We start from the raw sequence: 72,089 nt of genomic DNA, 5'->3' as shown, positions 1-72,089 counted from the left end.
AAATCTGTCTAACTCTGTCTTGAATAAATTCAATGACTCAGCCTCTATTGATTTGTGGGGAAAAGAATTCCACATACTTATGACCCTTTGAGAGAAAAAAATTCTCCTCATCTTAGTCTTAAACAGTACGCCTCTTATTCTTAAACTATGTCCCCTGGTTCTCGTCTCTCCCACAAATGGAAACATGTTCCCGGTATCCATCCTGTCCAATCCCCTCAGGATCTTTATGTTTCAGTAAGATCACCTCTCATTCTTCTAAACTCCAATGGGTATAGGCCCAATCTGTTCAACCTTTCTTCATAGGATAAGCACTTCATCCCAGAAATGAGTTGAGTGAACCTTCTCTGAACCACTTTGAATGCAATTATATCTTTTTTTTCAAATAAGGAAACCAAAACTGTACACAGTACTCCAGATGTGGTCTCAGCAATGCCCTTTGCTGTTATTTCATCCTTCCTATTTGCTAGGAACTGTTTTTTTTTGCATTTTTGTATACTTTGTCCTTTAGTTTTATGTTGACTTTTTTGGTCATCCAAGGCTGTTATCTTTTGTCAAATAAAGTTCTTGCCCCCTTAGGGGTATAAACTAGTTCTCTGTCATATTATATTCCTTTTTGAACCACATATCCTGTTATTTTACCCCCTGCAGCAATAAAGCACTGTGCGTGGCATGAACGAGGTGAAAATGGCCCTTGAGTATGAGGAAGCCCCATCTTTGAGACCTGCTGGCCAATCAGAATGGCCAGCAGCTCTAGCAGTCCCAGCAACACCAGAACTTAGCAGTGGGCACTGCTGGAACTGCAAGCAAACCCACGGATGAAGGTAGCCATGGCCACTGGATCCATGAAAACCCTGAGTTTTGGACAGGGAAAGATTAGGGAGCATAGATAGGGGAGTGGGGTGGGCTTTGGAGATCAGGTGGGGAGAAACAAAGTGGGTATCACCCAGAACAATGCAGGAAGAAGTTCTCCAAAAAAATATATGAAGGCCCCACGGGAATGGATAAGCTCAAAGCCAGATCAACTGTGGACTGGATAGGAATATACAAAGACATTGAAAATATGATGCCTACATGCAATGTATACTAGAAGTACAGAAACACACAACCAAAAGAGGAGACGATAGCTACTGAAGTACCACCCAGGCCAGGGCATACTGTGGGTGCTGATTTATTCACACAAAATCAAGAATGGTACCTCATAGTATCAGACTGCTATTCAAAGTTTCCTTTTATCCAGAAGGTGAAAGACTTGAGAGCCACAACAATCATCTCAGCAGTATGAGTTCTGTTTGCTGAGCAAGTGACCCCTGAAAGATTAATATTATTATCTAAATGTTGAGAGATTGAGGAGCTCAGAGATTCAGATGGATCTGGGTGTTCTAGTGCATGAATCACAAAGTGCAGGTAAGCCAGATAATTAGGGAAGCTAATAGAACGTTATCATTTATTCTGAGGGGAATTGATTACATAATTGGGAGGTTATGCTTCAGTTGTACAGGGCATTGGTGAGACCACATCTGGAGTATTGTGTACAGTACTGGTCTCCTTATTTAAAGAAAGATGTAAATACATTAGAAGCATTTCAGAGAATGTTCAGAGAAGGTTTACTAAACTAATACCAGGAATGGGCAGGTTGTCTTATGAGAAAAGGCTGGACAGGTTAGGCTTGTATCCACTGGAATTTAGAAGAGTAGAGGCAACTTAATTGAAACCTTTAAGATCCTGAGGGGTCTTGACAGGGTAGATGTGGAGAGGATGTTTCCTCTTGTGGGGAATATAGAATGAGGGATTACTATTTAAAAATAATGGGTCACTCATTTAAGACTGAGATGAGGAGAATTTTTTTCCCTCAGAGGTTTGTGAGTCTTTGGCACTCCTTTCCTCAAAAGGCAGTGGAAGCAGAGACTTTGAATATTTTTAAGGCAGAGCTGGATAGATTCTAGATTAACAAGGGGTGAAATGTTATTGGGGGTAGGCAGGAATGTGGTGTTGAGGGTACATTCAGATCAGCCATGATTTTATTGAATGGCGGAGCAGGCTTGAGGGGCTGAGTGGCCTACTACTGCTCCTAATTCATATGTTCGTATGTATGTTCGTCTGTGACAATGGCACCCAGTTGACATCCAAGGGAGTTAAGGAATTCACTGAACAGTATGAGTTCAGCATCACCACCTTGAGGATACAGGTTTATAGAAAGACACGTCTAGATGGTCAAAACGACCCTAGCAAAATGCTAAGAGACAAAGACTCAAACCTTGCCTTATCGTCACTCTAATCCACACCTTTCAAGGCTGACATGAAATCACCTGCAGAGTTCTTGATTGGAAGAAAATATAAGACTACACTACCATGCAAAATACATCCTCTGAATGACCAGGAGAAAGTGAGACAACACCTCACTGAAGCAGGAAAGAGGAGGTCAGCGCTTTAACAAACATGCTGAATCCCTATCTGAGCTGTGGAAAGGACAAAGTGTACATGTACAAGATCTAATCATGAAAACCTGGAGCTCAGTAAAAGTTGTTGCTGCAGCCAATACATCAAGGTCATAAATAATTGAGACGCAAACCAGGAAGCAAATGAGGAGAAGCAGAGTCCACATTCAACCTACACCAGAGCTGGAAAAACAAGAAAGATTAGAAGCAACACTGGAACATCAGTATCTAGGGAGACAACATTGACAATACCACCAGAAAATAAGACGACATTTGCAACAGCAAGGACTACTCCTGCAACACCAGGGACAGCATGCGCAACATCGCCTGAGCAGCATGCCAACTCGCCACCAAGAGCAATGAATACCAAATCTATAAGATGGATGCACAAAATCTTACCACTTAAGCAATACTGTGATTAATATTTTGGAAAAGCATACATGCTACGAAAGCCTCTAAGAAGGGGTTCAGTTATTTCCAAAAGCCGATTGATCATTTTTTGTTTATAAAAGTTAATGAGTGAACCAGCTACATTGATGGGGCTATTATGTTTTAAAGAAAGAGGGATGTTAAATATTGTTGAATTATCTGTAAATAGCTAGGAACTACTTAGCTAGGAACTAATGTGTTATGTGGAAGTGTTTCGGGGGGCCACATTTCATAGCTGCATTAGAGCTGTAAAAAATTAATCATAACAAGTTTCTGATTTTTTTGCACATGTAAAGTGTGATTGTTAACAACATATGGGAACCAAAACACAACAATTATATATATCACCCCCTCCTCACACTTCCCCCCCATCTTTTAAGTAGTTTGCTGAAAAAAATGTCTTGTCCACTCCCGCCCCATTTATCCATGCCAGCCATATTATGGCGTGAGGAGTATATTGTTCTGGTCATTTGGATTGGTAAAAAGCTCAATTGACAGTTAATTATTTATTTAAAAATGATGGGTGGGCTGCCAATTTTGGTGCCTGCCCACCTACCATATTATGGGGGACAGCTCCATGGTGGGCTTGCCACCCCTCATATTTTACATACACCCCACGGCAAAAACCATGCCTGGTGAACCATATTGTTGAACTCAATCACATTATGATCTTTATCAGATAAATGTTCATGCGCTGTTAGGCTGTTCACTAAACCTGACTTATTGCTCATTACTAAATCTAATATGATATGTCCCTTTGTTGGTTCTAGGAGATATTTTTGCAGAAAAATATCCTGGACACACTTAAGAAATTCTTTGCTATCTTTCTGACCTATGCTAGTATGCTTGCCTAATCTATATGAAAGTTAAAATCCACCATTAAAACCAATCTTCCTTTACCATTTGCTTGTTCAATCTTTGCACTGATACAATCTGCTGCTTCACAGTTGCTAGCAAGAGAGCTATATACAACTCCAGCTACAGTCGTTAATCTTTTTCCATTTCTTAATTCCACCCATAAAATCTCCATTGCCTGCTTAGCTCTCATTATATCCCCTCTTTTGAAAGTATTTTATTTTTAATCACTAAGGCTACTCTTCCCCCTTTCCCTTTCTCAATCTTTTCCTGTGGACCTTATACTCTGGTACATTTAGTCCCAGTGCTGAACAAATTGCAGCCATTGCATTGGATGGAGGTTCAGGGAAGAAAATCTATTATTCCTGGATTTCAAATGTGAAGTTGTGATGATAGGTTCTTCTCTGAGTGAAAAGAAGAGCTTTTCAGAGTAATTGACATATGCTTGTTTCTTTAACATGATTTCCTGACTATTCAAAATAATGATTGAAAAACCATGCAGTGTGAACCCCAAATTTCCAATATGTGAACGAATGCGATTCTCTGCTAGAAGTGGAAAATCAGAAACGTTGCTCTTTGTATCATACTAACAGAACTGATCCCATTGATACAATCTCATAAGTGAAGTCCTTTCAACTATCTTCAAATGTATATTTCAACACTTCTATTGCCACATGTATGAAGGGGGAAGGAAGTGTTGATGAGCTCAGATAAATTTTTACTAGCATTGTTATTGTTTCCAAATCAAATGTTACTTGTCCAATTTTAAAAAGGCCTCCAAGTGTAGAGACTAGTGATATGATAGGTACCAGATGAAAGTCCGCCATGAAGTCCTAGACCACTGATAGGTTCAGGGAGATGATTGTCCATCTGGTATAGTGAGCTTTGTGACTTTTGTCATGGAAACAGACACAAAAGTGACAGTAGTAAACTTACTGGGGAAATCTTTGCTACTGCAATATTAATTACAATCCACCAAATTAAAAACAGCATAAACTATTAGCCCTTGAAATTAAACCTCAGGGTACAATTAGTATATACTTATGCGTTACTACTTAATGCATTCATCTGAACTTCCTCTCTTCACTATATTAGTGAAACCATAATCCGTTTAACATAAATGGGTTAATTCCTGTGCTAAAATAGAGAAGGGAATTTAGTATTAAGATATTTGGGGTGACTTTGTGAGGCTCCAGTCCTAATGCAGAACCTCAGTAGTGCTCAGCAAGTTGGTGGAGCATTGCTGAAAAGAGACATTTTGTTGAAGCTTGTCAAAGCAACGGGTAAAGCTAGCTGTTTCATGCTGCTACTAAGCAATAGCAACATGAGAGGCATTCGTCACTAACAGGATGCTGCCGTCAAGCCAAAAAGAAGCACTGCCTATCACACAAATGAGTAATGTGGCTTGTGAATTTCAGTGCTGGTATGATGCCAGGTATGTAGGCCATACATGCCAAAGAGTGGTGTTTTGTATCAAACAGCATGTCCCTTCCGCTGTTCGCAATGATCAAGATACAGACCGTACCCAACTAGCCCATGCTTGCAAAACTCAAAATGTCCAACATTAGATGTGATTCTGTGATTAGACAACATTTGCTAAATAACCCCAGTGTATTAAAAATTACGCTTACAGCCAATTTAAGTTGTCAGTTGGACTCACAGTGTAGAGAATTTGCGTGTACTGGAAGCTACATATATTAGTACACGGGGCCCTGTTCTTTTCAGACAGAAAGAACATGTACGCACATTATGCATGTTTCAGCTAAGCAAAAATAAGTGATAGCCATTCACAGTTTCATTCCTCAGGGCAATGTCTTGACCAACCAGAGTCAAGCTGCCTCAGTTAAAATTTCAACTGTCAGTCACCATTAACTGGTGCATCCTCCATGGCAAAGCCTCTACCAATCATAGTCCACTTGCCAACCAATCAACACTCTCTTCTCATATGATATAAAGTTGTTGCGGTATTCTTGCGATTGTGCTGATGAGTGCAAGACAAAAAGCTTCAACAAAATGTATTTCTTCAGCAATACTCAAGTTCTGTACAACCAAACAACTACAAGATAGTAGATAAAAGCAAAATACAGCGGATGCTGGAAATCTGAAACAAAAACAAAAATAGCTATTTTTGTTTTTATACAAGATGGTGGAGATAGGGCTGCAAGGTCATAGTCTCATTTTTCTGACTAGTGCTTGCCACTAACATTTCAATGGCTAAGGTAGATGCTAAAATCAAGAAACTACATACAAAAGATAAATTGAGCAAAGAAAAGCAAACGTGACGGAGAAATAAGACAATTGAGGAATAACCAAGCATATTAAGGTTTGTGCAAATTACTGCTTTTAAATATAGTTTTCAGCTGCAGCTATACACTTAGGTCTTGATCTTGAAGCTGGCTGGTGAAAACAGATAGAGGTTTTCAACAATATAATACCTTTATGTGTAGCTTTTTTCAAAAAAACTAACAGGAAAAAATCAGCAATATTTTAGGTGAATAGAATTCATCATTTTATTAAGAAAAACCTAGCTTTTTTATTCATTCACAGGACTTGGGCTTTGCTGGCTGGGCCAGCATTTATTGCCCATCCCTAGTTGCCCTTGAGAAGGCAATGGTGAGCTGCCCTCTTGAACTGCTGCAGTCCATGTGGTGTAGGTACACCCACAGTGCTGTTAGGAAGGGAGTTCCAGGATTTTGACCCAGCAACAGTGAAGGAACGGAGATATATTTCCAAGTCAGGATGGTGAGTGATTTGGAGGGGAACTTCAAGGTGGTGGTGTTCCTATGTGTCTGCTGTCCTTGTCCTTCTGGATGGTAGTGGTCGTGGGTTTGGAAGGTACTGTTGAAGGAGCCTAGGTGAATTCCTGCAGTGCATCTTGTAGACGGTACAAACTGCTGCTATTGTGCATCGGTGGTGGAGGAAGTGAATGTTTGTGGATGTGGTGCCAATCAAGCAGGCTGCTTCGTCCTGGATGGTCTCAAGCTTCTTGAGTGTTGTGGGAGCTGCACTCAGCCAGGCAAGTGGGGAGTATTCCATCACACTTCTGACTTGTGCCTTGTAGATGGTGGACAGGCTTTGGGGAGTCAGGAGGTGAGTTACTCATCGCACAATTCCTAGCCTCTGACCTGTTCTTGTAGCCACAGTATTTATATGGCTAGCCCAGTTTAGTTTCTGGTCAATGGTAACCCCCAGGATGTTGATAATGGGGGATTTAGTGATGGTAATGCCATTGAACTTCAAGGGGTGATAGTTGGATTCTCTCTTGTTGGGGATGGTCATTGCCTGACACTTGTGTGGTGCGAATGTCTTGCTGCATTTGGACATGGACTGCTTCAGTACCTGAGGAGTCGCGAATGGTGCTAAATATTGTGCAATCATCAGCGAACATCCCCACTTCTGACCTTATGATGGAAGGAAGGTCATTGATGAAGCAGCTGAAGATGGCTGGGCTGAGGACACTGCCCTGAGGAACTCCTGCAGTGATGTACTGGAGCTGAGATGACTGACCTCCAACAACCACAACCATCTTCCTTTGTGCTAGATATGACTCCAACGGAGAATTTTACCCTTGATTCCCATTGACTCCAGTTTTGCTCAGGCTCCTTGATGCCACACTCGGTCAAATGTGGCCTTGATGTCAAGGGCAGTCACTCTCTCACCTCACCTCAGGAGTTCAGCTCTTTTGTCCATGTTTGAACCAAGGTTGTAATGAGGTCAGTAATGTGGCCCTGGCAGAACCCAAATTGGATGTTAGTGAGCAGGTTATTGCCAAGAAAGTACCACTTGACATCACTGTTGATGACCCCTTCCATTACTTTACTGATGATTGAGAGTAGACTGATGGGGCGATAATTGGCCGGGTTGGATTTGTCCTGCTTCTTTTTGTGTACAGGACATACCTGGGCAATTTTCCACACAGCCAGGTAGATGCCAGTGTTGTAGCTATACTGGAACAGCTTGGCTAGGGGCATGGCAAGTTCTGGAGCACAAGTCTTCAGCACAATTGCCGGAATATTGTCAGGGCCCATAACCTTTGCAGTATCCAGTGCCTTCAGCTGTTTTTTGATACCATGTGGAGTAAATTGAATTGGCTGAAGGCTGGCATCTGTGATGCTAGGGACTTCCAAAGGAGGCCGAGATGGATCATCCAATTGGCACTTCTGGCTGAAGATTGTTGCGAATGCTTCAGCCTTATCTTTTGCTCTGATGTGCTGGCCTCCTCCATCATTGAGGATGGGAACATTTGTGGAGCCTCCTCCTCCAGTGAGTTGTTTAATTGTCCACCACCATTCACGACTAGATGTGGCAGGACTGCAGAGCTTACATCTGATCCGTTGGTTGTGGGAATACTTAACTCTGTCTATCACTTGCTGCTTATGCTGTTCGGCATGCAAGTAGTCCTGTGTTATAGCTTCACCAGGTTGACACCTTTTTAGGTATGCCTGGTGCTGCTCCTGGCATGCCCTCCTGCACTCTTCATTGATCACCTGACTTGATGGTAATGGTAGAGTGGGGGATATGCTGGACAATGAGGTTACAGATTGTGTTTGAGTACAATTCTGCTGCTGCTAATGGCCCACAGCACCTCTTGGATGCCTAGTCTTGAGTTGCTAGACCTGTTTGAAATCTACCCTGTTTAGCATGGTGGCAGTGCCACACAACATGATGGAGGGTATCCTCAATGTGAAGGCGGGACTTCATTTCCACAATGACTGTGCGGTGGTCACTCCTACCGAAACTGTCATGGACAGATGAATCTGCAGCAGGCAAGTTGGTGAGGATGAGGCCAAGTATGTTTTAACTTCTTGTTGGTTCCCTCACCACCTGCCGCAGACCCGGTTTAGCAGCTATGTCCTTTAGGACTCAGCTTGCTACCGAGCTACTCATGGTGATGGATATTGAAGACCCCCACTGAGAGTACTTTCTGTGTCCTTGCCACCCTCAGTGCTTCCTCAAAGTGATGTTTAACATGGAGGAGCACTGATTCATCAGCTGAGGGAGGGCGGTATGTGTAATCAGCCAGAGGTTTCCTTGCCCATATTTGAACTGATGCCATGAGACTTCATGGGGTCCGGACTCGATGTTGAGGACTCCCATGGCAACTCCCCCCTGACTTTATACCACTGTGCTGGTATAAAGGGCCTGTCCAGCCGGTGAGATAGGACATATCCAAGGATGGTGATGGTGACTGGGACATTATCTGTAAGGTATGATTCCATGAGGATGACTATATCAGGCTGTTGCTTGACTAGTCTGAGAGACAGCTCTCCCAATTTTGACACTAGCCCCCAGATGTAAGTAAGAAGGACTTTGCAGGGTATCCAGGGCTGCAATTGCCATTGTAGTTTCCGGTGCCTAGGTCGATGCCAGGTGGTCCGTCTGGTTTCATTCCTTTCCATGACTTGGGGGCATTTAAGAGTCCACCACATTGCTGTGGGTCTGGAATCATATGTAGCCCAGGCCAGGTAAGGATGGCAGATTTCCTTTCCTAAAGGACATTAGTGAACTAGATGGGTTTTTACAACAATTGACAATGGTTCCATGGTCATCATTAATCTTTTAATTCCAGATTTTTATTGACTTCAAATTCCACCATTTGCTGTAGCGAAGTTTGAACCCAGAGCCCCAGAGCTCCAGAGCATTACCCTGGGTCTCTGGATTACTAGTCCAGTGACAATACCATCCTCTCCCCTATCGGTTTTATAAATCACAATGCAACACTTTGAAAAGAAAAATACTATCTCAAACTTACGCTGTTAATATCTTTATCAATACTGATGCATGTTACATTATACAGCAAGATAGAAATGTGCTTAAAATGGCTGCATTTTTTTCTGGTTTGGTTTATTCATAAAGCCTGTATTATATTTATTTTCCAATTGAAAATAACATTGCTTTGTGCTGAGTTAGCTGATCTCAGCTAGGGTTCTGATGGAAGCATTCCCATTATAAAAATGCTTGCCAACTTTCACTCAATAGGTCACACATGACAGAAAGCTTCTTGGTCATGGTACAGCTATCACCTTCTGAACTGTTTCCTTTCAGGAAAGGAATGAGGCTAAAAACAAAAAAACTGCGGATGCTGGAAATCCAAAACAAAAACAGAATTACCTGGAAAAACTCAGCAGGTCTGGCAGCGTCGGCGGAGAAGAAAAGAGTTGACGTTTCGAGTCCTCATGACGCTTCGACAGAACTTGAGTTCGAGTCCAGGAAAGAGCTGAAATATAAGCTGATATATTCAGAGCTTATATTTCAGCTCTTTCCTGGACTCGAACTCAAGTTCTGTCGAAGGGTCATGAGGACTCGAAACGTCAACTCTTTTCTTCTTCTCCGCCGACGCTGCCAGACCTGCTGAGTTTTTCCAAGGAATGAGGCTAACCTGAAGGACAAGTAAGGTGACAATAGGATATGCCGGCCAGTCATATGTAGGTAAACTGGAACTTTCTTCTCATGTACGTTCACAGGATAGTTGTGAACGTACGTGAAACTTGCATGTAAGCCACTCAGGCAGACACATGAAAAATTGATGGAACTTATAATCTATAGATTTAACTTTGTGTAATCATGTAACTGTATGATTTTGAGTCAGTAGCCTGGTTTTTATCTCTCCCAATAGTGATTTTCATCCACTTTAATATAAATAAAAATTGGGAGAGACATAACACGTGCTGCAGATTCATTTTACACTATCACACAAAGTCAACATGTACCCAAGTGTTTTTCACTATGTCTTATATTTTCACGTTTTACACATTCATTATTATTAAATCCTTACAATTAACATTAATTTGTAATTGGAGCTCAGATCAGATATGAAAAACTCTAGGCGAATGCTCCCAAAAATCTAACAGAATGAAATTGTTACATTTCTGAATCATCTAGGGAGACTGAGAGTGAACGAGAACTGAACCTGTGGGCTGAGTATACCATCTTTGGGCGGGATTTCCTGTGCCTGCTGGCATCGGGCATGTTTGGCAGCATGAGTGGACAATCTGGTGAGAAGGCCAAAAATCGGTTTCACAATGTCTGTGATCATCCGCTCAGCCCTTCGATGGCAAGCCATCGGACGTCGGGAGCCTCATTGTAATACATCTACATATCATTATAAGGCCAGTCCGCCGGAATCGTCCCCCTCCTCTAGCACCGCTGGATCGTCCGCCCAACAGCACATATAAGACATGCTCTTGGTGGCCTGCACTTTGAGGGGAACTCTGAGGTGTGTGCTCAGTAACGTTGCGCAGCACTTGTGAGGGTCACCTGTTGGACTTCAAGGTTGAGGTGACTTGGGCAGGGTGGGGCGCAAGGGCTGCCTTCCGGTTCAGGTATCTTGGTGGGGGGTAGGTAAGGGCTGCCCTGTGGTTGAGGTGCATTGTGGAGGCAAGGGTTGCCCTGTGGTTGAGGTGCATTGGAGTGGGGTGTGGCAAGGGCTGCTCTGTGGTTGAGGTGCATTGTGGAGGCAAAGGCCGCCCCATGGTTGAGGCACATTGGATGGGGGTGTGGCAAGGGCTGCCCTGTGGTTGAAGGTAGTGCACAAGCATGTGTGGGGTGGGCTGGAGAGATGCAGCCATGCATTAGGAAACCTTGTATAAAGTGACCATTCCTCTGCAGCTGCGACAGTTCAGATGCAGCCACACTGACATGTGTGGAGTTGGGTCTCGAGCTTATCTGCCCACTCAAGCAATGCAGAGGCATGAAATTGCCACCAAGTGCTCTGCAGCTTTTCATTGCTCAGGCACAGACTGCAAACTAATGAGTGTTTTAGTGGACTGCAGAACAGTTGGATGGACGGGCCCGCTGTACAATCTCCTTGCTAAAGCTGGCCGTGGAGCAGTCAGTGGTGGAGGTGCTCACAGCTCCTTGTAATGTCATCATCCCACTTTGAACCAGTCTTCCACCATGGTTCAAGCTAACAGTGCAGCTTTACAGCGTGGGTTAGGAGAATGTCTGCACCTGAGCTGAGGGCACAGCATGCAGTCCAGTGAGCAAAGCTGCCACCAATCTGTCAGGTGGAGTGGAGCGGAGGTAGGTGGGGTTTCAGGCAGCCATGCAGCGCACTAAACTCTGACCATCCAACTGGTGTCCAGCACTCTCCGGGATACATTAAGGGGCCTTCAGACTTAACCAAGAGAGGTTCTTAGAACACCCAAGCTAACCCATGCATCTCTTTCTTTCATCCTGCAGGAGGAGTACATCAGGATGATGGTGCCTGGTGAGCTAGCTGTATGCCTCTTGACTTATGGAGAACGAAGACGACAGAGAAGAGGTGACCGAGGCACTTGGCTACGCAGAGGGAGGAGCAGCACCCTCAGGAAGAAGGGGCGGCAGAGGATCCCGCACTAGCCACTGAAGAGCTACAGCAAACCATCGCTGGTCGGCGTCTAGCTAGATCCAGCATCTTTGGACACTGCCTTTCATTTCTGCAGATGACTGAGAAACAGTGTTGGTGAAGACTGTGCATGTCTAGGGAATAGTTGGTCACATCTGCCAGCTACTGCAGGATTTGGCGCCATGGGGACATGGAGGGCATCCACTGCCAGTGGTTGTGTAAGTGACCACAGCGCTCAACCTTTATGCCAGTGGCTCCTTTCAGGGCTCCACTGGTGACCTCTGTGGGACATTGTGAGCCTCCACTCGCAAATGCATCCATGAGGTCCCGGATTCCATCTTCGTGAGGGCACACAACTTTGTGCATTTCAGACCAGGAGAGCCAGGAAGCAAGAGCAATTGGATTTGCTCAGATCTTGGGTTTCCCACAGGTCCAGGGTGCGATGGACGGCACTCACATGGCACTCAGATCTCCATTGCAATTATGTCAACCACAAGGGCTTCATTCACTGAATGTGCAGCTGGTGTGCGACCACCACAAACGCATCCTGCAGGATTGCGCGCGGTTTCCATGGAGCATTCATGAATTCTACATTCTCAGTCAGTCTTAGGTCCCTGATGTCTTCCAGGATCCACAAAGGCTGCTGGGATGGTTTTGCGGGGTCAAGGGCTACCCGCAGAGGACGTGGCTAATGACACCTGTGTGGTGATCTCCGACTGCAGCAGAGTGAAGGTATAATGAGGCTCATGCTGCAACTCGCAACTTGATGGAGCAAACCACTGGGATGCTGAAAATGAGGTCCTGGTGCCTGGACCATCCTGGTGGAGCCCTGCAAAACAGCCCACAGAGGGTGTCATGATCGTTGTTGCGTGCTGCGCCCCTTATAACCTGGCACTGCAATGGGGAGAGGAGCTGGCTGAGGAGGCGATAGAGGAGCTGGAGGTTTCCTCTGATGAGGAAGACATCGATGGTGATAAGGGTGGAGAGGTCCTTGAAGGCGACAATGACAGGGATGAGGCTATAGCACTGGCTAGACGAGGCAGGTGCACCCAGGAGGTCTTCATAGCCGCTATCTTTGTGGAGGACGATGATGACATGCAGTCAGGAGACACCATGGATCCTCACACTGCACCAATGAATGCCTGACTCCAGCCTGGCTAAAAGCAGTGTGAATATCCTCTGTGAAAATGCTCCCTTCATGGAGATGCAATGGAGGCCATAATAGTCGCTCGATTGCAGGAGGATTATGACAATATTCAGTGAGGACACTCCAAAGAACTTCACATAGCCTCTGAGAATGTTTGACACCTGTCTGGCCTAGGGCAGCTTGTTTGCGCTCTGTGATCAAGGTCATGTCACGGAGACTCAGCCATGAAACTTTAGAAGCATCTGAGCCTTCAGCACCTGACCCTGCAGGAGCACAGCGTCACTGGTCACAGATGCTGAAGAGATTGGGGCCAGCCTCACCTTAAAGGTGCTGTGAGTGCACAGAGAGAATGACGGAACTCTGTGGCATCTGCCCAGTACATTCTGGCAGCAATGACAAGCACACATGACAGTGTGAACGAATCAGCTGTAAGTGCGGGGAACCTTAGAGCGGGAGTTGTTCTTCTAGTTGAGCTGATGGAAGCATGTTACTGCTGCTGCAGCCTGAAAATAAAATTTGATGTTTCTAATAAGAAACCTGTCTGGAAAATCAAGTCCATAACAAGATGTTTGTGAGTGTGTCAGTTGAGAGTGATGAGAAAAGTGATTTACCCTGGCGGAATGAAGGAAATCATTCATCCTCTTGCGGCACTGGGTAGCTGTCCTCTTTTGCAGGCTGTTGGCCCTGACTACCACTGCCACCGCCTCCCAAGCCAGATTGGTAATGTTGCTGCCCATCCTGTGGCTAGAGTGGGGGTAGAGGACATCGTGGTGGGTCTCCGCTGTGTACAAAAGGCACTTGAGGAAAGCATCATTGAATCTGGGGGCCTGCAGTTTTTTGACCTTTCGAGGCCATGTCTTCCTTGCAGCTGTCCTGGGCTGAAAGCACTGACAGCTGTGCGCGCAGCTGCTCTTTAAATATGGCACCCGGTGTGATGAAGTGGCGAGGTGATGGCATGGTGGATGAATGAAAGCCCGCTCACCATCAAAACAGTGTATTTCCCTGGAACGTGTAATTAATGCCGCGGTATTGGAATGATACAGCGTGAGAAGCCACTATTGCGGCCGACGGGTAAAACGTCATTTCTCCTGCCCACTACCACACTTAGTGCAAATCTGGGATGGTTCTTCCCTCTGTCAAACACATGCTGAATTGTAAGTGTTTGTTTTATTTGCAACCTGTTTTGAAATCCTGCGCAGAATCTGCTAAGTAATGGTGATCAGTGGTTTTTCCATTTCCACTGCTCACTCACTGTTGTTTGAAGAATTTGTGTTTAAGCTGAAAATACATGACAGATGCTTACTGGACTGCTGTAGTTATCTTCGCTGAGGGAACAGGAGCTGGCACAGCAGATTGTAAAGGCTGAGCCGTTCAAATCCCAGAGGGAAACTTGAAACTGTCACAACTAATTTCAATTTGTCTAAATTTTGAGATGCGTGCTTTGAATTCAGTAGTAATAAGACGACCAAGCCTTTGCAAAACTAGATTAAACATTTATTAATAAGAGAAATGATTTTAAATACATACATATTACGACAAATTACTACGATGATAACTTCTCTCTCCCCTAATCAATCTAACTCCCAGTTATACTTTCGTTAAGGCAACAGTAAGACACAGATTTTAGAAGACCCAGGCAAAGAAGCATGCTACCCTGAAAAAGTCGAATTCAAAGTGAGTTCTCTTCACTTCAGCCTCGAGACAGCAGCTTGAGGCATTGAGTTGAAAGCTTTTTCACATTATAAGATCTTAAAAATGCCTACTCTTACATGCAACCTTTGCTCCTTAATACATATTTTCCCCTTTGAATGCAACTTCTCATTGTTTCACCATGTCTTTGGACTTTATCTTTCTGATAATAAAAACCTCTCATAGCACTAAATTTTACCAGTAATCTTTGAGAAAAATAAACACACCATTTCTAAATATCACCTGGCTAGGTGACACATTTCATCCCTCCTTTGAAAACAATCTAGTCTGGTTTATTTCAAAATGCAAATGTTCCCTTGACACCTTATGTTTCTAAACTTCCCCATGTTTATCTAATCACCTAATTTAAATAACATTTCAAACCTAACTTCTCTTCTGACATCAAAGCACCCAGACAAGCTGCCTCTAATTCAGTTAAATCTCAGATACACACACACACGCATACACATATAGACACATAGACACATCCCACTACTACTCTACTTTACAATAAATTCCAATAAATTATGAGAATTGTTATATCTTCCTGACACCCAACCATCGGCTTTGTGGAAAAATCTTTCAGAAAATGGTTTCCTGGAGCTAGTTTCCTATGAGCGAGACTTCACCCATTTTCCAACCAGAGAAGGAGTTGGAGCAACCATTGAGTAACTGTGGGTTGGATGTTACAGGGTGCCACAGTCCCTGCACACGTGTTCCCTCCCTCCTCCCCCCCCGCTATCACAACATCCACCCCACCAGCTAAAATGTCAGTGGGACACTCACTCATGATCCAGATGGCTGCCCCACTGCAATTTAACTCTGGAAGCAGCATCAGTTGCTTTATAGGCTGTCCCACTACGCTGAGGAGTCCAGGGTCAGGACTCTTGGCGAGGTGGGGTAGGTGCGGATGAGAGGGTGGGGACTGGTTTCAAGAGACCGGGAGGAGGGTTAGAGCAGGGGATGACCTGGAGAGGGTGCCTCTGATGGGCCTTTCGGGACTGCAAAGAAAGTCTAGCTTTTACCCAACACCAGCCCACACAGCTAAAGCTGCCAGACTTCCCGGATGGTGTGGGCTTCCTCTGCTGTGGGTAAAATACTGGTAGAGGCAGGATAAAGCCCTTAAGTTATCAACTGGCTACTTAGTAGCCTCTATAAGCCCTAGGATGGCGGGCTGCCTGATACCTCTCCCAGTCCCTGTAAAATTTCAGGCAGGTCGGGCGTGGGCGAGTAGGCGACCTGCTGGATTTTACGTGACCACCACCAACCCCATCCCCCACCCCCCTGCCGCCTTCAAACTCGCTGACAGGGGAGTGTAAAAACCAGCCCTGTATCTCTGCCAAGAGAAATTTGAAAATACCCTTAGCGCAATTTTAGCATTGCCTTGCTGGGATGTTATGGTCAGTCATTGGATTTTATCACAGAGATAAAAACAAAAAACTGCGGATGCTGGAAATCCAAAACAAAAACAGAATTACCTGGAAAAACTCAGCAGGTCTGGCAGCATCGGTGGAGAAGAAAAGAGTTGACGTTTCGAGTCCTCATGATCCTTCAACAGAACTGATTGAATGTTAGAAGAGGGGTGGGTGGGGGGAGAGAAGTGGGGGTGTGGTGGGAGGTGGTGTGGTTGTAGGGACAAGCAAGCAGTGATAGGAGCAGATAATCAAAAGATGTCACAGACAATGGAACAAAGAAATGTTGAAGGTGATGATATTATCTAAACGAATGTGCTAATTAAGAATGGATGGCAGGGTGTGGGTGTGTGTGTGTGTGTGTGTCTGAGATTTAATTGAATTAGAGGTAGCTCGTCCATGTGCTTTGACGTCAGAAGAGAAGTTAGATTTGATTATCTGCTCCTATCACTGGTTGCTTGTCCCTACAACCCCACTTCTCTTCCCCCCCCCCCACCTTAAACCAGCTTATATTTCACCCTCTTCTAACATTCAATCAGGTCTGTTGAAAGGTCATGAGGACTCGAAACGTCAGTTCTTTTCTTCTCCGCCGATGTGGCCAGACCTGCTGAGTTTTTCCAGGTAATTCTGTTTTTGTATTGGATTTTATCGCCCATTGAAATCCAACGTCAACTTTCACAAATTAATGTAATACTGACCTCTGGAGGAGATTTTGGGCATAATTAAGCTCCTCAAAGATGATATTTTAGCTGAAGTATGCAAACTAGAATTGAATTTATGGTTTATATGAGTGGTGAGTTCTGTACATCATATTAATAACGGGATTAAAAATCCATTTATTCTGTGGATGGATCCATTGACATCTAAGAGTACAAGTGGTAACACATGTATTTGATGTACTGTTGGTACTGGGCATTTTGTTCTAAACTCTCTTTGAAGACTTGCACAAGGAAAGTTGTACTGAAGATTTCATCAGGAAGTGAACTGACAGAAATAAACTAAATAGACTATCTGCAAAGATGTTCAAGGTTTCTTTCCCATCTGCAAGGTTGTTATAATAATTTATGTCTGTTGTACTTGTGAATAATCTTTCATTTTTGTCATGGTTCATGTATCTACAGTAAATGATCTGCCTTATGATATTGAGACATGCAGACCAAGGGCGGAATTGTCCCTGAATTTGCACTAAGTGTGGCAGTGGGTGTGGAAATTGACAATATTCCTGCTGGCCACAGTGGCAGGTTTTCATGCTGTATCATCCCTGTCCCGCCACATAAATTACATAATCCACATGAAACATAAGGCTCAGTGGTGGGCAGCCTCCGGTTTCCCTTCCCTGATGTGACCTCACTGCTTCCTCACTCTGAGCACCATTTTTAACTGGCCACAGTGTACACGAGTTCTCAGTTCCTCAGGCCAGGACCGCTCCATTGAGGATTTGGCCCCCAAACCTAAGAAGAGTGCTGGCCCCAGGTTTAGGGATGCCTCACTTGAGTGCCTGCTGGATACCTTGGAGCCCCACTGCACTCCTCTACCTCACTCTGGCCACAGGGGGGCAGCAACATCACCATTCTAGCTGGGGAGGTGGCGACAGCAGTGGTCAGTGCAAATGTTGTGCTGAAGAGGTCAGTGCAGAAAAAGGTTGAATGGTCTCAAAACAAAAACAGAATTACCTGGAAAAACTCAGCAGGTCTGGCAGCATCGGCGGAGAAGAAAAGAGTTGACGTTTCGAGTCCTCATGACTCTTCGACAGAACTTGCGTTCGAGTCCAAGAAAGAGTTGAAATATAAGCTGGTTTAAGGTGGGTGTGTGGGGGGCGGAGAGATAGAGAGACAAAGAGGTGGAGGGGGGGGGGTGTGGTTGTAGGGACAAACAAGCAGTGATAGAAGCAGATCATCAAAAGATGTCAACGACAATAGTACAATAGAACACATAGGTGTTAAAATTAAAGTTGGTGATATTATCTAAACGAATGTGCTAATTAAGAATGGATGGTAGGGCACTCAAGGTATAGCTCTAGTGGGGGTTTTTTTTTATATAATGGAAATAGGTGGGAAAAGGAAAATCTTTATAATTTATTGGAAAAAAAAGGGAAGGGGGAAACAGAAAGGGGGTGGGGATGGGGGAGGGAGCTTACGACCTAAAGTTGTTGAATTCAATATTCAGTCCGGAAGGCTGTAAAGTCCCTAGTCGGAAGATGAGGTGTTGTTCCTCCAGTTTGCGTTGGGCTTCACTGGAACAATGCAGCAAGCCAAGGACAGACATGTGGGCAAGAGAGCAGGGTGGAGTGTTGAAATGGCAAGCGACAGGGAGGTTTGGGTCATTCTTGCGGACAGACCGCAGGTGTTCTGCAAAGCGGTCGCCCAGTTTACGCTTGGTCTCTCCAATGTAGAGGAGACCACATTGGGAGCAACGAATGCAGTAGACTAAGTTGGGGGAAATGCAAGTGAAATGCTGCTTCACTTGAAAGGAGTGTTTGGGTCCTTGGACGGTGAGGAGAGAGGAAGTGAAGGGGCAGGTGTTGCATCTTTTGCGTGGGCATGGGGTGGTGCCATAGGAGGGGGTTGAGGAGTAGGGGGTGATGGAGGAGTGGACCAGGGTGTCCCGGAGGGAGCGATTCCTACGGAATGCCGATAAGGGGGGTGAAGGGAAGATATGTTTGGTGGTGGCATCATGCTGGAGTTGGCGGAAATGGCGAAGGATGATCCTTTGAATGCGGAGGCTGGTGGGGTGATAAGTGAGGACAAGGGGGACCCTATCATGTTTCTGGAAGGGAGGAGAAGGCGTGAGGGCGGATGCGCGGGAGATGGGCCGGACACGGTTGAGGGCCCTGTCAACGACCGTGGGTGGAAAACCTCGGTTAAGGAAGAAGGAGGACATGTCAGAGGAACTGTTTTTGAAGGTAGCATCATCGGAACAGATGCGACGGAGGCGAAGGAACTGAGAGAATGGGATGGAGTCCTTACAGGAAGCGGGGTGTGAGGAGCTGTAGTCGAGATAGCTGTGGGAGTCGGTGGGTTTGTAATGGATATTGGTGGACAGTCTATCACCAGAGATTGAGACAGAGAGGTCAAGGAAGGGAAGGGAAGTGTCAGAGATGGACCATCCGTCCAATGAATGGTCTCATCCGTTCAGCCAGGGTAAGTCAACCATCTAATCACTCTCAACTTAGACACTCGCAAGGCCATCATGCATCCACAGGGAACTCACCCATTGCCAGCTCAAAGGACATCACCACTCACTCTCTCACATGCACTCTCACATCTCCATATTGCCTCATCCCCTCTGCTGATCTCATCCTCATTCCATCCATGGCTCCACAAACTACCCACAAATGTGAGCCATCCTTCTCATCTGCCCTGCCATGCGTACTGCTTACACTCTCCCCATTGGTATTTGTGCAGGACAAGATCGCGCACAATAAAAGGTAGAGGTCCCAGATCAGGGATGGTATGCTGGCGCTTAGGGTCCTCAATGACTTCGAGAACAGAGCATCGCATTGGCTGGAGATGATGTTGACCATTCCTGCGGTGACGGTAAGGTTGGCGGCAAACACGCATGTGAGGAACCCGCACCAGATCATCCCTCTGTCAATGCTATTGTGAGTGCACTGCTCTGTGGGTTACTCAGCTGCCATACACTAATAACCTCCACTTTATCTCCTAGGCACATCTGGCATGTGCCCGATGCTCTCAGGCAGCGAGGACTCCGACTCAGCCCCAAGAGGACCCCGAGGACAGCACCTTAGAAGACCCATCACAGAGCTCACCCACGCCTTCCACAAGTGCAGATATGCGCACCTTGGTGGGAACTAGATCTAGAGCAGGCTCAGGATTACAATCTGGTGAGCACAGCACACAATCTGGTCCACCGCAGGCGTAGGCAGGGACATCTGAGGTTGCTGGCACCCGGAGGACTGCTGGAGGCCATGATTCTTCTGAGTCCGAGTCAAATAGTGAGCCTTTAGACTCAATCATAAATCAGTCGCTGAAGCTGCAGCAATAAGCTGGGAACATCAGGAAGGGATGTCAGCTGCACTCCTCAGATTGCAAGGGACAATGGAGGAGTCCGCCCGGCTTCAGTTCAAGGTGGTCATACTGTTGTGCCAACGCCCTGAGGTCAACACTGGTAAGATGGCAGCCGCCTTGGAGACCTTGGTCCAGGACATCAGTCTTGCACTCCTGCGTGGGCTGAACTCCATTGCTGAAGCCATAGCTGGTCTCCAACAGTGTCAACACAAGAGGGTGCAGGGCAGCTCTATCTTCTCCTCAAGGAGTCAGCCAGGATCCCTCAGGTACCCATAGGGAGGAGGGCCAGCAGCTGAACATCCCGGGCCATCCACCCAGTTGACTCCAGGAGTGTCCCATTGATCCAACTGCCCTCTTCCTGTGACCCCATCAGCTCCAACTCCACAGGCCAAGGAGGGTGCACCTGAAGCACAGCAGGTCACCTGAAGCAGGCCGGGGCCCTCCAGGTCTCAGCCCTCCAGAGGATGCCCGTCAAGATCATCATGGACAACAGGATGTAGCAGTCAGCAGGCTGCCTCCACTTCTGCTGTGGATGTCGGGGAAGCACCAAGACATAGCAGTAGGTTTAGGAAAAGTAAGAAATATTAAGAGCACAACAGTGGCACGGGTGTTCACAATATGTATATAATGTGCACAACTTTAAATAGAATACGGCCCAATCCACATCTCTTGTGTTTGTCTCCTTTTTATTAAGAGCTGTGTTACAGTCAATCAGGTGACACACCATGGTCCCGCCCCCACTTGTTGTGGATGTTGCTATCATAGGAATGTTTTATGTGTAGTCCGGAATTTTTCATTTCATTTTCAACAGCAGTGATGCTTCGTCCATAACGTTACCTGTGCTTGTGGAAGGCATGTCGTTCACATCCTTTGCAGGGTTGTCTCAATTTCACTCTTGCCTATGTGACATGGAGGCAGATGTGTTCTCCCATGTCATATGCATGATTGAAATGTGAAGGTGTAGTGTGGAAGGGCTGAAGTGTTAATGCATGGAGAAGGATGATTATGTCCTGGAACTCCACGCACTCTGTCATCTGCAAGGGTTTCCATCTTGGGAGCCCATACTCTAAGGAACTGTGTGTTCCTGTCAACCTGGCAAACGCACTTGTGCCTTTCTGACTGTACATCTAATAAGCTGAGCAACACATGAGAGCAACTTGCCACCTTAAGTCTACAAGACTCTGGCCTTCTCAGTCAAACTAGTGTCTCGGCATTTGAAACTACAGGCCTGAGCATCTCTAACTGTGTACTTGTCTGTGTTGCGGGCACATGGCTCTCGTTTCAACGTTTGGATGCAGCGCTATGCATCCCTTTACCCAGACCACTGGCCGTGGTCACAAAGGCTAATTCCAAGTGGTCACATGTGGTGGACCATGGATCCATTGAGCATGATTGGGAACCGCCAGTCGTACCATCAGACAATGTTGAAGGAAGAAATGGGATATGAGCGATAAAGTACTGAAGCTTAAGTGTGCTCCATATTGGAAACTACGCGTGACCCTAAGGGCTTCATGATGTCAGAGATTTTTCAATTCGCTGGGGCCAGTGCTGCCCATGAAGGCACTGTGTCTGCATTAAAGAGGAGGCTTGTTAATGGCTGGTATGCAGTTGTTTGAATGTCGTCATCCTCAGGTGGTCCACATCCATAGTAAACTGAGAAAAATTGCAGGCCACCATCCCTGAGTGAGAGTGTCGGATGTCAAGAAGGTGACCAGGAAGACTGACTCATCTGTACGTGGGTTGAGACTTGCTGAACCTCCTCAGCTGCCTTGGCTCAAGTCTCACCCATCAGTTGCACCACTGAAGTTACCCAGAATGCATGATCACGTTACTGGACATGGATTGCCTCGAGGAGTGTTGCCTGATTGAAAGTTACCACCTGTGACCCCACTCATGATCATCTCCTGCATCATGTAGGCTCCTGTTGCGACTGGGATGCTACTGATGACAGCACGCCCTCCTCCAGACAGAGCCTCATCTCAGCCAGGAAGCATGCTCCTAAGGCTTCATCAACCTTCAAGTGATCACGTCAAGGGGAGCCTGATATGAAACTACTGACTCCCATTTTGAAGTGCATAGTTGAAAAGATAGGAGTCGCAAAGCTCCTGTTCACTTGGCCCCATGTGTAGGTTACTTGCCCAAGAAGATGCTCACTCCATCTCATCATCCTCCTCCTGGAACCTTGTAGCTATGAGGCCCTCCCATGCACACCTGCCTTGTCTGGCCTGTACTTTGGCCTCTTTATCTGCAGTGTCGCCTTCCTCGAACTCATCCCTGTCATCTCCTTCGAGGTACTCCTCACTGGGGGAGATGTACAGCTCCTCAAGCTCATCATTTGGCATAAAAACAGAAAATGCTGGAAAAACTCAGTCTCTTCAGTTCTGAAGAAGGGGCAGACTGACTTGCTGAGTCTCTTCAGCATTTTCTGTTTTTATTTCGGATTTCCAGCATCCGCGGTATTTTGCTTTTATCATCACTTGGCAAGTTGTCCCCCCTTTGCAGTGTCAGGTTGTGTAGTGCAGCATTATGATCCGTGACACCCTCTGGGGAGTGCACTGGAGTGCCTGCCAGATCTGTCCAGGCATTGCAATCGCATCTTCAGCATCCCTGAAGATGGTGTGCTCGACCAATGCCCACGTAGCGGTATGAGCCTCGTTGTACCTTTTCTCTGTAGGAGTCTGAGGCCACTGCATGGACATCATCAACCATGTCCTTTGCCGGTGCCCTTTGTCCCTGAGGAGCCAGCCTTGGGTCCTGCATTGTTCCTCTAAGATCTCCAGGATCAGCGATCTACTCAAGAAATATGAGTTGTGGACACTTCCTGGATATTTGGTGCAAACCTGCAGGATTTGTTTATTATGGTCACACACCAGCCGTACATTGAGTGACTGGAAGCCTTTCCTGTTTATGTATTGTAGTGCCTGCTGCCAGGGAGCTGAGTGCAGTCGATGGCACTTTGCACCCGTGGAAACCCAAGAATCTCTGTGAAGGCCAGTGTTCTGGCATGCTGTTGTGCTTGATCTCTGTTGAAGTTGATGTATTGTGGGCCTTGGCAAAAAGGGCATCTGCGACCTCATGTATGCATTTGTGTGTTAATGCCTGAGAGATCTCATAGAGGTTCCCACTTAAGCTCTGGAAGGAGCCAGTGGCGTTGAAGTTGAGTGCAGCTGTTACTTTCACAGTCACTGGCAATGGATGTCCTCCAAGTCCACGTGGCACCAATTTGTGAAGAATGTTGCAAATGTGAGTTACCAGATCCCTAGACATGCGGAGACATCAGTGACACTGATTCTTGGTCATCTGCAGATAAGACAGGCGACTTCTGTACACCCTGGCCCTAGTGAGGCGCATGACGTTGCCGCTCTCTATGTCCTCTGCGTCCGGAGGGGGCACCGCTGAGCCTCGCTTTGGCTAACAAGCATCCTCCGTCACAATCTTCTCTTTCTTCTCTCATTCCTGTATGCTGTTTTGCAGGCTTCATCTTCCTGGTAGCCTCCTCCCTGCAGTATCAATGAGAAGAGTCAGGACTCGACTGCAAAACTAATCTTTCTGTCAATGACTTGTGAGTGATTGTGGGTTCACAGTCCTGGTTTCCATGTCGCCAACTACTCGTCACAGAAACGATCTACAAGGTGGGGTGCATACCACGGCGCTCTCCCTCTAACTAATCATGAGCAACTGCTACAAAATTGCTTTGGCCAAGCACCTTGATGTGCTTCTTTCAGCCCAGGCGCTGGCATCCTCATACACAGCACTGCAATACTACAGTGTTTGGAATATACATGAGTGACAATTTTTAAACAGGCTGTGCAATATGTTGAGGGCGGCCTGAGGCTTGGCTTCTGGGAACCATCCGGTGTCACTGCTGCAACACGCTCCAAAGTCTTATCCAGGTGCCCAATTTCACTTGACTTCATCATCACTCTGGGGAAATGCCACACTGTGAGCAAAGGGTTAAACCAGGAGATCGATTAGTGTTACTTTACGCAATTAATATCGAATGAATGCGTATCATTGCTTTGCTTTGGTGATTCCTGCAATGTCATTGAGAGACCACTAACATCTCTCAGCTGTGCTTCTCTGCTCATGTGGGAATGCGCAGTTCAGTTGAGTGACCCTTTAATGCCTCCCCCACCCCGTGCAGTCAGCTGGTGTCCAAAGTGCTTGCAGAGCCCCCAGCAGCAGGGTCTGTTCCCATTATACTTTTTATCTGCACAATCGCAGCAGGCAGGAAGATGGTGGTTGGACCCCTCCCTGTGCGAGTATGCAAACCACCCTCCACTTTGTCATGGAGGAAGTGATTGTTAATACTACCCTCCCTGTATCCCTTGATTCCATTGCTCTTGTGGTGCATATCTGTTAGTTAGTCCATGGACATTCTGAGGCAGAGGTGCCTATGCCCCATGTCCACCTCAGCCCTCAAAATGGTGAGGCCTTCTTGCACTGTTAAACACTGTATCCCCTTAGGCACACCCTGGGATTCCCTCACTTCACCAAGCAAGCCCTTGCCCAGCAGCCGTTGAAAAGACTTACCACTCATCTGGTGTGTTGAGACTTTTGTATTAGCCCCCTTGAAATCGATGTTGTGCCGCCAGTGAAGCCTGGCACTGAATACCCCAAGCGTTGCCTGATACCAGGCAGGCAAACTGTCCTCAAATTGAGGAGCGAAGTGCAGGTTGCCAGGTTCACGTTGCTTATGTACCGTTGTGAAACATGGCGCAATTGCATGCCAACCTGGCCTCATGATCCAGCGTGGGGGGATGATTCCAGTGACCAGGGGTTATAGTTGCCTGCAAATCTATCGAAATGACATTCTCTGACGTTCAGCAGCAGGGAAAACGACCTGCCATTCACAGCAGGAGAGGACGATTGCAAACTGGTTTTACGACAAGGTCAAAACCGATTTTTGTGAACTCACGAGATTTTCCGCTTCCCCCCTGCCCATTGCAAACGGGAGCGAAATATCCCAGCCCAAGAATTTGCTAATTTTGATCCTTGACTATGCTGTTAACTGACCTCATTCAGGACAGTGAAAAAGGTGCTAAGTTGGCCTTATTGGCACTGAGCCAAGTAGCAGATGAAGAATGGAAGAACATGGATTTATATTCACAACCTGAGGACATTCAAAGTGCTTCACAGTCAATGAAATACTTTTGAAATGTAGTCACTGTTGTAATGTAAGAAGTATGGCAGCCAGTTTTATGCATAGTAAGTTTTCACAAACAGCAGTGGGCTATTGACCAGATAACCTATTTTAGTGATCTTGATTGGGGATGTAATATTGACCAGGGTACCAGGGAGATCTCCTCTGTTCTTGATCTTTTACATCCACCTGACAGGACAGACAGGTGCACCAGGGTGAAGTCCTTGCCAGGAGAACAGGAGTATGACATGGTTGTGGTTATTGATTGCTATCTAGTGAGGCAATGCCGAGACACTGTTGAATAGAATGTCAACATTTAATACCTTAACTTACACATGAAGAATGGGCACTTGAGCAAAAAGCATGGAGGACTGCAAGCATCAGGCAGCCAGTCAGAGCCTTTTAGGAAAGAACTAATGTGCAGGATACAATCTGATAAAGCCAAATCTAATAATGCTGCTTATAAATGAGTAATAGTAAATAGTTTCAAACAATGGCTCCACCATTAATCCTCTATTTAACTCTAACGTTTTCCATGGGCCCACAAAAGCACTCTGATCCATTGCAGATTGCCTCCATCCCTAGTCTTGAGCTGCTGGCTAATTCGCCAAAGCAGCTGGGCCAATTCTTTGCCCTCCCATAACCGACAAGCTGAAGGGAGATACCTATTTAGCCCACAGCTTGCTGGCAGCATTTAAATGAATGAACTTGCTTTTGATTCAGGCTTTACTCTGGCAAAAATGGGTGAGCAGTGTGGTTGCAATGTCAACGTGATGTCCACTTTAAATGGAAGTCAAATTTCTCGCTCTGCGTGTCTTTGGCTTCAAAAAGCCATTGACACGGTTCCATTAAAGGGTACTAAATAAAGCTGATTCTTGTATAATTGGCGAGTGGATTTTGGGTTGAATTTCTTGCATTCCTGAAGACAGAAAGTAGATATTAATGGCTGTAGTTCTGTTTGAAGATTGGTTAGTAGTGTCCTCCCATCAGGTCCGGTGCTCCGCATTATCCTTATAAACCATCTGAATGAAAACGTTGCGTGAACAATTTGCAAGTTCACAGATGATGTTAAGAATATACGGGTGTAAGGATGTCAGATGAAAAAAAATGTTTGGAATCAAAAAGGACGGTTAAAGGTTTATTGTGCAGGTAACTGTTATGTTCAACTTGGAGTGCTTTATGAGTCCTGGAAGGTTATATCCTTCACCTTGTCATTCCAAAAGAGGATTTTTTCCTCTAATTCATGAACTAAGGGATTCAGGGGACATGGTGATGGCTAGGATTTGATCTATTGATGCAGGAGGCAATTTGCTTAGCTTTAGTTTGTGGATAGATTTAGAAAAATAATTTTAGAGATAAAATTTAATCAACATTTATATTTCATGCATTAATCAAATGCACTTTTTCATTTTACTCCCTTATTCATTTCCTGTAATCAAGTTGAACAGATCGAATTGAAACGTATTTATAATTTATATCAGCCAATTTTAAAATGAAAGGTATTGATGTTGTCATTAAAAAAATAAAGGAACAAAAAGAAACTGAAGCAAAGCTTCCATCTGCATACATTCCCCTCCCACCAGCAATACCAATACCACCAAAAACTGCAAATACATTTGACCAAACTATCTAGAACCTCTTTTTTATAAAAGTAAATGTTTAGTTAGCGTTTCAGTAAACGTATTAACAGCACTGTGGGTGTGCCTATACCACATGGATTGCAGCAGCTCAAGAAGGCGGCTCACCACCACCTTCTCAAGGACAATTAAGGATGGACAACAAATGCTGGCCTAGCCAGTGGCACCCACATCCTGTGAAAGAATAAATAAAGAGAAATCTAAACTCAGGATTTAACAAAAGTTTCAATAGTTTCCTGTCAGTTCTTTTGTGTACTGGTTACCTGACACTGGTGAACAGACACCATCTTAACTTCGGTTTGTCTCCTTCTCGGTTGGGATATGTCTTATCTAGTTCCTCTGTGACTTGACCCTCAACCCATTGTTCAACTGCAAACTACAAGCCTCTTGATTTCTAAGGTGTGTGCTCAAAGAAAAGATAGGTTTGTGAGGAAGGATAAAATCAGAGCAAATAATGAGAAAAGCATCATCAGAGACTTCAAACAGCACTTTGTCTAAAGCTGCCCGTGTCAGTTGATACTGTAATTGCTGATGCATTACAGGGAGGTGTTTTCTAAGACCTGGACTAAAGTAATAGAATTTCTAGGTTTATTATACTGCACATCTGAAGCAGATGATAGATTCTTTGAGATAAGTTCTTCATGACAATGATCACATTGATCAAACATGATCAACATCTTGGCCCGCTGTAACCTAATTAGCTCCTGGTTAATGACTTTTGTTCCTGGTTCTTTAAAAGGTTTGTTCTTGCTTTCTTAATGACTTACCTTGATTTTTTTTAATGTCAAGTCAGGTCCCATTTCCTTAAGTGATATTCTTGCGAAGGACTTACATTTGTCATCCTAAGAATATACTACAGACATTCCAGGTTCTGCTGGTCCCTAAACGGCATATCCTGCCTGATTCGGTCTTTAATACACAATCAGTAAGCATTCATAAGTAATACTGTATTTGGCTACATGGAATTGATATCCAACATTAGTCTGATTTTTTTCCCAATTTACTTGATGTAAACATGCCTTCCAATACATTGGTACGTTAGTAGAAATCCTCAAAAAAGCTTGTTGAAATTTTTGGAATCTTTCTTGTTGGAGAATTGTTCCATATTATTTAAATATATAAACATATTGGAAAATTTTCTACAAATGTACTTTATTCATCTTATTCCCAACACTTTCAATTTCACTGCCATAAAACCAGTGAGGAAATTGATGTGTTTGCTACTGCCTGACTTTAATAACAAAAGCTATAGATGGCGCTCCATTTCTTCTTCTATTACAAGAGACTTTTTCCTTCTGTATTTTTCTGATCGGTAATTATAGAGTGGTATTTGTATAATCTATCTAACTGCTGTAGACAGGGCTGCAGGCAATTTCGAGAAATGATTGAACATGCTCAGACTGCATCTTCTATTCTTTTAGCAACGTTTACAAGAATACAAAATGCCAGTGAGGGGAGAGGTCACATCATAGGCTTTGCATTAACAAGGAAGTATCAGGTAGATACTTAAAGGTCAGTCCATATTAACTACTGGTGAATCAGGGATGCATTACGGCCTGAAAATTACCATTGGGGAAGTAGATGCTCCTGGCTTCATCTGTATTGGTGCTTACATTTAAGGTAAAAGGCAATAATAATGATACTAACTGTGCTACGCTTTTATAAAGAACAATTATTCAATTTGAAGAAACTATATTAATGACAATAACTTGCATTTATATGTGCCTTTAATGCAGTAAAATGTCACACAGAAGTGTTATCAAACAAAATGAATAAACAAAAGTAAGCCACAAAAGGAGATATTAGGACAGGCAAAGAGATGAAAGAAAGACCCACATTTATGTAGCACCTTTCACAACCACCAGACGTCTCAAACATTTTACAGCCAATAAAGTACTTTGAAGTGTATTCACTGTAGGAATGTAGGAAACCAAATGCAGATAACCAAAACTTGGTCAAAGAGGCAGGTTTTAAGAAACTTCTTAACAAAGGAGTGAGAGGTAGAGATGCAGAATGGTTTAGGTAGGGCACAAAGCTTACAACCTAGGCATCTGAAGGCACGGGCATCATTAGTGGAGTGATGCAAACTAAGGATGTGTAAGAGACTAGAATTGGAGGAAGGTAGTGATCTCAGACAGTAGAGAGGCACATTATGAGATCTTGAGTCACTTTGAAATTTTTGCACGTCACACAATGTAAGTGCTTGTAAAACTGAAGCCAGTGAGCCAAATTCAATCTCACTGGCAACAGTGCGAAAATTATTTGCACGAACAGGAATATTGGGGAGAATTTTCTCTCCGTCGGGGGGAGGGGTTGTGCCGGGGTGGGTGGTGCTCAGTTGATTGGTGCTCCCGATTGGCTGGGTGCCTCCATTTTATCTGGGCAGGCCAATTAAAGCCCTCCCAGCGTGTCACGCACCTGGAAACTCTCAGCACTACCTATGGGGGCAGGGGGAGGAGGGAAAGGCGGGGTCTGCACTCTTTCATACATGCACGCGAAAGAGCACAGAAATCTCTCTGGGGCACAGAGATGCCTCAGGGAGATTAGTTTCACGTATAAAACATTGAATAAAGGGAGAAAAAATTTAAGGACATGTCCCCTCATGTGAAATGGTCACATGAGCTGGGCCATGTCCATTAATGTTAATAAAAAATTTTCTAACACTTTAAAACCCATGGATGAGGTTCGATGAAAAATGCAAAGGCTACCTGGGCTCTTCACCTGCCCGCCAACCTTAAGGTCGGATGGGCAGCTCAGGTCAATGATTTAATTGATTGTTAATTGGCCTTAATAGGCCTTTGACGGTTCAGTGGGCACGCAGCCGAGTTGGCTGCACGCCCGCCACACTGAAAACCTGAACAATGCGCGGTAACGTCAGGATGAACGCCCGATGTCACCCCACATCATTTACACCTTGGCGAGTGGACCCTGCCTCGCTTGCCAAGCCAAAGATTCTACCCATGGATACAATACACTTTGCTTTTATACAGTGGGTGTCATGGGTGTATAATTACTGTTACTTATGACATAAGCATCTCCCTTGACCTAAAGTACCAGGACATAGTGGTGGTACATTCAACAGCTGATTAGTCGGGGATCAAATGCTAATACAGTCATTAGCTCACAATAAACAATGCATGTTCAGATGTTAGACAGCAAGGGACCTTTAAAAAAACTATTTTGTAGCTAAAACATGATTTTGTAATGGTAACTCTCTTGAAAAAGGGCCAGACTTACAGTCATCTGGAGACATGACGTGAGGAGAGGTTAGCTGGAACAGACTTCAGGGGCTTACATGCCAGTTGCAATGCCCATTAAGATGGCAACTGCCCTTGCTTGCTGGACAGTCTACCACATAGTCAATACTTAAAATATTCATATTCATGCACAATAGCTGATATTTTTGCTATAACTAGTTACAAGCTAATTCGTTAATGCAAGACTACATATCAAAACAATGTTATCAATGCTATTGTTTGATTAAAATAAAGACAAAAAAGCCACATCATAATGACCTCATTTGAAGAAACAAGCCTGTAATTTACATCCGTTAACAGTTACCAATGTTTATCAGTCATTTTATTTCAGATATGAGGGCAGTTAGAACTCTTGATTGTTGCTTAAAACGGTGACTGTTCCACTTCTTTAATCTTTTAATAGAACTCAATGGATATTGTCGTCCAATCAAGAGGTTAGAATAATGCGATGGAACAATACACAGATTGCTTTATCAGTCAGTATAATCTTTATTAAGCCTTCAGAGTGTTTAAAACTTTATTATTATTGTCTGACAAAGACATTTCACACTTGTGGAATATTAGCTATCATCCTTACAACTAAAGTGAATAATACCTTGTATTTCCTTCTATCTGTGATGCCCTTCACAGTTCATAGTTAGCTTGCATTTTAGGTGCAAAAAGTAGAAACATGTTCCATATCCCGGCACTAATATCCTGCACTTTGATTACGTGTAAATCTCAGACTACAATGCATCTATGAGTATCTCACAAACACTGATGCATATAGCACATTTTGTGATAGAATATTGTTTTTAAACTACCATGTTGTATTTTAAGGACTTACAGGAAATATTTTATGCCCTTGTGCACATCAAATGATTATTCAAATTTGAAACAGTTGGGAATAAATAAGTAAGCACACATCCAAGAGCAATAAATGCTATTGTGGAAACATTGTACCAAAAGGAATACACATCTTTTGGTTTCATAGGGATTAACAAACTCATGTAAAACTATTTGGTATTGATTTTAACATAGTCATTAATTTATTCATTTTAACCAGGTGTGGTAAAGACACTGAAGAATTTCATTTCTTCTGATGCTGTAAGTTAAACTCTTTCACAGAACTCCTTTACTCTTAACAGTCATTAACTCATTTATTTTACTCATGTTACAAACAGATTAATGGCTGTGAGGTAATCGTTCTCCTTCTGCATCCTGGTACATGCCAGAAATACATTTTACAAAATTTGCAGAATGCCAGCCTGTAATTTTCTGGCCATTCATTGTAATGGATGAAAGAATGTGCGCTGGTGGAGGTGGGGAGATGGTGGGATACACAACTTCATGACTTGTGTTTCTGATATGTGCTAGTAGCATAGAAGCAGAAATATTATCTTTCTGTTGAAAGGAATTTTATGTAAGCATGTGAATCAGTCTGATAACATCCTTGCTGTGACTGAAACCAAAAACTCAATATTATGCAGACAACAATGGAAAATGTATTTAAGGGAGTTGAAACTAATACAGTTATCGATCATAATTGAAAATAATACTATGATACTAATTCTAATTTTGACATTTTTTCTGAGTGACGTGGAAATTGATTCTTTGTAATCATTAGTGACATATTAATCACATAGATGCTCTCCAATGCTAGCAGCTTGAGGTCTGGTACATAGCTTTTAAACTTCAGTGCTTGCTTTAACAGATGATCAGCATGAAGAGACCATAGGCAAGAACAAGTATATACAGTCTAAGAAAGTAGTCTATTAATATTAAACTGCAACTTTTCTTTGCATGATTTTTGTTGTGCAATCAATTGAGTTTATGATCTGATGGCTGTAAAGACATCGCAGAGCGTTGGGGGTAGTTACTAATGTGTCACAACAACACAACCATACAATAGAGGCAGATGAGGGATACATTTAAAACCCGGGAACCAGAGGGAGAAAGGAGATGTATTGTTTCAGTGTCACACTCTCTAGATATGTTTATTGCTGCAACTGAAAAATTAGTTGATTTTCAATTAGTTGATTAGTTGCTTTCTTGCCATTCTATGATGAATGGTTTGATTTTATAGCTTTAGTAAAATTGCTATAAAAAGCAGAATTAAAATTCTTCCCAAAATATAATGGATAAATTCATTTTTACACAATTGTCAATTTATGGAAAAAGAACAAGATGCAGGCAGGCATAAAATCATAAGAAATAGGAGCAGGAGGAGGTTATTTCCCCCATCAAGCCTGCCTCCATTCTATACAATCATGGCTGATCTGATTGTAGCCTTAACTCCACTTTCCTGCCTGTCCCCCATAACCCTTGACTTCCTTATCGATCAAAAACCTGCCTAACTGAGCCTTGAATATATTCAGTGACCCAGCCTCCACTGTTCTCTGTGGAAGAGAATTCCACAGACTAATGACCCTCTTAAAGAAGAAATTCCTCCTTCTCCTCCTCTCCATCTTAAATGGGTCACCAGTCATTTTTAAACTCTGCCCCCTAGTTCTAGATTCCCCCACAACAGGAAACAACCTCTCAGCATCTACCCTGTCAAGCCCCCTCAGAATCTTATATGTTTCAATAAGATCACCTCTTATTCTTCAAAACTCCAATGTGTATAATACTGTCTACTTGCCTGTGATTGAAAGATTAGCTCACTGAAGTATTCTTATCACATTTATCAATGCTGCAGCAAAATGATAATTATGTTCCACATTCTTGGTTATTTCACTTGTTTCTTTAACATTATTTTGCCAAACTATTTGTTCCATCCATTTGATCTATACTTCATTCATAGATTTCTGCCTATTGTAATTACTGTAATTGGACCAGAAGGATGAAAACAATGCAAACATGTAGATAAAAGGGCACAATAAGTGTGCAAAAAAACTTGAAACTTGGAGAACAGGAGAGGGTTAAAATAATATATGATATTAGTCTAGCTATTTCTCTGCATGAGATGAGTTAGCTTTATCACATTGAGCTCATTAATTTTTTTGAATGGGTTGGGGTTTATCTATACATTTTATAGCGGTATCAACCAAAGATTTCACCTTTCACCACTTATAATTAAACTTCTTAATCTGCCAAGAGCAGTATTCATCTTACTCATCAGATCTATTCAGTTGATTTTCCAGTGATGGGTTGACATATAGTTATAATCTGACGAGGTCAGAGGTCTGATGGTTGAGATTCTTCACTGTTTGGCATGTCAGAGAGTTGAGAACTGAGAGATGAGGCCTCACTACTACTGCAAATGGAATGGGATCTTCCTCCAGGAAAGCCTGTCTGGTGAAGGGAGGGGGGGGAGAAAGCATTTTTTAAAAAGGACAAATTGCTTCAAAATAACAATAAACTCTGAAATGTGCACAAAGAAGATTGCACTGACTCCTTCTTGATGAAAACATCATAGAATGTAGAAGTGATTATTTAGAGAGAAAAGGGAGAGGGGGTAAAATTCAGCATCCGTGGTGATCTTGATCTCAAAAATCCTCGGGGTTCTGCCAGGCCTCTGCACTTTTTCCAAAATTCCCTGTGAAGGGCAAAACCTCCAATCCTCCCTTCGAGACAAGTGTCATTAAGACTGGCGGGTATTGGAACCAGGAATGAGGATTCCCCACAATGAGGTTTCCAGCTGCCTCGCTCAGTCAGGACCTAACTTATCCCTGGAATCCGGTATGTTCAATAAGAAGACCTGGCTGAGCTTGCAGAAGCTCAGTGATCTTGAACCACCCAACCCATGGTGGCCAAAGAGCCTAATTTCCCAGCTGTTGGGAGCAGTGGGTAATGGAAATATCCCCGTAATGTGATTGTGCCTACCTGTAGTGTAAAGTCGCTAAGGTCTTCCCAAGGTGGCCGGTATCCCTGTACCTCAACAGGACTGCATTGGAAATCAACTTTCTGCGCTAGTGGACTTGTAGCTTTCATCAGAGTCCCAATTGACCCCTGAATATCCTGTTGAAGAATCAAAAACAACAGGATAGATGTCTTGGAAAACAACGTAATTGATGCCTCATTTGACGAGGATATAAACATTTAAACTTTGCATTTATTGCAGGTCCTTAGAAACACTAATCGATGTGATAACTAATGACTTTATTCTAAAATCCTCTGGAACATTCCACCAAAGAATAATAAATGAAAACAAGAGAAGTGTAATTTCTGCAATGTGTTCACTTATATTAAAAACAAAAATGAAAAGGTTCATATTTTTCCTTGCAAAATTTTATATTATATTTATAAATAAATCTTATAATTGGAAAATAGAGCAATGTGTCACTATTATGGGAAGATTTTCAAAATGCTGATAATTGAAAATACGTAGGGTATACAGCACAGAAAAAGGCCATTTGGCCCAACTACTCCTTGCTGGTAATTATGCTCTACTTGAGCTTCTTCCCATCTTTTATCATCTAAACCTACCATTATAACCATCCATTCCCTTCTCCCTTATATGCTTGTCTAATTTCCCCTTAAATGCATCTATGTATTTGCTTCAACTACCATCTGTGGAAGTGAGTTCCACATTCTTACCTTTCTTTGAGTAAAGAATTTTCTTCCAAATTCCTGTTGGATTTCTTGTATTGGTGGTTATGCTGTTCCCCATAGAGGAAACATTTTTCCTGTGCCTATTCCATGAAAACCTTTCATGTTTTATTGACTTCTATTAGGTTACCCTTCAGCTTGCTTTTTTCAAGAGAGGAGACCTAGTTTGCCAATCCTGTCCTGGACTGCATAGCCATGCATTTCTAGCATCATCCTTGTAAATCTTGTCTGAATCCTCTCCAGTGTTTCAGTATTGTTCTTGTAATATGGCAATCAGAACTGCACACACTATTCTAAGTGTGGTCTAACCAAGGTTCGATACAGGTTTAGCATAACTTCCCTACTTTTCAACTCTATCCCTTGAGAAATAAAGCCTGGTGCTTGGTTCACTCGTCTTATGGCCTTGCTGACCTGTTGCACAACTTTTAGTGATTGTATTTGTACTCCAACGTCCCTTTGTTCCTCTACTCCACCAAGACATGCATCTCCCAGTAATAAATGACCTTCCTGTTCTTCCTTTAATAAGTACTACCTCACATTTATCTGTGTTGAACTTCATTTGCCAATTATTTGCAATTAAATTAGTAACAACAGCTGTCTTTATTGCACCACTCCACACCTCACCCACCACCCTGTGGCTCACTCAGTTCATATAGTAAGTGACATCTATTTTGGACCAGAAGCTTCCTACTTGGATCCCTGTTATTTCGAGTTAACATGTTGTCCAAGGCAATAATAGGGGTACTCAGATTAGAGTGAGGGAATTGCCCAGGGTTTCCACCCCTGATTGCTATCAGGAACTAGTGCTGCTAGTCTGTGTGTGAGGTTAACAAGAAACAATGACTTGATCTTGGCTGTGATGCCCCCCCCACCGATCAAAAATCCACCTGACTCACAGAGTCAAGGCTCATGTGAAAAATGTCTATCTTGATTAGCTAACAGAAGCTAACTTCCATTGGTGGAAATATGTCTGAGTAAGGTGAGGAATGGAGAAAAGTGAGGTAGAATAAAATAATATAAATGCTAATACTATTGTCATACACAGATTAAGATAACATGCACTTACTGCTTTGTTCCTGTTGCACTGGTCTGTGTGTTTCTGCATTATGCTCTTCTTTTTGTCCTTGCATCGTTTATTCTGAAACCAGACCCTGATGACCCTTGAGCTGAGTCCTGTCATCTCCATGAGCTGCTGCTTCATGAGTGCATCCGGTCGGGGGTTTGCAGCATAACAGGTCCTTAATGTGAGCAACTGCTGCTCATTCAGTACGGTCCGCACACGGGTTATCTTATCAGAGTGTTTCAGAGCTCGCAGTGCTGGCTGACATGCCTTGACTTTCTCTAAATGTTCAACAAAACAAAACTGAGGCAGAGGGAGATTTTCACTGTCAAATATCAGCATACCTCTAGGATTGGATCAATGTAAGATAAGACTTGCTACTCTAAGATAATAATATCAAGCCTTTGAAGAGCACCTCCTGTTACATTGGTATCACATTTCCAGTTCCCATACGTTTAATCAACCTTGCCAATATCCCCTCGACACTTCGACAATAGGTATTGCTGCCATCACATTTTGGTTTTAATGCTGTAATACAAAGGATGTCTCAGTGTTCTCTCCCCCCCCCCCCCCCCCCCCCCCCCAGAGGGAAATGCACGAGCATTGCCCAATGCCTTTTTACAATCTGAAGTGCAACCAGTTATGCTGTTGAAAGATGCTGTGGAATTGGGCAAACACAGTAAAAGAGGCAGCCCATGTATTTTAGGGATGGATTCCTACTTCAATAGTTCTGTTATATAGCATGGCACAAATAAAACAGCCAACATTGTGCAGCAGACTTTACAAGGCACCAGATAAGCCTGCACATTATTTAGCATTATATTCTTTCTACCCTAGGGGTTGTGTGATTGAATTTGAGCACAAACATCAACTAACCTGATAGAAACAAGCTGTCATTGTCTGTTACAGAGCTCAAAGGATCCCCTTGAATTAAGCTGGGATCCAGAAGCCAGCCATCCTCAACACAGTAGGGTCCATCAAATCGCAATCTGCATTCATCTCCAGGTAGGAGCTGCCGATTGCAGGCTACACAGCGGAAGCATTGTTGGTGATAGGTGAGGCCTCCAGCTCTGAGAACCAGGTCAGAAGATACCAATCCAACTTGACATTGAGCACATCTCACCGAAAATTTTCTAAGAAGCAGCAGAAAAATTAGAGGAGCGTAATGCTGTCCTGTATAATTACAGTTTCAGACAACACTTTTAAGCTACATTACTTCAGACTAAAGAAAATTATTGGACCATCTCGAGCCTGATTTTGCAGCGGTGATGGCAGCAAAACTTAGCATTGGCCATTATCAGTCCTGTGGAATTCACTGCAACTTCTGGGGCTAGATTTTATGCAGCCCGTCGTGGAAGGAACTGTAGCAGCTGGGCCCATTTAATCATGGAAGAGGTTCCGTCAGTCTCCTAGCAGTGAGAAAACCCAATTAAGTCAGAGGGCAGAAGGGATTGAGGCAAGATTCACGGCCACAGGCAGCAAGATGTCAATTAAGCTCATTAATGAACCAATTGATGCACATTATCCCTGAGCCCACCACAATTTAGTGGTGGTTCAGGAATTAAATGGAGGCTGCACCAGTCCCCCTCTCTGGGTTTTGGTGGGGAGGGGGTGGGTCCCTCACTATTAGGCACTCTACCCAATCGAGGGACCTAGCATCAAGCAGAGGGATGCCTGCCCTTGCCTTCACCCCCCCGCCCCCACAACCCCCATCCGGCGACCACCCCCCCCCAACCCCCATCCTGCTTTCGTTCATCTGTGGCCTGGGGTCCCTCTGCAATCATAGGCCTCAGTGCCACTCCCACTGGCACTAGTTGCGTCAGAGGCCAGCCAGCAGCAGTTGGTGGAAGGGACTTTTGCCACTGGGGATATCAGTCATGGGCAACCCTGACAGCGGCCAGTTAAGTGCCTGAAGGGAACCTGAATGTGTCGGGCTGCCCCCAAGGAACTGATGGGGTTTCCTGTTGGTTCTCTGACTAGTGCGCAAGACCCCCATTGGTCGGACAAAATCCCAGTCCTAGAGTCCATACATGTGCAGTTAAGCATAAAAATCCAGCAGTTTCTATAAATGATTCTACGCTTTTCCAGAGGATGTGCTGTTGAGCTCCACAGGACCACAATCAATTAGATATAACTGAACTGACAGGAACTTCAAGTCTTACGCACTTAGTCTCACAGTAAAAAACCTTTGAAAAAGTTACGCTTTGCTGAATGAGGTGTAACTGGGTTTTGAATGCTTACTAAATTCATAGTCACACTATGTACCTCACTGGCCCTGAAAAAACAATTTTGTATTTGTTCAATGTTAATATTTCCAATTATATAAAGAAATACCACATATTTTTAAAAATAATATATTTTTCACATTTATGATATTTTAGTGTCTACTTTAGTCTCTAGTGTTTGTTCCAAACCTTTATTTCACTATCTGTGAAACTTAACATAAAAAATGAAGGGATTCAGTGGCTTTAACTTCCTGATTTGCTATCTACAAGAATACATCAATGTGATTGGCTGCTTATTTTGTGTGATGACAGCAGTGCTGCTGGATAACTGGAGATGCTCTTGATTTGGCGTCAGATTCAAACTGGCATGGAAAGGGGGAATCCATGCCGCAGAGATGGCAGCTTTCTTCGAGGTCAGCAACCTATTGTCTCAGACTAACTCAACTCAGCTCAAACTATGTCCAACGGAGCTTCAAACCCTACAAATGGCTTTAATGATTCTGAAGCAGGGAAGAGGTAAAGGTAGCTGTGTGAGTGTTGTTGAGCTCAGGATAGATTTGGTTGTGATGTTTCTCGTGGCTGAATAGCCTGCAAACAGGTGCAGGTTCAAATGTCACCACTTGAAACTGAGATTGGAGGGCTTCTGATATTGTAGGGATACTGATATCCATGTTGCTGTACCACAACAAAGTGCTTTTGGGGACAAGAATAAAGATTTGGCACAGAAGCAAGAAATGGAACTGGTAGGATATGTTACCAATACTAAGCCTGCAGCCTGGTAAAATCTCCAAACTGCTCAGTGCACTGGAATAGAGCAGTTTGGCAACCTGCCTGAAATTATGCACTAAGCTCATTAGGCTCTTGAGCTGTATTTAAATCAGTGGCTGTCCTACATTGCAGCTGAAGTGGTGGAGCAGTATTCAAGCTAAATAGTGCATGTTTGAAAGAACTTGGGCACTCCTGAGTTCTGTGCCCTGCCCCAGAATCCCTTCCCTCTTGCCAGATTAACCACCGTACCCCTCCCATGCCCTATGCCAAGAACATGCTGATAATGCAGCCCAGACACATCTGCAGCACCAGGAAATGATCTGATCTCAGATTCAGTTAGTGAAGTTAGCCAATGTGTACAGTCTTACATAACACCTATATAGCACTGCCACCATTGGCGCAGCACTTGGACTGATTATCAGCTCCATTATTTCTAGACTTTAATAAACGTGTATTGATCTCTGTTATTTCTTATGTCCCACTGTGAAGTTTATTTTCATGTAATACCTCTGATACCAGATGATTGTTCTGTTGCTACACAGATGGCTTCTCATTTGCCACTTGTACAGCTAGCTCAGCCTGAAATTATGGTAGTTTCAAACGAACAGATCGCAATGTACAAAATAACAAATGGTTGGTATGAGCTATAGAGAAACATTGGGTTGCTTATTGAATTTGGGTATCAAGCTGAGTAAATGGCTGACTAAAAACTAACTGATGTTGTATGCATTTGTAATTCACTCATGCAAATCTATTTTTCTATAATTTACAATGTCCCATTTTTGGTTGCTGAAAGACCCAAATCTAAGGAGCAATAGTATGGTATGACAGTCCGGAGAAACCTAATTAATTAGATGCTGTCTACTCAGCCACATCAGGAAGAATGTGCCAGTATGATTTCATACTAGAAGATTCTTTCTGCATTGCCTTATTACGGAGATAGGCTGCAGCCTAAATGTCAACCATTTCCAAGCAGTAGCTGTTGGAAAAATGTGAAAATTCTGCAAATGCTATCATGAGAAGCATACTGGATGCTGTTTTCTGCAAGGGAGATGGTAATGAGATCATGGCAGCAACAAATCCATGGCTATACATGGATTTGTTGCCTGATCATCTGCCTGTTGGTGTGGTGGCCATTTCTAGCAGCTTTCAGGGATAGTACAAAAAGCTGACTGAAACTCTGCCAGTGTTAAGTTGGAGTCAGATTATAAGGAGTACCTGTGACCCATTTCTGAAAGTTTTCAGTCTTAACTATGTCACTATAGGAAGATGGCATGTGAACGTCAGGTGCTTCCTGACTGAAAATCAGAGGCCAATGATCTGGGTCCTCTGTTGCACATAGAACAATAGATAGGAAAGAATTGACCAAGGCCTGGAATCATGTCTTCAGCCTTTTCTCTTCTTCAGGAAGGTTTGAAGAAACTTATTAAAAGAAAGGGGAGAAAAAATATGTTGAGAAAATGAAAAGGAGAAATAAATTAGACAGATTAATGCATGCACAATAAAATTAAGTATAGCATAAATAGCCTGAGGTAATACTCTCTTAAGTGTCCCAAGGTCATTGCGCGATATTTCGTTCAGCGGGCGCACGCTGGAGTCAGCAGCGTGGCCACCGACAGTTAACAGGGCTACTAAGGCCATTAAAGTAATGATTAAATGAAATTTTTCTTTGCCTGTCCAACTTTATGGTTGGCAGGCAGGCGAAAAGGCCAAGCAGCCGTTAGAGTTTTTAGGAAACCTCATCCATGGGCAGGATGAGGTTTCCAACAGCAAATAAAAATTAAATAAAATTTTTAAAATTTCATTCATAGCACGTCCCTGCTCATGTGACAGAGTCGTGTGAGGGCACATGTTTTTAACCTTGCTTAAGTTTTTAATTTTTAATGTTCAAACTCTTCAGCGCCCTGAGGCAGCTCTGTGCCTCAGGGGGCTTTAACTGTGCGTGCATGCACGGACTTTGCGCTCCTCCGGCCCCCATCCTGGCAGAGCTGAGCGCTGCAGCGTGCGTTTCACACCCAATTGCAGGCGGCGGTCAGCTTCCCGATCGCTCCCGGGCTTGCCTGCCGAGCCCGCCCAACCATTGGAAAATCTTGGCCCATGGGATGTTGACTAATATTTAATTAAAATTTGAATAGTAACAAGGAAATGACATGTGTTTACTCACTTGAAATAGTCAGTCTTGCAGTAGGTCTTTCCCTCTCTCAGGAAGCAGGTGCAGCTCTCATCAAGATACTGGTTGCACTCAACACACTTGAGGCAGGTTGCATGCCACTTCAAATCTGGATAGACTCTCAGAATATAGGGATCTGTGATATGCTTATTGCAGCCAAAACATACAGATGCTGAGCCTTGCCCTGCAATGCAACATTTCAGAAATTATCGCAATGAGATCAATCTTTCCAGTCACCTTAATGAAATCAAACCTCAAAGTCTCAAAAGCATGTGTGCTGGTATGGCGAGATATAGTGTGGCAGTCAATGTGGGTGCATTGAGAATACTGAATGTTATGGAAAGAAAAGAAGAAAAAATACAGGATGTTTTGCAGTCTGCGTGAATCACAGCAAATTAGTTACTTTTGAGGTATAATCACTGTTGTTATCTGGACAAATGTGGCAACAGGTTTACTTATATGAATCGATGGATAGTCCTATAGGATAAATTACTAGTTAATCTGCTTTGGTGTTGTTACTCAAGGGATAGATGATGGTCAGATACTGGAAGATTACCCCCGTTCTTCAAATCATATCCAGGGATCTTCCACACCCGCCTGAACAGGCAGGTGTGACTTTATTTTGATAATTTATGCAAAAGATAGCAATGCATCACTATCTCAGAACCTCACTGGTGTGTCAGATTAGATTATGTGTTCAATCCTGCAATGGGGCTAGAACTACTTTCACCTCTGGGTCAATATGAATGGTATGAAAAACAGTGTGAGGGTATTGAAAGATTATGTTGGCATGATAATTCTGTCAATGCGGATGGTGTGGTGGGATTATAGGATGATGCTACAGTTTACGATCAGTGTCATGGGTAGAATGCATGTGGTGGTATGAAGAGTAGTCAATCTGGATAGCAATATCGACAGTGAATATAGATGATATAGTTGGCTGTCTGTATGAGTGGTATTGTGGACAGTAAGTGTGACTTCTATGTTGACACACAGTGATTGGTGGAGTGGGTAGTTGTGTAGTTGTGTGGGTGTTATGATCAGCCTGGCTTGAATAATCAGCATTGCGAATGGACAGTCAGCCTGGGATTGGTACAATCCCAGATTCATACAGTGGTACATTTAATAATTTCTCTAGTCAGCCATGCAATCTGTCAGATCCCTCAACGTGTGGGAGATACCTCCACAAGTGAGGCTGTATGGGTAGTTCATAAAAGAAAAGAACATGAGTGTGCATATTGACTGCTAGGTTTACCTACAATAACAAGTGACTGCATTTAAAAGTAGTTCATTGGCTGTGAAGTGTTGTGGGGCACCAGAGAATGTGAAAGGAGCTTTGTTGATATGAGTTCTTTCTTCTTTAATATCTCTTCATAAATAAAAATAATTAGAGTATATCTGCAGGCCAGGATGTAAATAAAATATAACACATAATATGATTTCACCTGACATTCTAATTGCAACTAATAACTTGAAATAGAAACTCTATGCAAACCGGGTTAATTCACAGACAATTAGGAGGGGCAATTGAATCTGAGAACAAAACTCGGGCAGTATTTATTGAATTGGACAAAGTATGAAAGTAAGCAGATTGAATGCATATTGACAAGAAAATATGGGTGGCATAAGTACCATATGAACAGTTTTGAAATAGTTAAGGATAAAGTTGCTGAGGATAAATTGAAAGAGATCAATGTAGTTTAGATGACCTGACCCTTACTGTACCAGTCATGGGGGAGCACTAAATAACAAAGCAAAAGAATGCTAAACCATAGAGCCAACACAGTAGAGCACAAGTCAGAGGAAGTCATGGGTATGGATGTTCTGGTCAGATCATACTTTAAGGACTATCTCTGGTTCTGATCACCTAGGCACAATGGAGACATGTTAAAGAAGACCAAGGTTGATTCCTTGTGTCAGAGGACTATGTTATGAGAAGAATGTGGAGGAACTTGGATTTCTCAGCCTTGAGAAAAGGTATCTGAGAGTTAACTGTGGACATTCATTTAGGTGACTGTCAAAAATAAACAATGGTGATGTGAAAGAAACATTTTATGCAAAATGTGGTTAAGATCTGGAATGTACTGCTTGAGAGTGTGGTGGAGACAGACTCAATCATGGATATTGGATAAGAGTAAAAATTTGCAGGACTACGGGGAAAGGGCAGAAGTGGGACTAGCTGAGTTATTCTTGCAGAGAACCACATGGACATGATGAGGCACTGTAGCCATTCTATGATTATTCTTTATTGAAAAAGTATCAAAAAATGGAATGGGCCTCAAAAAGAATATTGCAGATAACTGCCCTACAATCATTTGAGATGGAGCTGGAGGCCTTGATAGGAGGCTGTCAACTCTTCTTGAATGGATGAATTAAAATGTAGTTGTCATCCAGGAAATTGTTTTGTGATTCTGATGTTTTACCCGTGGAAGCATAATTTCACTTCCATCACAGTTTGTCCACATGACTTTGATAATAAACAATTATGCCATGCCCAGCATCCTGATATGACAAATCTCTCCACTTATAAGGCTGGCACAATACTCTGTGGCATCTTTACTTCTAAGCTATCCAGTCAGCATCACTTGTAGAGATATTTATTATTTCAAACTGCTGTCCATGACCTATTCTTCAAATCTCTATCTTAAATTTGACAGACAGATATGTGGCAGTGAGTTATAAGACAATATTTCAATCAAATGATCTACGAAAGTCAGAAGAACCTTGAAATTGAATCACTGCATCAAACTCTTTTCTAGTTATCTATAACTTTCTGTTTTATTCTCCACATTTCACATTTAATCATTTTAAACTATTATATCGCATATGCAGTGAGCGTGCTAGAGGTGTTATAACACAAGTGAAAGGGTATTGAAGATTACGAAGAAAAATTTATTTTGTTCACTATAGATTAGTAACATTAGAGTAAATTGGTGTCTTTACTGCTTTCAGTATAGAGCTTCAAGAACTAAGAGTGCATATCATGAAATGTGGAATGCTCTGCTTATGATAATATTTTGTAATATTTTCTAAATAATTACATTTGTTTTATTTGTATGTCTCTGTAAGAGAATGCAAAAACAGCCAGTTAAAAAAAAAATAATAGAAGCAATGCGATGTTGGAAGAATTGTACCATCACTTAAATTTGGAAAGGAATTCTGAATAAAAGCCATTCATTTAATCAGAGCCTTTCTGTTTGGTAAAAGAAAAGATTAAAAATCAGTTCAATCATTTCTTCAATTTTATATTTCTTGATTTTAAACTACGAAAGCCTTCGCCCCCAAACAGAAGGGTTGGTCAATCTATCTGATACTGTAGGTAATATTCTGTTTTTGAATGGGATTATATTATTTCTGCTCATTGTCTTGGGAGAAAGTGCAAAACAGGCAATGGTGAATCAACAGCTCATTTTATATTCCACTTGAATGGAAAAGGAATAAGACAGAGGTACAAAGCTGGCTGTTGATTCACTATCCCGCTTTTACAGAACCACCCAGGGTGAATTTCCAATCCACTGCATTTGATAACCATTAAGGGACTGTGGAATGAACTGAAATGTAAAATATGAATGTTTAAAGCTGTTTTTATAAGAGCTATTTGGTGAGATATGTAACCTGCTTTATTTATGTAATACAGTTCAGGTATTTGTGTTCTTATGCTATCATAGCCTTGACTTATTGTTTCTTCTGAAGATGCTTATTTTTTAAGCACTCTGCCCATTTGATATAGTAACTGGCAGTAATGAGTTGGCCTTGAAAAGCCACCTTTATAGCTGAATAAAATATATTAGCCAAATTAGTTGATTCATGTGTCCAATGATGCAAGGGGGAGATACTTATGTACACTAAGAAAGTTTTAAAAGATACAAAAAGCTGCTGATGTAGACAGCCAAACAGTTATCTTAGTCGTGAAAAGTCCTTCTTGACATAGGCTCTGATGTACTTATTTATGTAACTGTGATTTGTAAAGGGATTTAATTCTTTATCAGCCTGTACCAAATAAGTAGACATGATTCCTTAAGAACTAATTAAAAACACAACCCACTATCCTTGAGCATATTTCTCACAAAAGTTCCTTCCAAATTCTTTAAGCACCAATGTATCCTCCTTACCAGCACAATCCTGCACTTTACCAAACTAAAATCTTCAACTCACTGTGCTCAGTGCCATGGATTATTGTTAACATATTTTATACAATTATTCCTGTTGGTCTTGACAACAAATAATATCTTTTGAGTCAGATTTGAGCAGATTGATAACATTATCCCTTCATAAGCACCCAATCGTATACTACGTTACAATGAGTACATGTAAATATAAATGAGCACATTCTACATGATACTGATATAAATATTGTATAAACTGTGTAAGAAAAAATGGTTTATCCTCACCCTGGACTTTGAAGATTTAAGGTTATTCCAGCCTTTCATTTTGTCTATAAGTTTATCAATTCTGACTTTGACAATTATAGCACTGTAAAGCTTGGTACTCTGATTGGAAGCTATTCATGACATCCTATTTAATAATCAAACATTAAAGAGAATAAAAGTAAAAACATTTGTATTTAGAAAGCACTTTTCATGACCCCAATTGCAGCCAATTAAGTACTATTTGAAGTGACTTGCAAGGTAAGGAAAAGGAGATGGAGAATTGCACATGGCAGGGTCTAACAAGCAGCAACAACAATAAACAGTGACATGCTTTATATTGATTTGGTTGCGGGACAAATATTAGTCAGAACACAAGACATACTCCCTGCTCTTTTTCAAATAATGCCATTGAGTCTGTTGCATCCACCTGGGAGACAGAAGGGTCTTGGTTTAATGTCTCATCCAAAAGATGGCACCTCCAACTGTCCAGCACTTTACTGCTGCATTGAAGTTTTATCCTAGATTATGTGCTCAAGACACTAAAATGGGACTTGAAACCACAACTTTCTACCTCAGCCAGTGAGCCTCAGCTGACTAGATTTAGGCACACAATTTAAAGCTATATTGAAACACCATCCGTTCACAACATTGAATAGTTCAGAAAACTATTTGACTTCTCCTTGAACATTTTTCTTTAAATGGCAGTATTGGCAGTAATGAGCTCAAGGACAGGCAGATTTTTAAAGTCAAGCTAGTGATTCCTTTAATGCTTTTGTTAGCCAAAAGCTAAAACATAATGGCCCATAAATAAATCATCATATATTAAATTCATCTGTCTAGTTTCATGATTGTGTTGCCACTCTTGAAGAGATTGTAGTGCAGTCTTTATCTACTGAGTCCAAAGATAAATGTAACAAAAGATTCAGCTCCTTCCACTCAATCAGTCCCTAACTAGAATGCAAATAGGACTGTCCCTATGAGGAAGGTAATTTAGTTGTTAGTAACTAAATGAAATGCGTGGGAAAATACATGGATCATATTCATACACAGCAGTATGTCACTAAGACTGGTACTGGCCACGAACTATAATTATGTATTGTACAGTTTAGGATGCATCATTTGCCCTTTAATTCCTTCAGCATCACAAACATATGCTTAGATTTTTTGAAACTGTATCAAGGTCAGTATTAACATAAACTTTGACTCCAATATTTTTGTTCAAAAATTAAAAATAAAATTGATTGTGCTTTTTGGCTGAATTCACTAAATTGCTTCTTGTGTTCAACCCATTTCCAACAGGTTGGCTTTCACTGTTTGTAACTTTTTAAAATGCTGTGAGGCATTTTTCTGCACATAAGGAATGTTAGTTATTGTTCCTATTCTGTGATTAAAATACTTGAACTCCTAAACCATGCAACAGAAATCTTAACAAAATTCTGAAATTATCAGTAATTCAGTAAGCAAAAAGAGAATTTAATGAATGCAAAAATAATGTCAGAAGTATTCATTTTAGCAGTTTGTGTTCAAATGGCATCTCATGTTATTATACATTTGACTAATATGTGAAGTGTCTTACTGGTTGCCAAAGTTGAAATTAAAGTTGAATTTTAATATTGTGGTGTGTGGCTTACATCCCAAGCTTTCTTTGATCAATATCTAATTGGTGTAATTTGAACCAATTTAGGAACACATTTTCCAGAACTAAAGTTAGGATTCAACCTATTCAAGAAATGGCAGGGCATCATAGGTGTACACATTGGTCAATGCTCTAAAATCCCAAGATTCTAACCTTTCACTCTTAAAAAATAACTATAGTTAGATTTGTGCAAACTGTACTCAAAGCCAGAATTAACTTAGAATTCTACCTCAATATTTTTACCTGAAAAGTGAAAATAAAATGTGCCCATTGACAATATTTTTAGCTTTTAAATGCAAAAAAAGTTACAATGTCAATCCTATATATATACACCGTCTTTCAACACAATTTAATTTTCTCCTATTTTTGGTGAATACACTTCAAAAAATCAGTGTTATCAAAAATATATAACTGAAACCATCACTGTTTATATAAGTAATCAAACTCTATACCAAAAGTTGCAAAAGAGCAAAGACACATGCTATAGTGAAATAAAGTAATACATATTTATACTTTCCACTGACATTAGCAGGACCTAATATTTAATGTCCTCTGTTTCATGCAATCCAAAGTAAAACTTTTATCATGAGTGCTCCCAAACAGCAGAATAGTACAATATATGTTTCATTGAGCAAGACTATTAACAAAACACATCATTCATTGTTGCATTGACGTCTGTCTTGAATAGTTTCCTCAGGACTCTAAATACACATACAGGAGATAAACCCAGTGACAGAGTAAACACAGATTTAACCATTACCAGTATAGTGAAATGTGTGTATTAATATGCAAAAAAGCTTCTAAAACAAATTAATGTTGTTCATATTTCACCAATGTCAAGAACAGTTTCAAATAACTTGTGCACTTCTCGTGATGAGAGCTTAGTTGAAGACTACAGCTGAACTACTAAAGATTCCCATGTCAATCAAACTATGTAAAGTACGATGTCTGTTTCTCTATGTAAAAACACGGTGCTCATCTAGATAGGTGAGGTCATTTAATAAAATCACTTTCTAGCATGATAAGTTTTGAAAGCAAAAAAGGCAATCTTACTTTTAGAAGGGTTTCCCAGGTCCCCCATAATGAACTCCTTTTTCTCCCCACTCTGGAATCAGGTATGGTGGTGATTGAAGCTGTTTCTCATCATTCCAGAGGGGATGATGTTTGCTTTGCTGGCGTTGACTGGGAAATAACAATGTCTTTAAGACAACTCCTGCACTTCCTTCCCTGTCTGTATTCCTAACTCACGCTTATTCAATGGCTTTGAAAAGTCGATAGTTGCGACCCGCCTCCTCATTAATGAAACTGTAAGGGGTGGGGAATTCTTTGTCAGCTCAGAGGTATGATTGCATTATTTCAGTAGAGGTTCTTATCAAATATAGAGCACAATTCAAAAAGAAGTTTAACAATATCGACAATATACATTTAACAGCAAATTAATCCAGAATGTTGTTGAAAAGTGACATGATGTGGCCAACTAAAATCATACAGCAACCTGTCTTGCTACTAAAACAATGAACAGAAACTGTTTCAATAATAAATATATTACCTTGATACAGAAGCTTGGAAGCTTTGTTTTTTCAAATACATCAAAAAATGTCAAAATTTATTTTGATTTTACAAAGTTAGTTCTGGTGGATAACACATAAAGTTACACAATGGTTTATGATTTCAAATATTTTGCATGATCTTTCATTATTCATCATTAATTATGATTAACTGTGTATGGTACTTTGCTTCATGTATTGATTATTTTCAGTATATGTTTTCCTACTAAAAAATAAGGTGATCTGGGTCGCATTCAGACTTTAACTGTGGCATCGGGTTGTTTTTTAGTATAGGTACGGCTGCATCTTCCGGTCGGTGAGCAGGGGGTGGGGCCTGCTCGCTGATGTGTAAAATGACATGGGGTGACGTCGGGCGGGTGTTCCGACATCACCCCGCGTCATTTACATTTTCAGGTCAGCGGGCGCAGAGCCGAGTCGGCTGCGCACCCACCGACCTGTCAACGGCCACTTAAGGCCATAAATAAAGTAATTGAACTAATCAATGGACCTGCCCGTCCAACCTTAACGTTGGCAGGCAGGCCGGTAGCCCCGGCGGGCTTCCGAAGAAACATGAAACCTCATCCAAGGGCGGGATGAGGTTTCATGAGGGTATTAAAATTTGTATGAAATCTCTAAATAAAAGAAACTGACATGTCTCAGCTCATGTGACAGTGTCACATGAGGGGATATGTCAGTAATTTTATTTCTCATCTTTACTTAATGTTTCAAACTTGAGCCGATCTCCCTGAGGCAGCACTTTGCCTCAGGGAGATCTGTGCGTGAGAAAGAGCGCAGTCCCGGCTTAGGGAATCCCCCCCTCCCCCACTGCCCCCTGCCCACACAGGGAGCACATTCCTGGCACACGTCACACTGGGCGGGCTTTAATTGGCCCGCCCACGTAAAATGGCAGCACGCCCCTGATTGGGGGCGCCAATCGGGAACCCACCCGCTCCTGTTCCCGCACAACCTCCCTGACAGAGGGAAGACCCTGCCCTTGAATTCAGAGTCAGTATTTTGTGAGTAGTAGCTAGTCTGAGACGGGCAGCTGCAGTTCAGATTCTAGACAGTATGCTGTCTCAATCTCTGGTGATAGACTGTCCACCAATATCCATTACAAACCCACCGACTCCCACACTATCTCGACTACAGCTCCTCACACCCCGCTTCCTGTAAGGACTCCATCCCATTCTCTCAGTTCTTTCGCCTCCGTCGCATCTGTTCCGATGATGCTACCTTCAAAAACAGTTCCTCTGACATGTCCTCCTTCTTCCTTAACCGAGGTTTTCCACCCACGGTCGTTGACAGGGCCCTCAACCGTGTCCGGCCCATCTCCCGCGCATCCGCCCTCATGCCTTCTCCTCCCTCACAGAAACATGATAGGGTCCCCCTTGTCCTCACTTATCACCCCACCAGCCTCCGCATTCAAAGATCATCCTCCGCCATTTCCGCCAACTCCAGCATGATGCCACCACCAAACACATCTTCCCTTCACCCCCCTTATCGGCATTCCGTAGGGATCGCTCCCTCCGGGACACCCTGGTCCACTCCTCCATCACCCCCTACTCCTCAACCCCCTCCTATGGCACCACCCCATGCCCACGCAAAAGATGCAATACCTGCCCCTTCACTTCCTCTCTCCTCACCATCCAAGGACCCAAACACTCCTTTCAAGTGAAGCAGCATTTCACTTGCATTTCCCCCAACTTAGTCTACTGCATTCGTTGCTCCCAATGTGGTCTCCTCTACATTGGAGAGACCAAACGTAAACTGGGCGACCGCTTTGCAGAACACCTACGGTCTGTCCGCAAGAATGACCCAAACCTCCCTGTCGCTTGCCATTTTAACACTCCACCCTGCTCTCTTGCCCAAATGTCTGTCCTTGGCTTGCTGCATTGTTCCAGTGAAGCCCAACGCAAACTGGAGGAACAACACCTCATCTTCCGACTAGGCACTTTACAGCCATCCGGACTGAATATTGAATTCAACAACTTTAGGTCGTGAGCTCCCTCCCCCATCCCCACCCCCTTTCTGTTTCCCCCTTCCTTTTCTTTTTTTCCAATAAATTATAAAGATTTTCCTTTTCCCACCTATTTCCATTATAAAAAGAGAAAAAAAAAAATTATTTATTTATTTATTTATTTACATCTTTTATGCTCTTCCCACCCCCACTAGAGCTATACCTTGAGTGCCCTACCATCCATTCTTAATTAGCACATTCATTTAGATAATATCACCAACTTTAACTTTAACACCTATGTGTTCTTTTGTATTATTGTTGTTGACATCTTTTGATGATCTGCTTCTATCACTGCTTGTTTGTCCCTACAACCACACCCCCACTCCACCTCTCTCTCTCTCTCTCTTTCCGCCCCCCACACACACACCTTAAACCAGCTTATATTTCAACTCTTTCTTGGACTCGAACTCAAGTTCTGTCGAAGGGTCATGAGGACTTGAAACGTCAACTCTTTTCTTCTCCGCCGATGCTGCCAGACCTGCTGAGTTTTTCCAGGTAATTCTGTTTTCGTTTTTATGTTGTTTGCATTGCCTGGCTGAAACTTCAATTCTGCTCACATGCATATACATACCTCCACTTCCTGTATTAACGTTTTAAACATTTGGACAGTAGTGACGGGAACGTTTCTATAGTCAAAACATGTAAGTTCTAGATTCTAAATTACTCTCTGTAGTGTCAAACTAAAACACTAGGATTCCATGCCCTCCAAAAATACTCTCTACAATTTGGGACAGTGTCAGGTCAGACCGTGATGCTTTAGTGCCAATGCAAAGTGTAAATGTGCTGATACTGTTGGAGAATACAGTTTTCCTCTACCTAGACTTGTAGTTTACTTTGGAACACCTAGGTTTCCAGTCCAGATTGTTCATTAGGCAAAGAGGACCCAGGGCTGAAATTGGTTGGCGTATCACAACATGGGCAATAGTGAGTCAACAGCCTTTTATACCCTCTGCCTGGTTTTCATCTCCCTTTGAAGTTAAAGGGACAGAAAGACATATAAAACAAGCTGCCAATTCACTATTGCCTAAGGTTAACTTAATCTCCATTATATAAACTGTGTCACCATTTCCAGAAGACCTATTTCAAAAATAATGTACCATCCAATAAATAAGGCAAACTTTAATTCAAAAGTTTGTGACAAGAAACAAGAGAGGAATCGATAAAATATAGAAAGTCTATTGCATCAATGGTATTAGGACTGGAAGTAGGTAATCTCGTGTATCTGATTTAACTAAAACAATACTAAAGCCAACCATCCCATCTGTTGCAAGATATTATAGCAATTTCCTGTATTGAATCTGGCAATACAGAAGAAGTTTAAACAGTTGCATTTGATAGCTCCTTATCAGGTTTAGAAATATTTCAAAACACTTCATATACAATGATGACTTGAAGTGTGGTGTTCTTTGTTATGTGTGCTAATATGGCAGTCATTATGTAAACAACACAACCCAATAAACTAATTGAATGAGTCACCAATTAATTTGTTCATATTTACTGTATTGGTTGAGCAATGGACGTGGGGAAGAACATTAGCACTCCTTGCTCATTTTTGAATAGTGCCATGGGATCTTTAACCATGACTTGAACAGATGGATGAGACGTTGATGTAATATCTTATCCAAGGGACAGCATCATTGTCAGTAATTTGTGTACTGATACATCAGGGGTCCCAGTTGCTGGGTTTAGTAACTATGTGTTAATAAGAGAGTTTAATTGTTTGTTGTTACTGTACTGAAAGTGTTTGTGTATTCCATTGAAGTGCAATCTAGATTATCTGCTCAAGAGTTGGGATGGGATTTGAACCCACAACATCCTGACTAAAGTGAGTTTAGGGAGCCAGGTTGACCCAATAACCTCCTATTTCCTATGATTACAAGCTCTGGAAAAAGTAATTTTATGAACGCTCTAGGCTTTGTGGTTTTCTTTTTTAATTTTCACATGTAGATTTTACCATTACAATGCTTTCCTGTAAAAAAATCCATTGACTAAGATTTGTCTGATACATTAATCTTGATTGTGAATATTTTCACTCTAAAATACCCCACTCCCATAAGCACCTTTAATTGACGATGGAAGTGAAAACTAAATGGAAAATGGATAATGATAAATTGGCAATTGGTTTTACAGTTGCCTGATTTGCTATTGCTCGTTTTCCATTATTGTATGCATTGAATAGCACCCTGAGATCTACTGGAGTTCAGCTGGAATACTTTTCAAAAGTGAAATTAATAGAATTAGTTAATGAGTAGATCTGTGCTAAAATACAAAGATTTGCATTGATCCATGAGTTTTCCCCTTAAACTGACTCATACAAAGTTGCTGTTCACATCTTTAATACCAGCTTGAATTAAATGCTTTCATAATGGTATCATTCCATCCACTTATACAATAAAGGAATTAGGTATATATGTACTTTTATTGTAGAAATTGTAGTGAATTAGAAATGTCTGTCACTGCACACATTGATATAGTTTTCGTATTTTGTGTGTCTTCTTTAGACCTAAAATCCAAACTTCAGTGAAGTTCTAAAGGAATATGGCAGTATTGATGGTGTTATCTTTAAGATGTGGCATCTGCCTTCACAGGTAGAAATAAAAGACCCCATGACACTATTTCGAAGAACAGCAAGGGGATTCATCCTGGCTAATATTTATCCCCCAACTAACATCATTAAAAGAAATTTAGTCTGGTCTTTATCACATTTCTGTTTGTGGGATCTTGTTGTATATAAAATGGCTGCTGTATTTCACAGAATCATAGGATTGTTACAGTGTAGAAAGAAGCCATTCGGCCCATCATGTCTGCACCGGCTCTCTGAGCACTTTAACTTAGTGTCAACCTCCTGCCTTTTCCCCATTCCCCTGCATATTGTTTGTATTTAAATAACCATAAATCACCACTCAATGCCTTCTTGAATGACTCAATTGAACCTGCCCCCACCACACTTCCAGGCAGTTCATTCCAAACCCTAACTACTCACTGAGATAAAAACAAAAAAACTGCGGATGCTGGAAATCCAAAACAAAAACAGAATTACCTGGAAAAACTCAGCAGGTCTGGCAGCATCGGCGGAGAAGAAAAGAGTTGACGTTTCGAGTCCTCATGACCCTTCGAAAGAACTTGAGTTCGAGTCCAAGAAACAGTTGAAATATAAGCTGGTTTAAGGTGTGTGTGTGGGGGGCGGAGAGATAGAGAGAGAGGTGGAGGGAGGTGGGTGTGGTTGTAGGGACAAACAAGCAGTGATAGAAGCAGATCATCAAAAGATGTCAACGACAATAGTACAATAGAACACATAGGTGTTAAAGTTAAAGTGTGATATTATCTAAACGAATGTGCTAATTAAGAATGGATGGTAGGGCACTCAAGTTATAGCTCTAGTGGGGTTTTTTTTTAAAATGGAAATAGGTGGGAAAAGGAAAATCTTTATAATTTATTGGAAAAAAAGAAAAGGAAGGGGGAAACAGAAAGGGGGTGGGGATGGGGGTGGGAGCTCATGACCTAAAGTTGTTGAATTCAATATTCAGTCCGGAAGGCTGTAAAGTGCCTAGTCGGAAGATGAGGTGTTGTTCCTTCAGTTTGCGTTGGGCTTCACTGGAACAATGCAGCAAGCCAAGGACAGACATTTGGGCAAGAGAGCAGGGTGGAGTGTTGAAATGGCAAGCGACAGGGAGGTTTGGGTCATTCTTGCGGACAGACCGCAGGTGTTCTGCAAAGCGGTCGCCCAGTTTACGTTTGGTCTCTCCAATGTAGAGGAGACCACATTGGGAGCAACGAATGCAGTAGACTAAGTTGGGGGAAATGCAAGTGAAATGCTGCTTCACTTGAAAGGAGTGTTTGGGTCCTTGGATGGTGAGGAGAGAGGAAGTGAAGGGGCAGGTATTGCATCTTTTGCGTGGGCATGGGGTGGTGCCATAGGAGGGGGTTGAGGAGTAGGGGGTGATGGAGGAGTGGACCAGGGTGTCCCGGAGGGAGCGATCCCTATGGAATGCCGATAAGGGGGGTGAAGGGAAGATGTGTTTGGTGGTGGCATCATGCTGGAGTTGGCGGAAATGGCGGAGGATGATCCTTTGAATGCGGAGGCTGGTGGGGTGATAAGTGAGGACAAGGGGGACCCTATCATGTTTCTGGGAGGGAGGAGAAGGCGTGAGGGCGGATGCGCGGGAGATGGGCCGGACACGGTTGAGGGCCCTGTCAACGACCGTGGGTGGAAAACCTCGGTTAAGGAAGAAGGAGGACATGTCAGAGGAACTGTTTTTGAAGGTAGCATCATTGGAACAGATGCGACGGAGGCGAAAGAACTGAGAGAATGGGATGGAGTCCTTGCAGGAAGCGGGGTGTGAGGAGCTGTAGTCGAGATAGCTGTGGGAGTCGGTGGGTTTGTAATGGATATTGGTGGACAGTGGTCTACATTGGTGGTCTACATTGGAGAGACCAAATGTAAACTGGGTGACCGCTTTGCAGAACACCTGCGGTCTGTCCGCAAGAATGACCCAAACCTCCCTGTCGCTTGCCATTTCAACACTCCACCCTGCTCTCTTGCGCACATGTCTGTCCTTGGCTTGCTGCATTGTTCCAGTGAAGCCCAACGCAAACTGGAGGAACAACACCTCATCTTCCAACTAGGCACTTTACAGCCTTCCGGACTGAATATTGAATTCAACAACTTTAGGTCGTGAGCTCCCACCCCCATCCCCACCCCCTTTCTGTTTCCCCCTTCCTTTTTTTTTCCAATAAATTATAAAGATTTTCCTTTTCCCACCTATTTCCATTTAAAAAAAAACCCCACTAGAGCTATAACTTGAGTGCCCTACCATCCATTCTTAATTAGCACATTCGTTTAGATAATATCACCAACTTTAACTTTAACACCTATGTGTTCTATTGTACTATTGTCGTTGACATCTTTTGATGATCTGCTTCTATCACCGCTTGTTTGTCCCTACAACCACACCCACCCCCCTCCAACTCTCTCTCTCTCTATCTCTCCGCCCCCCACACACACACCTTAAACCAGCTTATATTTCAACTCTTTCTTGGACTCGAACTCAAGTTCTGTCGAAGGGTCATGAGGACTCGAAACATCAACTCTTTTCTTCTCCACCGATGCTGCCAGACCTGCTGAGTTTTTCCAGGTAATTCTGTTTTTGTCCTAACTACTCACTGTTTGAAAAAGTTTTTTTCTCATCTCGTATTTGCTTCTTTTGCAAAACACTTTAAAATTATGCCCTCTGGTTCTTGCTCTGTTTACAAGCGGGAACAGTTTCTCCCTATCTACTCTGCCCAGACCCTTCATGATTTTGAAAACTTCCACCATGTCTCCTCCCAGCTTTCTCCCCTGCAAGGAAAACAGTCCCAACTTCTCCAATCTTTCCTCATAACTGAAGTGTCTCATCCCTGGAACCATTCTCGTAAACCTCTTCTGCACTCTGTCCACTGCGTTCACATCTTTCCTACAGTGTGGCGCCCAGAACTGTACATAATACTCCAGCTGAGGTCTAACCAGTGTCTTATATAAGTTCATCATAACCTCCCTGCTCTTGTACTCTATGGGGAGAATTTTCTTCCCATTGGGGTGGGGGGGGGGAGGGGTTCTGAGCCGAAGCGGGCATGGGCATGCGTGCAGCCAATCGCCACTCACGATCGGCTGCGCGCCGCCATTTTATGTGGGTGGGCCAATTAAGGCCCGCCCAGCGTGACGTGCACCTGGAAGTGCTGAGCACTCCCTGTGCGGACGGGGAGAAGAGGCTGAGTCGGGGCCTGCGCGCTTTCACGCATGTAAGTGTATATGGAGCTGCCTCAGGGAGATTAATTTCATTATGAAAAATTTAAATGAAGAAAAAAAATTTTCAGACATGACCCCTCATTTGATATTGTCACATGAACTGAGATTTCAGTGGAGCACACTGCTGTCTTCCCTGGCTAAACGGTAATTCAGAAATAAAAAAACTTATGTGATTTAGAAATCCTACATGAAACCTCATCCCGCCTGTGGATGAGGTTTCATGATAAATGCGAAGGAATCTTCACCTGCCCACCTACCTTAACGTTGGATGGGCAGCCCTGTTGATTATGACAATTAGTTTTGAATTGGCCTTAATAGGCCTTTGACAGTTTGGCAGGTGCGCAGCCAACTCCGGTGTGCGCCCGCCGAACTGAAGATCGGAATGACACATGGTGATCAGAAGATTCAGGCCTATGTCCCTATTAATGAAGCTTATATTACAACAGTATCTACACTTCATGGAGAAATTTTGTCATTGTGAATCAGGGCGTTCAGTATATTCAAGGCTGTGTCTGATAGATTTTTTGGATTTGAAGGGAATCTTGGGATATGGAGGTTGATCAGGAAAGTGAAGCTGAGCTAGAAGATCAGGCACGATTATATTGAATGGTGGAGCAGGCTTGAGTTGCTGGCCCACACCAGCAACTTTTCTTATGCTCTTATATTTTTAAGACAAAACTTCCCACTCGAATTTTACATCAGTTGCCAGAGAACTGGAAACTGGGAACATAGGGTTTTTTAAATTTTAATTTGTAAATTTTTAGCATTAAGAAAGCGGACTATTCTGTTTATTTACCATTACATTTTATTCATCTTGGATGCTGATGAGTGGAGCGCACTGCTGTCTTCCCTGGCTAAAGGGTAATTCAGAGCTGGTAGTATAACTTTGGTCAGCATAGCTATTCACTCCAAATAGCTCAGCATCATATATTCACTTAGTATATATTATTGAATCAGCAGTGAATACTTTTGCCACTTATTCCTTCCAGCAGTACAAAACAATTTTATCTCATGGCCAAAGACCAGTGATTTCTCGACTGCGCTATAAATGTGGTATTGCAATTATTGAGTTCCCTCAAATCTATCAAAATAATTGTGCAGAGTTATGATTTTAAAAATCCAGGCAATATTACATTCTATGGATTTCTCCCGATCTCCCAGCAGAACTTTGGCTGCAGCTGGGCGGTCACCAGCTGATTTTCCTGAATTTGCTGAGACCAGACAATCCAATGCACAAACAGAAAAAATCTGTCCCAAAATACTCACCGACCTGCCCCAGGCATCTAATGGACAATATTAAAAATAAGGCAGCCTGAAATTTTGCTGGTCCATTCAAAATGAACCAGTATGGCCAGGAGCAGTGACTTGGCCAACTGAAAATGGGATAAGAACATATAAATGTGTTTGGCTCAAAAGTATTTACATAGCTTAATGTTTCAGCTGAGATAGCAAAGAAAGGAATTTTAAGGAAACACATTAAGTATTGCACAGTGTAATTTATGGCCCATAGTTTTTCATGTGCTTTTCTGATTAAACGCAATACTTCCAACAAGAATAAGGAACTAAAATTAAATTTGGTGAAATATTGCTCTACGTATTAAAGGAAAATGCTAAATTGGCACTCTGCATAAGGATCCATTTTATCTTATTATTTTGTGTTACTAATTTTATGATTGTCAGTCAGTAATATAAACACTTCAATCTCAGCTGTTACTGAGCAACTGCCATGTCATAATTATTCATACAGTGATGGAGGTGGTCGACATGCCACGATCCATCATGTCTCTCTCCTTTGCTCCCTATTGTAATTTGAATCTTAATTAAGGAAAGTATAAATATTTCTGTAACGAATTGCTGTAATTAAGTTTATAAAGAGGTATTGTGGATGGCAACTGAGAGAAAGTAATCAATTGTGTTGGTACCTATGACCGGTTGACAAGAGGGCAGACTATTTAACCTCCTTCAGTTGAACACTAGGAAATATGTTGTGAACTTTCTATAGCTTCATAATAAACTGGTAGCTTATTGTTGCCAGCCCAATGGACATCTGCTTTTTCTAAGGCAGTATGTAAGATTTTCATCTTGCCATTTTATATTCCCCTCAGTATAACTGGCTATATTATCACTTATTGCCTGATATGAACAGAATCTATTTGGGGTTTACAAAAATTTCACCAGGCACATCACACTTCGTGTTTCACTGCTACATAGTCAGATTAGTTTAGTGCATCGCAACTGCTTAGACATGAGAGATAAGAAGAAAAATACCCTGTACTTCTGAAACAAAAACAGAAAATGGATCCAAAAAGCAAAGCCAATATTTTGGCCAGCGATTCTTTCTCAGAACACAAAGAAACAAATGTTATTCTTTAGTATTATCTTCCAAGGTAACTCACACTGTTTGCAAACAGTGATCTCGCTGGGACAGAGTGACAACCTTACTTTACCTTTATGTGTCATAGTTTAATTTTTAACAATGCACTTAAAAATAAGGGCAAATCTATGACCAGAGGAAACATATTGTCAGGCATTCTCCCAGCATTAACCATAGTCATTGCAGCAATGAAATGTATCTGTAAAGTACTGGGATAAAGCCTTCAAAGTTGCAATTACCATACCAAGTTTGAAGAAAACTTTCTTTGTCTTAATTTCCAAGCTCATCTGACAGGATAGGCAATGACCTGTCCCCTGATCTCTGCCAGTGTAGCTCGGGTTGCTGAAAAATGTACCCATGCAGCCAGAAGTGATGATTATTCCAAGAGAGGAAAGAACTTGCATTCGCATAGCAATTTTCATGATCCCAGCATGTCCCAGAGCACTTTACAGTATAAGCAATTTAGTATTTTTGAATATAGGCACTATAATGAAATTTGGCAGCCATGTTGCAAAGTCCAATGAACAGCAGTGTGATAAATTATCAGGTTATCTGTTTTGGTGATATTGATTGAGGGACAAAAATTCCCAGGACCAAAACATAGAAGGACTTGCATTCATATAGTGCCTTTCATGATCACTGGATGTCTCAAAGCACTTTACAGTCAATGGCCAGGATTTTCCCGTTGGCGATTTGGGGGCGGGGCTTGCTTGCCGATGGGAAAATGACACCGGATGACGTTGGGAGGAACCCCCGACGTCATCCCAGTCCCTTTAAATTTTCAGGAAGGCGGGCGGACAGTGAAGTCAGCTGTCCGCCCACCGACTTGTCAATGGCCAATTAAAGCCATTGACAGGGCAATTAAGATTGTTAAAGACCTGCCTATCCAAGCTTAAGGCTGGCGAGCAGGCCAGGAGCCCCAGCGGGCTTCTGAATATTCATGAAACCTCATTCATCGGCGGGATGAGGTTTCATGTTCCTTTTTAAAAACTTTAATAAACGTTATGTTATATTTATTAACATGTCCCATCTCATGTGACATTGTCACAGGAGGGGGACATGTTAATAAGTTCTATATTCTTCTATTTTTAATGTTTTTGACACTGTCACTGATCTCCCTGAGACAGCACTTTGGCTCAGGGAGCAGTGTACTCTTTCGCGGGAATCCCCCCCGCCCCCCCCAACCGCACAGGAGCCAGTGGAGCCTGCCCACCCATTGAGGTAAGAATTCTGCCCAATGAAGTATTTTTTGAAGTGTACTCACTATTATAATGTAGGAAACATAGCAACCAGTTTATGCACAGTGAGCTCCTACAACGGTAATGTGATAGTCCAGTTAATCCATTTCATGATATTGATTGAGGGATAGGTATTGGCCAGGACACCAGGAATAACTTCTCTGCTCTTCTTCAAAATGGTGCCAGAGGATCTTATATGTCCACCTGAGAGAGCAGACAGGCCACTTGTTTTAAATTCTCATCTGAAAGACAGCATCTGCTCCCTCAGTATAGCACTAAATGTCAGCCCAGATTATATGGTCCTGTCTGCAGAGGGAGGCTTTAATCAATGGCCAGAATCATCCCAGATTTGCACTAAGTACGGTAACAGGCCTGAAAAAGGTCGATTTACCCGCCTGCTGCAATGGTGTGCTTTCACACCGTATCGTCCTATTCCCAGCACGTCCTTCCTGAATGATAATGCAATCACGGGAAATGTGCCCAATCACTGGCAGGGTGGCCTCTGATTCGCCCAGCCTGACATCGGCTCAGGCCTTCAGTAATCTGATGCCGTATTTTAAAGGCGCCCCTGCACAGAGCTAGCATTCCACAGGGTTGGAAACCTGTTGGGAACAGATGGCTGCCAAAGGAAGGAAACATGCTGTCCCCAAATTCAGGCACCTACTGGACACAATAGAGGCTTGCTGTGAAGTCTTCTACCCTGCTCTGAGTGAAGACCAGCAAGCAAGGTCACTAATCCAGCATGGAAGGCAGTGGCAGTGATGGTCAGTGCCAATGCCCTGCAAAAGAGGACAGCCACCCAGTGCTGAAAGAGGATGAATGATCTCCTCCATTCCACCAGGGTAAGTCACTTCTCATCATATTCAACTCGCACAATCACAATCCCATTACACATCCACAGGGATCTCACTCACTGCCAGTTCAAGGGACATCACCATTCACTCTCGCATGCACACCTTCACCTGCCCTGCAGACCATGTCCTCATTCCGCCTATGGCACCACTCACCACCCACACTTGCCAGGCAACCTTCTCAGCTGGCCTGGCAGGCATCCTGCTTACACTCTCTCCATCTGTATTCACTCAGGACAAGCTGGTATGCAAGAAGAGGGAGAAGCTGCAGACTGCTGGTGGAATGCCCGACATCAAGGTCCCCACAGACTTTGAAAATAGGGTCATCCAACTGGCCTGTTAAGGACAAAGAAATAGACAAGTTACAAAAAAATGTTTTAGATTGGGGAGAGCAGGATCTGACCAAGATAGACTGGGAACAGCTACTTGTGTGGAAATCTACAGAAGAGCAATGTGGGGTGTTCAAAAAGGAAAATGGGGAGGGTACAGGCTCAACATGTTCCCTCTAGGGTGATAGGAAGGAGTAACAAGCCCAGAGAACCATGGATGACCAGAGATATTCAGGATACGATGAGAAGGAAAAGAGAGGCTTTTAGTAGGTACAAGGGAAGCAAATCAGCGGAGGCATTAATGGAGTACAGAAAGTGCAGGGTGGAGCTTAAGAAAGCAATTAGGAGAGCAAAGAGAGGATTTGAGAAAGCTCTGGCTGGTAAATGTAGGGAAAATCCCAAGATATTCTATAAGTATATCAATGGGAAGAGGATAAACAGGGAAAGAGTAGGGCCTATTAGGGACCAAGGTGTGTGATCTATGGGTGGAGCTGTTGAATATAGCGCACAAGCATTCGGGATTGGGGGGGGTAGGGTGGGCAAGGAAAGTGGTCACGCATTAGGGAACCTGCATTAAGTGGCCATTGCTCTGTACCTGAGACAGTTCAGGCACCGCCACATTGATATGGTTGGGTTGGGCTCCTAGCTTATCTGCCCACTCAAGCAACGCAGAGACATCAAAGTGCCACCAAGTGCTCCAAAGCTTTTTGCAGCTACCCCCTGCTGTCCCGGCTCAGATTGCAAATTCATGAGCATTTTAGTGGACTGCAGAACAGTTGTACAACTGCACACGTTGTACAACCTCCTTGCTAAAGCTGACCTTGGAGCACTCACTGGTGAAGGCGCTTACAGCTCCTTGCAATGTCATCAATCCGATTTGGAACAGTCTTCCCCTTGGTTCAAGCTAACAGGGCAGCCATGCAGCGCACTAACCTCTGGCCATCCAAGTGGTCGCCAGCACTCTTCGGGAAGTGTTAAGGGGCTATCACACTTGACCAGGACAGGTTCTTAATATACCCATGCTAACCACGTGTCTCTCTCTCTCTCATTCATCCTGTAGGAGGAATACATCAGGATCAAGGAGCCTGGTGAACTAGCTGTATGACTGATCGCCCACAGAGCGTGAAGACGATGGAGGATCAAGGGACTGAGGCTCCTGGCTGCGCAGAGGCAGGAACAGCAACCTCAGGAAGAAGGGGCGGCTGGGACTCCCGCACACACTGCCCAAGAGCCACAGCTTGAAAGTGACCATGGTGCTCAATTTCTATGCCAGTGGCTTCTTTCGAGGATATACAGATGACCTCTGTGGGATCTCACAAGCCTGCACCCACAAATGCATCCATGAGGTCACGGATGCCATCTTTGTGAGGGAACACAACTTTGTGCGTTTTGCCTGGGAACAGGACAGCCAGGATGCAAGAACGATTGGATCCGCCCAGATCTCTGGTTTCCCACAGGTTCAGGGTGTGATCAACTGCACTCATGTGGCGCTCAGATCTCTGTCACAACACATGGTGAACTACACAAACCGCAAGGGGTTCCATTCGCTGAATGTGCAGCTAGTGTGCGACCACCAGAAACACATCCTGCTGGTTTTCGCATGGTTTCCAGGGAGTGTGCTTGAGGCCTACATCCTCAGTCGATCACAGATCCCTGGGGTCTTCCAGGGTCTACAGAAGCTGCAGGGATGGCTCCTCGGGGACAAGGGCTACCCACAGAGGCTGTGGCTGATGACACCCGTGTTGTGGCCTCAGACTGCAGCAGAGCGAAGGTGTAATGAGGCTCATGCTGCAACTTGCACCTTGGTAGAGCAGACCATCGGGATGCTGAAAATGGGGTTCCACTGCCTGGACCAGTCTGGTGAAGACCTGCAATACAGTCCACAGAGGGTGTCACGCATCATCTTCGTCTGCTGTGCCCTTTACAACTTGGCACTCCAACAGGTAGATGAGCTGGCTGAGGAGGAGATGGAGGAGCTGCACGTCTCCTCCAATGGGGAGGACGCCAATGGGGATGAGGGTGAAGCTTTCCTTGGAGGCGACAATGAAAGCGTTGAGGCCCTCGCACTGCTTTGATGAGGCAGGCACACCTGGGAGGCCCTCATAGCTGCTAAATTTGTGTAGGATGATGTCGACCCACAGTGATGTGACCCCCATAGATCCTCACATTGCATCTGTGAACTTGTGACTCCAGTCTGGCTTATGGCGGCGTCAATACCCTCTGTGATAATGCTCCTGTCATGGAGATGCAGTGGAGGCCCTAATAGTCACTCAATTGCAGGAGGATGTTGACAACATGCAGTGAGGACACTCCATTGATCTTCACATAGCCTCTGTGGATGTCTGACTTCTGTCTGGCTGAGGGCAGCTTGCTTGGCTCTGTGATTAGGGTCATATCATAGAGACACACCATGAAACTTTAGAAGTGTCTGATCCTTTGTCCATCTTCAGCACCTAACCCCTTCAGGAGCACAGGGTCAGTGGTCACAGATGCTGAAGAGATGGGGGCCAGCCCCTCCTTAAAGGTGCTGAGCGCACACAGAGAGAATGAGAGAACTTTGTGGTGCCTGCCCACTACATTCTGGCAGCAATGACAAGCACCACCAAGGTGCAGGCATTAGTGACATTTCCAGGGAGTGTGAGGCTGGACCTTCACTTTGATCTGAAGGCTGCACAAAACACAGGGAAGAGGCCCTGGACTGAGACAGCTGCCTTTATCTTGTACAGAAAGGTTTCACATCTGAGTGACAAGAGCACTGCTTATCAGAACAAGAAGCCATAGGCAGGGAGACATTCTTGAGAGTTTATTGACAATAGTGAACAGTATGTACAAGTGATTAACACCTGTGCTCAGGTTGTGCAACTAATTCTCCTTAGCTTTCCTAATCCTGCCGCTACATCTTGGTGCTCCCTGGACATCCGCAGCGGAGTTGGAGGCAGCCTGCTGACTGCAATGCCCTGTCTGTGATGACCTTGGCAGGCGTCCTCTGGAGGGCCGAGAGTTGGAGGGCCCTGGCCTGCTTTCGGTGTCCTGTTGTGTGGCAGTGGCACCCTCCTCGGCCTGTGGAGCTGGAGCTGCTGAGGTCACAGGAAGAGAGGAATCGGATGGGCCAGACACTCTTGGAGTCACCTGGATGGATGGGCCCAGAGTGTGCACGTGCTGATCCTCGTCCCTATGGGTCCCAGGAGGCCCCAGGCTGACTCCTTGAAATGAAGGGGTAGCTGGAATGAGACCAAGCTGCCCGGCACCCTTCTCACATATACACTGTTGGAGGCCAAAATATGGCAGCAGTGATGGAGTTCAGCCCACTCAGCAGTGCAGGAGTGAGGTCCTGGACCAAGGTCTCCATGGCGGCTGCCATCCTACCAGTGTTGACCTTGATGCATTGGCATGCCAGTGCTATCACCTTCAGACTGAGGGTGAACAGACTCCTCCATCGTGCCTTGCAATCTGAGGAGTGCAGCAGACATCCCTTCATGATGTTCCCCCTTGCCTTTGCAGCTCCAGCAACTGTGACATGACTGAGTCCAGAGGCTTGTCATCTGACTTAGACTCAGCAAAGTTCTGGACTCCAGCAATTCTCTGAGCACCAGAAAACCAGGGAAGTCCCTGACTCCACCTGCTGTGGATTGGTCGGTGTAATATGCTCACCAGATTGTGATCCCTCGTCTATTCTAAAGTCAGGTTCCACCGAGGTGTGTGTCTCTGTGCTGGTGGAAGGTGTGGGTGAGAGCTGTGAAGGGACTTCAAGGAGGGTGGCCCCTGACTCCTCTTCAGAGGTTTCTTCGGGGCTTGATTGGAAGCCCTGGGTAGTGGACTTCGTCAGCTGTTTATGAGATGTACCTGTGGAGGTAAGGAGAGATAATTAGTGAATGGCAGTGGCCTGTGAAAGAGGGCACATCACTCACGGCATGGTTGTCTCATGGATGTTGTACTGTTGGCCCCTCACTTGGTTGAGCACTACTGACCTCAGCACAGGAATGGTCCAGATCCTCGTTGGCCAGGTAGATGGCTCTGTTTTCAGAGTCCGTGAGGACCTTGATTTCGGGCATTCCGCCACTGGCCTGCAACCTCTCCCTCTTGTGTGCCAACTTTTCCTGCATGAATAGAGATGGAGAATGTATAAGCAGGATGTCTGCCAGGCCAGATGATGCCTAGCCTGTGTGGGTGGTGAGCGGGATGAGGACAATGAGGGTGAGCGTGAATGGTGATGTCCCTTAAATTGGCAGTAAGTGAGATCAATGTGAATGTGTGATGGGTTTGTGAGTGCGTGAGTTGGGAGTGATGAGAAGGGTGACTTACCCTGGCGGAACGGTGGAGATCGTTCATCCTCTTGCAGCTTTGGGTGGCTGTCCTCTTTTGAAGGGCATTGATGCTGAACACTGCTGCCACCGCCTCCCAAGCTTGGTTAGTGCTGTTGCTGCCCATCCTGCAGCCAGAGTGGGGGTAGAGGACATCCCAGCGGGCCTCCATGACATCCAAAAGGCACACGAGGGATGCATCGTTGAACCTGGGGGCCGCAGTCTTCTTCAGTTTCAGGGCCATGTCTTCCGTGCAGCAGTGGTGGGCTAGAAGCACTGAGATGTGTGCTTGCGGCTGGACTTTAAGTATGGTGCCCGCCGTGATGCAGCAGTGGGGCGAAGACAGGCGGGCAAATGAAAGCCCACCTGCCATGGAAACAGCATGTTTCCCAGGAATGCATAATTAATGTGGTGGATTTGGGATGATATGGCGTAAAAACCCGCCATCATGGCTGGCAGGTAAAATGTGATTTTACCCACCCGCTACCGCGCTTAGTTCAAATTTGGGATGATTCTGTCCATAGAGAGAGACACGTGGGTTAGCATATGTGTCCCAAGAACCTCTCTTGGTTAAGTCTGAAGGCCCCTTCAGCATGCAGGAGGGTGCTGGCCACCACTTGGATGGCCAGTGTGTAGTGCACTCATTGACTGTCTGAAACCCCACCCACCTCCACCCTACTCCACTTGACCGATTGGCAGGAGGCAGCTGCAAGTCTCAGGCAGCTTGCCGGCACTCAGGTCAATGTGGGGGTGGGGTTCTGAAGGATCTCCCAGTGGAAAAGGGGGTTGAGGAAATCCATGACAGTGAAGACCTAAACATTCCTTTTGGGGCCTGAAGGTGCAGTTCTGCTTGTCCTGGCTCCACAGAGGAAACTAAAACAATTACTGGCAGGGCCTCTTCACCTTCATTTCCAATATTATTCACACTGCCTATTCACATTCCCTAGCGGGAAAACCATGATAGCTTCTGAACGCAAGCTGAAGATACCATCACTGTAAGGCTCAGTGAGGTCCTGGGACCCTGATTAGCACACCGGAAATAAAACTCTGCCACCTTTGATCAGGGAGCCCAGTTTCCTGTCCGGACATACCATGCATTCATTAAAATTGGAAGGGGTCATATCCTGGCAGTTTTCTGGTGGATACGTTGCTCAGATATTTAAGTCCCCATCACCTGGTTTCTGCCAGTTAAAATGTCCCTTCTGCTTTTGCCTTTATAGACACTGACAGATCTGCTTTGTATTTCCAGCGGATGTTTGTTTTTATTTCAACCTCAAGCATTGATCTCTGTACTTAACCTACTGACAAGTTTTATTTGACGAGTGAACAAAACCTTCCTTCTGTGCAAATAAAACTCACAAAATTCACTCCTCTGCTAAATAATGCTTCAGGAAAATAACAGAAGACATGGACAGTGAACAACCAGTGGTCTTTGTCATTCTGTAACTGCACAACACCACTTAATTTTGCCATGAGGACTCGAAACGTCAACTCTTTTCTTCTCCGCCAATGCTGCCAGACCTGCTGAGTTTTTCCAGGTAATTCTGTTTTTGTTTTGGATTTCCAGCATCCGCAGTTTTTTTGTTTTTACCACTTAATTTTGACTTGACAACAGAAAGCTTATCACATTCATCTGCCAGGTACGTTTGTGGTATCAGCTCCTGTAAAAAGGTTATATGCAGTATTGGTTGATTTACTTTTTATGCCTGGAATCTGTATATAGTGATGTATGTCAACTGGTTCCCAGAACTTATGACCTATCATTCTTTTTTGTACCCTCACCTCTGTTTTTGTCATCTGGGAGGCTTTTCCTGTATAACTGCCTAGTATCTGATGAAGGAATTCAGTTATACATTTCTGTATTCATTTCCAATTTCCTGGCAGTCATTTCTTCATAACTTGCAGCTCTGTGACAGTATGTAGAAGTGTACAAAAGTACAAATAGAGTTAGATGAAGCAAGGTGGGAAGGGGCTTGTGTGGAAGATAAACACCAGCATAGACCAGTTGGACTGAATGGCCTGTTTCTTTGCTGTAAGTCCTATGTAATTTGATATTCGGTAGTTTTGATGTATGGGAGAGTAAATTCATTTTCATTATATTAGCTTTACAGTGTAATGCATGGTCCATGAACACATTTTTCTTTCTTAAGTACTCACAGAGCTTTGATAAATTGTGCTTTAAAGGTATCTGTTGTATTGCTTTACCACAGGCTGCTTTGGCCCTATTTCCTCAGAAAAATTCCACTTTGTCAGTTTACTAAAGGTTGCGATTTGAACAGCAAGCAATCCAATTTGTCTGTTTAAGAGCCTGGCAAAGTCACATGAGCACATATCATAAATTACCCTGTCAACTACTCCTGTCCACTGATTTCAGCACAGATTGTGAATGAATGAACTTTAGTAGACTATGGACAATTGGCTGGTCAGTAGGTTGCAGCAATTTACAGACTTGCAGTACTTAATAAGTAGCAGCACTTTGCCCTATGCAGTTTGTCACTTGGAGAGGGTCGCAGATTAGATTGTATGGCTTGAAATTATGACAGGCTTCTGACAAGAAAAGATAAAATGAAAGCATACCACAGAATGAACTCTTAGTACAGTTAGCTAGTTCTGGCATTGTGTTTGGGATATCTATAAAATACCTTGGATATCAGCAATGGAAATCATCCATGCGTAACCCCTTCCCTGATATTAGTGTGTTCAAACATCGATGATGTACTTAAGCTATTAGTCAGTTGCTATAATGTGCACTCATATTAAAGCAGCAATATTTGTTCACGCAATGTGAGCATCACTGGCAAGGTTAGTTATTTAATTGTTCACCATCACCCTAGACTGAGTGTGGTAGAACTGGACATACCCAGGGATGGTGATGGAGGAGTCTGAGACATTTGCTGCCAATACAGTGAATGTGATCATGTCAGACCGTTGCTCTGAAGAAGAGTCATACAGACTCAAAACGTTACCTCTGTTTCTCTCTCCACAGATGCTGTCAGACCTGCTGAGTTTTTCCAGCATTTTCTGTTTTTGTCTCGGATTTCCAGCATCCGCATTAATTTGCTTTTAGCTTGACTAGTCTGTGGGACATTTCTGCCAATTGTGACACAAGTCCCAGATGAAGAGGACTTTGTAGGGTCGAATGGGCAGGGTTTGTCTTTGTCTTTTCCAGTGCCTAGGCCGATGCTGGGTGGTTTGCCAGGTTTTATCCTTTCTTGACTTTTCTGTAATATTGATGTAACTGAGTGGCTTGCTAGGTCATTTCAGATGGCAGTAAATAAGAGTCAACCATATCAGATTTCCTTCCTTAAAGGACATTAGTGAATCACTAATACTGTATACACAACTTGTAGTCCAGTAACATTACCACTGTTCTACCTCTCCCATCAGCTCAATGTGCCTTTGGATGCACACCAGTTCAAAGGTGCCATTGTAATTCAGGACACTTATGAGTTACTAAAGCCTTGAGTGTAAGAATCCCTGCAGAGGGCTGCCTATACCAGTTTGAGTTTACAGTCAGTGGAGATTAACCCCAGTCTTAGACTGAAAAAACACTGCAAGTAGTTTTAAATATCTGACATTATAAAATGGGCAAAGGTGAAATCTTCACACATTATGTACATCGATCAACTTTCTCTTCCATTGACTTCCACAGAAAGGCAGACTGCTCTGGAATAGCCCTCCTTTTGAATATTTGTATGATCTTGTGCTGCTCAGCAGTTTAAGGAAATAGGGAGTTGCATTTACATTATTAGTTTTCACCTTCAGGGGCATCCCAAAGTGCTTCAAAGCCAATTAATTACTTTTGAAGTGTTGTTAAGTAGCCATCAAGTTAATTTTCATATCACCAGGCCTCACAAGCAACCAAGTTGATCTGTTTTTTATGGTGTTGATTGAGAGATATATGCTGGTTAGCACACAAGGAAAACTCCCTGCTCTTTAGTGAATAATGAGGGATCTTTTACTTCCACTTGAATGCTGCAGGAACAGGAAGTTTAATATTTCATCTGAAAGGCATGCCTCCAACTATGCATCACTCCCTAAGTCTTACACTGGAGTGTCAGTGCCAGATTATGTGCTGAACTCTTGGGCTTGACTTTGGTTGATACAGAATGTTGGCCATGATACCAGTTAGATTTGTGCTCTTCTTTGAATAGCGTCATGGAATCGTCAATGTGCACTTGCATCAGCACAACAGGTGGACAGGACCTCAGTTTAACAGCATCGGCGGAGAAGAAAAGAGTTGACGTTTCGAGTCCTCATGACCCTTCGACAGAACTCTTCTCCGCCGATGCTGCCAGACCTGCTGAGTTTTTCCAGGTAATTCTGTTTTTGTTTTGGATTTCCAGCATCCGCAGTTTTTTTGTTTTTACCTCAGTTTAACATCTCAATTCTGGCATGTAGGTGTGAAAAGGAAAGGTAAATTAAGCAAAAAAAGCTAGCTCATGAGTAAACTACTGTATCAAAATCCTGAAATGTTGCATTAAAAATTTATTTCTATTTGAGTCCTTAGGAACATCATAAAATATTTCAGATTCTGTGTTGAGTCGGCTAATTTCATCTGAGGAAGTGATGAGGGTGGTTCAATTAACCTGTGTTCATAGGCTAAGGAAGAAAAAGACTGTCATTATCCCATGATGTCCACTGGAAAGAATACTTTTCTGGATGTCAGACGAGGACAGGAGTGTGCTTGGTAGTAATGTCCCATGGTTGAGACGTATATTGATGCATAGTAACCAGTTGCATATGCAAAGACTGGCTCCTTGACAAGGTAACTGAAGGCTATCAAGTTTCCACGGAACCATATCACAGCACAAGCCATCACTCTGGAGAGGGGAAAAGAGAGAAAGAGTTGTTAAAAGAAACAAGGGGAAAATATTTCAAATGAAAACCACAAACCCAACCAGGACTTTTCATAACTGAATTGAGGGGATAGAGATTCTCTGATTGCTGTCTGTAGCAACATCATAAATGCATTAATAAAGAGTTCCTTCGATATTCTATAGAAATTTGGATACATTGTAAAAGGAAACTTTTAAGATTTTGCTTGAATTATCAAACTGAAGGAATCACAAGCTCATGTTCAATTCTCAACTGGGTGAAAGTTAAGAAAGTGAGTTCCTCCCACTTCATTTCAGTATGTTCCATTATGCTCTGTAGTTGCCCACTGCTGAAAATGTAAATCAAGAATTCTACTCAACTAGATGTCTTTACATCTGACAGATAAAAATAATCATTCCAGTAAACTGATTAACATACATATATAATGCAGAGTTTTATATGCCTAGCAAATTAAATCACGCCTTCATTGTTTGGTCTCATTTGTATTAGGCAAAGTGGGGAGGGAAGAGTGTGTGTATTAAAGATTGGAACAAATTGCTGGGTATACCCCTCCATCTGATCAGCATATATATTTATCACTCTCTGAGAGGTGAATCAAGCTTCTTTTAATTACTTGAATCAGAAGTGCCACATCTGACAGCATTAGGGACACAGTATATGTCCTCCACTGCTCACAACCCTGTCACTGATTATTAAATCAATTTCATTAGCACTGGATGCTGAATTATAATTTTGGTGAAGAAATTGTTACTAAAGTTTCGGAAAGGAGAAAGATGAAGGGAGGAACTTTCATTGTAGCTCAGTACATATCAAGGTCAAGGCAATGGCAAAACAGGAGCTGTCTCTATGTATACCTACATGAATATTGCACTTTATTTCACATATTATAGCAATAGACTTTGCCGCTCCTTTATTCTCCATTGCATTTATTCTCCTTGCATTTTTTGGGCAAGATTGCAGAGAAGCATCCCAGCCATTATTTCTGATGTGCACATTGACGGCGAACAGGCTATTCCTCACCCAGGAAATGTTACCTTGTGGATTACTTCATACATGGGGTTACATTTTGGTTCACAGGAATATGTTCCTTAGAAATTCAGTTTTGGCCTTCGGTTTAGTGCAGCCTTGGTGCCAGTTAGCTCATTTGACTTAACAGCTAGCGTGTGAATCGGAGTAACGCCAACAGCATAGGGTTCATCTCCCATTCCAGCAGAGGTAAACTCAGGGCCTGCCTCCTCATCTTAACCACTGTAAAATAATATCACAGCACTTTGCCGAAGTTAGGCAACTAATCGCCAAAGACCTGCCTTTGGGTGAGGACTCAAGAAGAAGAAATAAGTGTAGTTTATACATTTGAAGAATAAAGGAGAAGATTACAGTGAGCCAGAATTTTCTTGTAACCATTTTTGCTTCTCAGGAGAATAATCTGAAGGTGATTTTTATCTTCATGCCCTGGAGGCCTGTGATCTTATCAGGCAAAATGTATATATCTGCTGCATCACTTACTACAAATGGCTGCAATAAGGGGAAGCTGTACCTTTGAAAGAAATTCCGTTTTAGGTGCACGGGAGGGGCAGACTTTCTGTACTTTTGACACAGCAAATATCGAGGGAAATGTTCTGCTAATAATCTCTTCTCACAAATGACTTTTGCCGTGACCAAGTCAGCTGTTAATAAATGTGAGCAGGTCA

General features: G+C 43.2%; 1 protein-coding gene across 1 annotated transcript; it reads right to left on the bottom strand.

Annotated features, from left to right (window-relative positions):
- Positions 1-22,825: 22,825 nt before the first annotated feature.
- On the bottom strand, positions 22,826-48,198 carry LOC121287627 (insulin gene enhancer protein ISL-1-like). The gene is made up of 6 exons (XM_041205559.1): positions 48,171-48,198; positions 41,106-41,295; positions 36,825-37,081; positions 35,955-36,229; positions 34,163-34,297; positions 22,826-23,161 (listed from the first exon to the last, which is right to left on the bottom strand). The coding sequence occupies exons 1-6, from the start codon at positions 48,196-48,198 to the stop codon at positions 22,826-22,828; spliced, it is 1,221 nt and encodes a 406-aa protein (XP_041061493.1).
- Positions 48,199-72,089: the final 23,891 nt, after the last annotated feature.

The sequence above is a fragment of the Carcharodon carcharias genome, chromosome 14, assembly GCF_017639515.1.
Source record: "Carcharodon carcharias isolate sCarCar2 chromosome 14, sCarCar2.pri, whole genome shotgun sequence".
NCBI lineage: Eukaryota > Metazoa > Chordata > Chondrichthyes > Lamniformes > Lamnidae > Carcharodon > Carcharodon carcharias.
Note: the sequence above shows the minus strand (reverse complement) of the source record. Positions and strands in the feature narration are given on the sequence as shown.

Bases quoted from the DNA above. Each gene is read 5' to 3' on its own strand.
- LOC121287627 (XM_041205559.1), bottom strand. From the start codon at position 48,198: ATGGGGGACCTGGGAAACCCTTCTAAAA. The intron at 41,296-48,170 runs GTAAGATTGCCT...GTTGCATTGCAG, and splicing joins CCTGGGAAACCCTTCTAAAA to GGCAAGGCTCAGCATCTGTA. The intron at 36,230-36,824 runs GTTAGTTGATGT...TTGAACATTTAG, and splicing joins TGACAGCTTGTTTCTATCAG to AGAAAGTCAAGGCATGTCAG.